Source organism: Coregonus clupeaformis, chromosome 36 (assembly GCF_020615455.1).
Source record: "Coregonus clupeaformis isolate EN_2021a chromosome 36, ASM2061545v1, whole genome shotgun sequence".
NCBI lineage: Eukaryota > Metazoa > Chordata > Actinopteri > Salmoniformes > Salmonidae > Coregonus > Coregonus clupeaformis.
In genome coordinates, this window is record NC_059227.1 from 32,629,676 (window position 1) to 32,701,764 (window position 72,089).

Here is a 72,089-nt window from a genome sequence, read left to right on the forward strand (position 1 = left end):
AGTTGAATGTATGGGCTCTGTGTCCTTTCCACATTCACTCTGTCCATAGTTTAGTATGGTGTAGTATAGTATGGTATAGTGTAGTGTAGGGTAGGGTAGGGTAGGGTAGGGTAGGGTAGGGTAGGGTAGGGTAGTATAGTATAGTATAGTATAGTATAGTATAGTATAGTGTAGTGTAGTGTAGTGTAGTGTATTATAGTATAGTATATTATAGTATAGTATAGTGTAGTGTATTATAGTATAGTATATTGTAGTATAGTGTAGTAAAGTATAGTATAGTGTAGTGTAGTGTGTTATAGTATAGTATAGTGTAGTGTAGTGTAGTGTAGTGTGTTATAGTATAGTATAGTGTAGTGTAGTGTAGTGTAGTGTAGTGTAGTGTAGCATAGTATATTATAGTATAGTATAGTGTAGTGTAGTGTAGTGTAGTATAGTATAGTGTAGCATGGTGTAGTATAGAATAGTATAGTATAGTGTAGTGTAGTGTAGTGTAGTATATTGCAGTATAGTGTAGTAAAGTATAGTATACTATAGTGTAGTGTAGTGTATTATAGTATAGTATAGTATAGTATAGTATAGTGTAGTGTAGTGTAGTGTAGTGTAGTATATTGCAGTATAGTGTAGTAAAGTATAGTATACTATAGTGTAGTGTAGTGTATTATAGTATAGTATAGTATAGTATAGTGTAGTGTAGTGTAGTGTAGTGTAGTATAATATTCATAGGTTGCAGTTACGTCACTCGGTCGAGTCATGCCATTGTTTTGAACGTTCTCAACCCTCTACCGGCAGCGCCAGAGTGGTGCCCTAAAATCACGATAAACCCAGTCATTCTGGACAGAGGCTAACGGCTGTTAATTCTAAATTACACTATAGTGCCTGGAAATACAATGACATTGCTAAAGCAGTCAAATATTTAGTAGGAAACAACTTTGATTTTATTATCATATAGTAATGTTTACTTTTGGCAGATGGCAATGTTGTCATTAGCTAGCAAAGTTAGTCAAAAATAGCTAGCAATGCTAACGTTAGCTAGCTAAAATCCGGTGTCCTCCCCTCAATCTTAGCTGACTCACACATCTAAAGTCAATCTGGCGACGTCAAAATAATGATTAAAGGTTTTCCTACTAATTATTTGCCTCCTATTATATTTCCAAGCCACTGTAATACACTTTTGATTAAATCTTCATCAGCGCTCATTGACGATGCATTGAGTAGAATGCTCAGTCAGGCATCAGTCCAAAATGAACTATCAAAACAATATTGTGACGAAACATGCAACCCTTGTATACACTGAGTGTACAAAACATTAAGAACACCTTCCTAATATTGAGTTGCACCCCCTTTTGCCCTCAGAACAGCCTCAATTCGTCGGGGCATGGAATCTACAAGGTGTTGAAAGCATTCCACAGGGATGCTGGCCCATGTTGACTCCAATGCTTCCAACAGTTGTGTCAAGTTGGCTGGATGTCCTTTGGGCGGTGGATCATTCTTGATACATACGGGAAACTGTTGAGCGTGAAAAACCCAGCAGCGTTGCAGTTCTTGACACAACCATTGCGCCTGGTACCTGCTACCATACCTCGTTCAAAGGCACTTAAATATTTTGTCTTGCCCATTCACCCTCTGAATGGCACACATACACAATCCATGTCTCAATTGTCTCAAGGCTTAAAAATCCTTCCTTAACCTGTCTCCTCCCCTTCATCTCTTCAACTCTGTGTACGTCAGCGGTGTATCTGTTTCTATTTGATCCATACACTTTCTCTGATGCTAAGGATGGTCCATCACGCATGACACAGTCAGACCTGCGATCAAATACTTCTAACGTTTGCTCTAGTCTGACTGGAGTGCCAGGTCGACGGGGTTTGCACTTTTGGTACTTTTCTTGGTTCCATTGTAACAGGCAAAGCTGAAGATCTCAAATAGTATTTGAAACCAGGTCTGGACGTAGTATGGTCACTTGTCATCATAGTAGCGTGTGTCAACCTTCATTTTTTCAGATGCCTACTATAATTGCAGAGAACACTACCTGGGCTTGAGATCAAGGAGCGGGTCTTTTTTCTGTTATATTTTTGGATTATTTCAAGATGTCAGCAAATCTGTCGAAGGAGCCCCGCAAGTGTGCAAATATTTTTACAGCGATATATCACTACCCTCATTCAACAAGCTGGCTGCCATAAAGGAAGCAAATTGTCTGCTTTAGGCATAGAGACGCTGAAGAAGATGCTTCACTCCTCTGTAGATAATTATGCGGCTGGTAGATGGGGAAGTAGGACCATCTCCAGTGTACTGACACAAAGTGGTTGTTTTTACCAAAGTATGACTCAGCTCAGTGGTGACTTGGTCCAAATGGAGCATGGTCAGTAACCTCCAGGCCCTGTGTGTTTTGCAGTCATCACAATTTGACAGTGAGAGAGACTGACTGCATCATCCTATTCCATGAGTTACATCTAACTCTGACACAGGCTTTTGGTAGAGGTTGCAGCGTCAAGACTGGAAGATTGATTACAGGAGTTTTGTTTATTGTAAATATATAGTCTTCTTTGCTGCCAGTTTCAAACACAAACCGAAGAATCGCTTGTTCCAAGAGGACAGTCTGTCATTTGTGTCCCAATTGAAGGGTTATATGCTTTTTACCCATTGCATTGTGAGATGAAACGAGATGACACTGCCTGTCACTTCCTCTTCATTTGAAGTGGAGCCAGTAAACCAGGGACCAGACAGTCTATTGTTTCCCAGTCAACCCAGGAACTTGTATTTATATACAAGTTCTTGCATGTAATTGTCCAAAAAATGTATATCCTGTTATCCACAAAGGATAGGATTGAGTGTTTAATTCCGATATGCTCTTCAGCAGTTTAAGGCCCTTATCATCACAACACTACCGCTGCTAGATTGAGAAACATTGCATATAATAGAACATTGCTGGTGATGAACCCTGTTACAGTCACTTTCAGGAGCCTTGAGTTGTCTTCCTGTCCTGGTGTCAGCAGCCTATTTATCCCTCACGCCATAGAGGGAGTGAAAGCAGCTTGGAGGAGGTGAGATACAGTATATGTGGGATGGGTCATTCTTTACAAGCCTGAGACTAATTTACACCCAGGGCAGACACCATTTAAAAGGGTTCTGCAACTCTGTTGGTCATTCCTGGCAGAATATTCTGTCTTTCTAATTGTCTACAACACATGTAATCCTACAAGACATTCCAGTGCTATTATTAGAGACGTCCAGCAGCAAACTAATTCCGTGGAGGTCCTGGTGTCTACTGTTTTTTGTTTTTTACTTTCAATTAAGACCTTGAAAACCAGGTGAGGGGAGTTCCTTACTAATTAGTGACCTTAATTCATCAATCAAGTACAAGGGAGGAGTGAAAACCCGCAGACACTCTGCCCTCTGTGGAATGAGTTTGACACGTGTCTTACAGCGAAGCTAAGTGTTGAGTAGAGCTTTTCTAAGGCTCACTTTCTTGTAAATCCCTTTCAGTCGCTGTTTATGTAAAAATAAAACAAAATGCTAATATAGCCTACTACGTGACCAGTAAAATACAACATTTTCAGAATGTCAGACACTGTACAAGTGCTATAACAGCTGTAGCAAGCCAGCTTAGATTTCTGTCGCAGTGTTGGCTACAAAGTCGAGGCAGGAGTGGATGGGTGTAGCCTGCTAAGTAAGCTAGCTAGGTAAGAACGACTTGGTTGTGTGTATTAGCAGTAGTGAGCAAGCTACGTTTTGTGTGTTAGCTGTAACTATGTTGGCAAACAGGCTTGGTTTTAAAGATCTTTCACGCTATGCTTGGTAACTAACATCTAGCATTCAGGCTAAGTTAAATTACAAGAGTAAAACAATCTGCAAAATAATATTGTAGTGGGCAGACAAAGCTAAGATGAGTGTGAGTAATATGGTGTGGTAGAGGCTAAGCTTGGTCTGTTACCGATAGCAGGAGTGCTAAACCGGGCTGTGTGAGTTAGTTGTAGCTGACATGCTTAGATGGCTTGTGTGTGTTAGCGGTGAAGAGCGTGCTAAGATGGCCTGTATAATCTAGCCATAGCCTGTATGTGTTAGCCATAGCCTGTGTGTGTTAGCCATAGCCTGTATGTGTTAGCCATAGCCTGTATGTGTTAGCCATAGCCTGTATGTGTTAGCCATAGCTTGTGTGTGTTAGCCATAGCCTGTATGTGTTAGCCATAGCCTGCACCATCGAGATCATCCTGACTGGATGCATCACAGCCTGGTATGGGAATTGCGCCGTCCAAGACTGCACGGCCCTCCAGAGGTTGGTGAAGATGACCCACTACATCACTGGGACCGTGCTCCCACCCATCCAGGACATTTATTCAAAACGGTGCCTGAGGAAGGTCTGCAGCATCATCAAGGACCCCACACACCCCAGTCATGAGCGGTTCAATCCCTTACCTTTGGGCAGACGGTATAGGAGCAGGAGGTCTGATACCAACACGCTCAGAGACAGTTTCTATCTGCAAGCCATCAGACTGCTGAACACTTGAACTGGACTGACCACCTGCTCGGATTCTCCACACCTTAGCACACATGTACTCAGTCACACACACACCCATACAGACATCCACATATATATACATTCATGCTACACACATATCACATATCACAACTGCTGCTACCAGATTGCTAAATACTGCACAATATAAACACTTGCCCCCAATCCAGTCTTCCCCAAACATGTAAATATTGGATTATAAATTGTGGCTTCCTGTATTATACTTATGCTAAATGTTTATTATATTCTACTGAGCCATTTACTTTATGTTCCTATTCTTATCTTATATTATTTATTATTGTTGTTGCATTGTCCAGAAGGAACCTGGCCTCCTGAGTGGCGCAGTGGTCTAAGGCATTGCATCGCAGTGCTAACTGTGCCACTAGAGATCCTGGTTCGAATCCAGGCTCTGTCGCAGCCGGCCGCGACCGGGAGACTCATGGGCGGCGCACAATTGGCCCAGCGTTGTCCAGGGTAGGGGAGGGAATGGCCGGCAGGGATGTAGCTCAGTTGATAGAGCATGGCGTTTGCAACGCCAGGGTTGTGTGTTCGTTTCCCACGGGGGGCCAGTATAAAAAAATATGTATTCACTAACTGTAAGTCGCTCTGGATAAGAGCGTCTGCTAAATGACTAAAATGTAATGTAAATGTAAGTAAGCATTTCATTGGACGGTGTATGCCATGTGTATCCAGTACGTACGACTAATAAAACTTGAAACTTGTATATGTTAGCCATAGCCTGTGTGTGTTAGCCATAGCGGGTGTGGTAAGCTGGCCTGTGTGTTTAAGCCGTAGCCTAGCAGATATGCTCATGCCAAGATGCACTGGTGTGTTAGCCGTAGCAGGCTTGAGAAGTAGAGCTGTAGCAGGTATATGCTAAGCCGAGCTTTGCAGTATGTGTTAGCCGAAGCAGGTGTGCTAAGCCCATCTTTAGCCAAGCAGACTTTCTAGCCGCGGTTAGCCGTGGCCATAGCCAAGCGGGTATGCTAAGCTAGACCGTCTGTGTTAGCCGTAGCATAGCGGCCATGCTAAGCTGGGCTGTGTGTGTTCCAGTGATTTATTTGTCTCCCCGTGTCTCTGCTGAATGCCGTGTAGTGGCTGGAGTCCCTGCTGCTGGAATGACAGGTCTCCAATGTGAGCTGCCAGAAACCACAGCGGGAGAGCACCATCTCCCTGCCGCATCCCCCTCTCATTCTGTCATTCTATTTTATTGTGTATCTATCACTATTGTCTTCTCTCTTCTTTTTCTCTCTCTTCTCTCTCTTCTTCTCTCTCTTCTCACTCTTCTTCTCTCTGTTCTTCTCTCTTCTCTCTCTTCTCTCTCTTCTCACTCTTCTTCTCTCTGTTCTTCTCTCTCTTCTCTCTCTTCTCACTCTTCTTCTCTCTGTTCTTCTCTCTCTCTTCTCTCTCTTCTTCCTTCTCTTCTTCTCTCTCTTCTTCCTTCTCTTCTTCTCTCTCTTCTTCTCTCTCTCTTCTCTCTCTTCTCTCTCGTCTTCTCTCTTTTCTTCTCTCTCTTCTTCTCTCTCTTCTCTCTCGTCTTCTCTCTCTTCTTCTCTCTCTTCTTCTCTCTCTTCTTCTCTCTCTTCTCTCTCTTCTCTCTATTCTTCACTCTCTATTCTCTCTCTTCTTCTCTCTCTCTTCTCTCTCTTCTTCTCTCTGTTCTGTCTCTTCTTCTCTCTCTTTTCCTCTCTCTTCTCTCTCTTCTTCTCTCTCTTATTCTCTCTCTTCTTCACGGTCAGTTTCATGATAGCTCTCTCTGTCTGTCTGTCTTACACATGGATACACACATGCAAACATATGTGCTACGCACACTCACACACATTCAATCACTCACATACACACTCACAGACACACACTCACTCACACACACACACACACTCACACACATTCACTCACTCACTCACACACTCACTCACACACACACACACACACACACACACACACTTTAAATACTTTATTTGAATCCGCCAATCAAATTTATGAAAAAAGGATCCAAACATGTCAAAGGTCCCTGTATGCATGGCACTCAAGGGTACAGAAAGCACCACCTTCTCCAAACACACACACAAACACACACACACACACACACAAGACACAAGACACCACACACACACACCACACACACACACACACACACACCACACACACACACACACACACATACACACACAAGACACCACACCGCACACACACAAGACACAAGACACAAGACACAAGACGCCACACACATACACACACACACACCACACACACACACACACACACCACACACACACAAGACACAAAAACCTACATGTTTCAAGCAGACCACCATAGTCCCTGTGCCCAAAAAAGCGAAGGTAACCTGCCTAAATGACTACGGCCCCGTAGCACTCACGTCGGTAGCCATGAAATGCTTTGAAAGGCTGAACATGGCTCACATCAACACCATCATCCCGGAAACCCTAGACCCACTCTAATTTGCATTCCACCCCAACAGATCCACAGATGACGCAATATCAATCGCACTCCACACTGCCCTTTCCCACCTGGTCAAAAGGAACACCTATGTGAGAATGCTGTTCATTGACTGCAGCTCAGCGTTCAACACCATGGTGCCCACAAAGCTCATCACTAAGCTAAAGACCCTGGGACTAAACACCTCCCTCCGCAACTGGATCCTGGACTTCCTGACGGGCCGTCCCCAGGTGGTAAGGGTAGGCAACAACACATCTGCCAAACTGATCCTCAACACAGGGGCCCCTCAGGGGTGCATGCTTAGTCCCCACCTGTACTCCCTGTTCACCCACAACTGCATGGCCAAGCACGACTCCAACACCATCATTAATTTTGCTGACGACACAACGGTGGTAGGCCGGATCACTGACAATGATGAGACAGCCTATAGGGAGGAGGTCAGAGACCTGGCCGTGTGGTGCCAGGACAACAACCTCTCCCTCAACGTGATCAAGACAAAGGAGATGATCGTTGACTACAAGACAAGGAGGGCCGAACACGCCCCCAATCACATCGACAGGGCTGTAGTGGAGAGGGTCGAGAGCTTCAAGTTCCTTGGTGTCCACACCACCAACAAACTATCATGGTCCAAACACACCAAGAAAGTCGTGAAGAGGGCATGACAACGCCTTTTTCCACACTCAGGAGACTGAAAAGATTTGGAATGGGTCCCCAGATCCTCAAACATTCTACAGCTGCACCATCAAGAGCATCCTGACTGGTTGCATCACGCCTGGTATGGCAACTGCTTGGCATCCGACCATAAGGCGCTACAGAGGGTAATGCGTACAGCCCAGTACATCACTGGGGCCAAGCTTCCTGCCATCCAGGACCTATATACTAGGTGGTGTCAGAGGAAGGCCCAAAAAATTGTCAGTCACCCAAGTCATAGACTGTTCTCTCTGCTACGCACGGCAAGCGGTACCGGAGTGCCAAGTCTAGGTCCAAAAGGCTCCTTAACAGCTTATACCCCCAAGCCATAAAACTGCTGAACAATTAATCAAATGGCCACCCCGACAATTTGCATTGACCCCCCCCCCACTTTGTTTTTACATTGCTGCTACTCACTGTTTATTATAAATACATAGTCACTTTACCCCTATCTACATGTACAAATTACCTTGACTAACCTGTACCCCTGCACATTGACTCGGTACCGGGTACCGGTACCCCCTGTATATAGCCTCATTATTGTTGTTTTATTGTGTTACTTTTTATCTTTTTACTTTAGTTAATTTGGTAAATATTTTCTTAACTCTATTTTCTTAAAACTGAATTGTTGGTTAAGGGCTTGTAAGTAAGCATTTCACAGTAAGGTCTACAGCTGTTGTATTCGGCGTGTGTGACAAATACAATTTGATTTGATTCGATTTGATTTAAAGGCAGACGACACCACACACACAAGACACAACACACAACACAAATACACAGGTTGGTCTGATTGGTTCAGGATGAGTGTCCCACTGGCCATCAAATATAAACACTCTTCAATGTATAAATCCAACCATCTTGTTTTTACCATGAAAAGGTTCACACTAGTGCTTGCCTGTCCATATCTTTATCCATATCGTTCTATTCTCATTTGACTGACAGCCCCATGCCCCTCCTCTTTCTGTCCTCCCAACCAACCATCACTCTGAAAAGATATCAGTCAAACGTGGCCATATGTGGTGATGCCATGCCCTCAGGGAGAAGGGAAGGAGCCTGATAGGCCCATCTGTTTTGGCTTGTGGAACATTCCAAAAGTCTTCCATTTGCATGGCTGTCAGGAGGACATTTAAGAGTTCATCTCCATCTGTCCTGTATAAGAGGACACAAACAACACCTTTATTCCAGACCCATACATTTAGAACCTCACAGCTCTGTTCTATTCCATTCAATTAGAAGAGCGAGGGCATATTTTATAGACCCACTATCTGATGTCTCATAGGCTGCAGAGATGTCTCAGAGTGCCTGAGATTGGACAACATTTTCCATTTGACTCCTGCTGAAATAAAGACTGTACGACCCCAAATAATATGAACGTGAAACCTAAATACTATGCCTATAAAGTTAGAAAATAAAAAGGAAATGTTTTAATACACTTACAAACCATTAATATGATGAACGGTCGTTTAGTCATGGTGGCCAGTGATTTTCTCTCTCCCAGACTGTGAAGACTTTAAAGGAGTGTTGATGACCATTTCCTTGGCTACAGAGGGTACAGACTGACCTTTCACACTGACTCCAGTAACACATATACCTACACACACACACACTCTAACACACAACCTCTCTCACACACACAGACACATACACACACACACACACACACACAGACCCACGCCCCACACACACACACATGCACACACACACACACACAGGCCTCCTGGGATGCTTCATGCGACTCTCAGAGCTCAGAGCAACAGTGGTCAAACGCCTCCCCTCCTGCTACATTTGCCATGAAGCAATTACCACCATTAAACTACTCGCCACCTGTTAACTGCTATGTACATTTTCATTCCTTGCAGGCACAGGGTTTTTAACTACCACCCTGCATGGAAAGCACTGACCCAATAAATAAAGGCTGTGACAAGTCAATGGTGAGCGACACGAAAGGTTACTGAGCTCATGAAATGTAAATAGCTGTGATACAGCAGGAAAACATGCAAAGGGGGAGGGAGGCGGGTGGGATTATTCCAGCAGAAACATTAACATAAAACATGCGCTTACTGTTAGTGGATATGGCCATTGCATATGGTTTGGAGTTGAATCTCACTTTGGGTGGCAGTTCAGTAAGGATAAAGGATTAGAAACAGCTTTGTTGTTTTATTTTTGTCTCTATACCAAACAACAACAACAAAACAAACAAGTTTATGACTCTGGCAGGGTGTACAGCTTTCCTGCAGTTGTGTGCCGTTCATGTGGAAATGGTTAGAAAATGCGTATGGAAGCCATCTTTGCTACAGCAGTGTCTTGCCTCTGTAAGTACATCAGACGGTGGTCTGGGAGCCATTTTGTGATAACATTTAGCAAGCCTGGCCATAAGAGGTTTTAAAGCATTACCATAATGAAGGACCCCCGGTGTCTCAGCAGTTTGCCAACAGTTTGGAACAATAGCATTAATAAGCTGCTTCGTAACCCATATGGCCCTTACTTTCTAAGAAATGTAATACTTTTTAGTATACAGTTATTTCGTTTCTTGAAATGTCGAGTCTTCATTGATAAAGTCTGCTTAGATACTTCCCAGCTTGTTCATAGCTTATGTCTTATAAAGAGTTTATGAAGGCTTCGGTAAGTCTTAAAAATGTTTTGTTCAAAGTGGGATTGGTTATTTGTAATAATCGATTAGAATTTATGACTTTCGGTAGTAAAAATCCTAAATACATTCAACGGTCACTGGACACCTCAAGAACCACCTTTATACATGTTTTCTGCTTCTCTGAATGTGTTGGACACACATATAAAATGGTTCCCTTACAATCATTCCCTGCACTGCAGTAGAGTGAAATGAAAAAAACGATCTTCTCACCACCTCTCATCATTGATTTTGTATTGCGTTCTGGTGATCTATCCCTTTGTTATAAAACCAGTCCTCTAGACTGGGTGCTACTGTATAGCTGGCTGTCTAGACACCAGGACACCCTACACTTGTTGCATGTGTCTCTGTCTACCCATACCGACACTTCCAGTCCACTGATACCAGTTTAAATGTTACCCTATTACCTTTATAGTGCACTACTTTTGACCACGACCCATACGGCTCTGGTCAAAAGTAGTGCACTATCAAGGGAATAGGGTATCATGTGGTATGCACCCCCCAGTTCAGCCAAGTGCGATTCGTTGAGGGACGGAATTAACGATCCGTAACCAAACAGTGTTTAGCATGTTGTTTGTAAATCAATATTACATTAAAAGGTGCCTGTTTTATGTCCCACAACTTCCCGGCTCCTATTTTACGGCCAATGTGCTAGCCTGGAATACAAACTCTGTTTCACCATTGATCAATGGTTGGTACCAGGCTAAAGCTGATGTCCTCATAAATGAAAAGTAGGTGATCCTATCGTGGCTACAGCTGCTCCTGCTGTCTACCCTACACCACCACAGTTTCATTTTCCAGATTTGATTAATTTTCGAGAAATGTGATTTTGTCGATTACTGATAATAATAATATGCCATTTAGCAGACGCTTTTATCCAAAGCGACTTACAGTCATGCGTGCATACATTTTTGTGTATGGGTGGTCCCGGGGATCGAACCCACTACCTTGGCGTACTGATGACATCAGCAAAGACATTCAGCCAGACTGACTTCAGTTTTTTAGGCAGACATACTGTGACTGTGTAAAGCCTAATTCATATGCAACGCAAGAACGCAATTAGCTACTCAAAAAAGCAGACCCTGCGTATTTGCGTTGAGTTATAAATTGTGAGGCTGCACACGTTTGTGCATTTTTGCTTAGCTAACTGTAGTTCTTACGTTACATAATATTGCATAGGGTATAAATTAGGCTTACGTCTACTGATACCGTTCACTTATTTCCCCAAACAACACACTCGTCAAGGCCTTGTCCTTTGTTTTCACCCTGTTGCTTAATGAAATGGCAACTGTGGAAGTGAATGAGACTGGAAGCCTCAATAGCATATAAATGGAGCTTATAGTTTAGATCTCTTTATCCATCATAAAGTATGTTTTCCATGACATGCTAACAAAATTGTTCCATATTTCTCCCGCTCTGTCTGGATAATGATGACATAAGAACCCTCTCCGTATCCTCTGCCTGTTCAGGGATGAGACCACATCTGTGTCCCAAATTGCACCCTATTCCCTATATAGGCAGTGGTGTAAAGTAGTTAAGTAAAAATACTTTCAAGTGTTACTTAAGTAGTTTTTTATGGTATCTGTACTTTACTTTACTATTTATATTTTTGACAACTTTTACTTTTACTTCACTACATTCCTAAAGAAAATAATGTAATTTTTACTCCATACATTTTCTCTGACACACACAAGTACTGGTTGCATATTGAATGCTTAAGAGGACAGGAAAATGGTCCAATTCACACACTTATCAAGAGAACATCCCTGATCATTCCTACTGCCTCTGATCTGGCGGACTCACTAAACACAAATGCTTAGTTTGTAAATGATTTCATAAGTGTTGGAGTGTGCCCCTGGCTGTCCGTCAAAGAAAATCAAAAATCGTGCAGTCTGGTTTGCTTAATGTAAGGAATTTCAAATTATTTTAACTGTTACTTTTACTTTGGTACTTAAGTATATTTGAAAACAAATACTTTTGGACCTTTACTGGGTGACTTTCACTTGAGTCATTTTCTATTAAGGTATCTTTACTTTTACTCAAGTACAGTATATAGGGCATTCCCATAGGTCTCTTGTCAAAAGTAGTGCACTATTTAGGGACTAGGGTGCCAGTTGGGACGCAAACCACATCTGTCTCAGGTCATTATCTTCATAAACTACAGTATACGACTATAACGACACACACACAAATGGACACACATACGATGTGGACACACAGACACACCTTACAAATGGACACACATGCGATGTGGACACACATGGACACACCTTACAAATGGACACACATGCGATGGGGACACACAGACACACCTTACAAATGGACACACATGCGATGTGGACACACAGACACACCTTACAAATGGACACACATGCGATGTGGACACACAGACACACCTTACAAATGGACACATAGACACACACTCAAACCTGTGCGTGACTGTGAACACACACAAACACATGACACATGCAGCCCCCCCTCCCCCACACACACACACACACTCTCCTGTCCTATCCCACGCCTTATTCAGACCTGCCTCCTTATGAGTCCCCTGACAGATCCCTGCCGAGTCAGCTCAACACATGCACACAGGCATTCAATCACTGGTTAGAGGACTCTGGGCCCTGGTATAAATCCATCCAGTAAAGCAGCTCCCAGACCGTTTCCAATGCGAATGAGATGTCCTGAAGCCTGGGATGCGTCCCAAAGTTCATAGAGAAAAGGTTGCAGTTTGGGAAACACCAGATGGTTCCGGCTACGGAGAACGATGTCTATGCCCCTGTAATTGTTAGGGGGGGATTACAGATGTCAGATCTTAACTTGATCACTCTTTTGTCACAGATGTTTTTCTACTGCATCCGGATATTCAAATGAGCCTAGTGAGTCCCTGAAAAAGAGCCGTTTTCTTTATCTCCATGCAGGGGCAGTCGAGTCATTGGGATCAGGGCTCGCTAAAACGCTAGACCTAGGTTCTATTACTGCAACATTCAAATGTACAAAACATTTTCTGAAATGCAGCCACACATCAACAACTGTCGTTTCATATAGCTTAATAATACAAGATAGATATTGGTCTCCACTAGGCTACGACATACAAGTGTCAAGTGTATTCTAAGGTCAACATTTTGTTCAATCATGGCCTGGGGTTGTCTAGTGGTTAGGGCTGCTGCCTTCAGGGCAGACATATTGGCCTACCATGTCAGTGGGGGTTTGTTTCCGGCCGACGTCCTTCTGGCAGTTATTTACACATTTTAAATATGGAGAGTCCAGGGATATTGTACCCCCGATCTTGATAAGAAATTACCATACCAGACACTTTTGGGTTAACATAAATAGGAAACTAATAAAATAATAACAGTAGGCTACAGCAACATTAGTTTCCATTCATACAAAGTGTCGGGTAAATTGCCACAGATTTGCTGTGGTAAACGAGGAAATACTTTATTTATATTGCACTGAATGCTTGTCAAATAGATAAATTGCCCTTAGTCTGTTCAAAAAGGACTAAGTTGTTCCAATTACAATACCAACCAGAGGGTGAACGTATCTTGAAAGACTTTGGTTGCAACCAGGACTAAGGGTAACACCGACATCATCTTTTAAGGAGCATTAATGATGTGACCATGAATGGTCGCAATTGAGATCAGCTGTGCTGGTGAATTTAGCACGTATTGATTGTAGGCCCCTTGTTATTTGACTACATTCCAATAGGCTACATTCTGTAGACTAGCCGTTAGCCTAGCCATTGTGACATCTTGAAAGGTGTGAAAACCGATAACTGGCTACTGTTTGTTTTAACCCTGTAACCACACGGAATTAACCCTGTAAGCACGTGGAATTAATGCGTCAAAAATAGACGTTCATCCATGAGTCAAAGGGCAGTGGGCCGGATTCTAAACCCATGCCGACACTGGCATATGTCTGTAACGGCTGGACCACACGGGCATTGAGGAAACCAATCATTTATTCTGCCTTTTGGTTGTCTTCAACATATAATACAACAATTGATCTAAAACAACTGATTTTCCGTAACGAAAAATAAATCTACATGTACTATAATTATGTCAATTTATTATCATCCACAAAATAATTCACATGAGACGCGCTGTTGCCTGCATGTTGCCTAGATGAGGTACCATGTAGGTACGGTACTGCATTGTACATACAAACACCACTTCAGCTGCCCCCTGGCGGCGATTCTAAATATTTCTTGACATATTCAAATCCTCCTGCTGCAGGATTATTTTCTTCCTGCAAAGAAAGGGGTCAAATTAAGATCCTGCATCTGCATGAGGCTTGTGATGTCACTCATTAGTGGACGGGCTAAAACAGAGTCTTGTAATTTGCTGTAAATCCTGATGTGTAGAGATCTTATTTTCCATTTTGTGAGGCGCTCTTTGCTGTTTTAACTGTTTTTTCTTGCTTATGAATTCTGAAACATGCCCGGTTCACCCTTGTTGATGTTTTTTTTTGTCCTTTTCTTACCGTGAAGAATAGCTCTATCCTTTCTTCCCCCTGTCTGGTCTCCGTGCCTGTTCTCCAGAATGGCTGGTTAGCTCGTGCGCAGACACCCATGGCTTCCCATCCACCGGCCCAGGTGACTGAGGGGTCTCTCTGCTCTGCCTCTTTATGGAAGTGTCTGGGTCAGTATGTGGGTGCAAGATAAACCACAGGAGCAGCATATAGCTCTTTATTATCCAGTGCGCTAGGAACAGATCCAGGATCAGCTTCCCCTCCCCCAATCCTAACCTGAACCATTAGTTGGGAAATGTAAAACTGACCCAAGATCAGAGTCGATGGGCAACTTTATATCTGGCCAGTACACTCACTAGCAAGCCTCAATGTCTGCCTTGCACCTTGCTGCACCATTGAGTGTAGACAGATGAACACATTATTTTGCAGTCATGATGACAGTTATGGCACTGGGGCAATGGTTCCATCCATATAGAAGCAGAAGACTGTTTCATATGTATAGACCAGAGGAGGGTCGATCAGAAAGACGTTTCATATGTATAGACCAGAGGAGGGTCGGTCAGAAAGACGTTTCATATGAATAGACCAGAGGAGAGTCGGTCAGAAAGCAGTTTCATATGTATAGACCAGAGGAGAGTCGGTCAGAAAGCAGTTTCATATGTATAGACCAGAGGAGGGTCGATCAGAAAGCCTTTTCATATGAATAGACCAGAGGAGAGTCGATCAGAAAGCCGTTTCATATGTATAGACCAGAGGAGGGTCGGTCAGAAAGCAGTTTCATATGTATAGACCAGAGGAGAGTCGGTCAGAAAGCAGTTTCATATGTATAGACCAGTGGAGGGTCGATCAGAAAGCCTTTTCATATGAATAGACCAGAGGAGAGTCGATCAGAAAGCCGTTTCATATGTATAGACCAGAGGAGGGTCGGTCAGAAAGACGTTTCATATGAATAGACCAGAGGAGAGTCGGTCAGAAATCCATTTCATATGTATAGACCAGAGGAGCGTCGGCCACGCGTCAATCTGTGTCTTTGATTGCTTTTAGCCCGGTATAGTGGAATTGTACACACACGCACTCACACATTCACACACTCTCTATCTCCCTCTCGCTCATGCTGTCCCTCACGCACATAAACACACACGCACACACACACACACTGTTGGCTCTCTGCCATCTCTCTATTACTGCAGGCTGCCCCTCTGTGACCTCGGTGACCTCTGGGCTGAAGGCTGGGGTGATCTCTGGGCTGAAGGCTGGGGTGACCTCTAGGCTGAAGGCTGGGGTGTTAATGGTCGCCCCCCTGGCAGGGTCAGAGAGAGTGTTTACTTTAACGACATGGGAGAGTGGATCCCAAAGGGAAACCTGACCGCCTGCCCCTCCCCCATAAGAAGGAGAAGGGGAGGAGGTATGGAGGTGGGAAGGGCAGATTACATGGATGGCCTCTGCTGTACTGTTCTCCTGGTTTCTATATGAAAAACGCAGTAGTATTGAACATTGTATGAACATGATGGACTAATGGGTGTCTTAATAAACCAAAACATATCAGCAGATGAAACAATAAATGCTAATACAAAGGTTTACAAGATTCCCTATACCTCACTAAGCAAATTTGCAGCTATACATTTTAACACATTTCAATTTCTGTGTTTGTGTGAGCATGTGAGCATGTGTGCATGTCTGTGTGTGTTCCTGTCACGTGCCTCACACACACACACACATGCACACACATGCACGCACACACACAGGAGAGAACCGTATCCCCGAATCATGGACCCCCATTTCCAATTCCGCTCAATTTCTCCGGGAACCTCTGTAATCCCACTGAAGGGCTGCCTCTCTTCAGCGGTGACATCCCATAATGGCACTAACGCCCGAGTGTCGGGCGCCCCGGTTACGGCTTCAGCTCCTCAGATCAGCAGACGTTCCCAATCTCCCAACCTGTCTGTATGCAAACAGAGACCCCGTCTTCAGTCACAGGGGAACACTGATCTGACAGCACTTTACTGAGCCCTGTGTAGACATATTTAATGCCTCAATAACCACTGCTTAAGACTGAGTGATGAACGAAGCCACACCAGGGGCTTGTGTATGAGTAGCCTATGAGCGTGTGCATGTGTGTTAGATGTGTCAATGGCCCAGTATATGATGTGTATTTTTTCTAAATGACCTGTTCTGGTAAGGAAAATATAAGAATATTCCAACTAAAGAGACAACGAAATTAGAAGGATACCATTTATGTTCGGATCACATATGTCCTCCTGGCACGTCCAACTGTTACCCAGGATGCACTGCTTTCCATGTGACTCTCAGCAGCTGGAAGGAGGTGTCAGAGAAGCAGCTGAAAGCAGGACAACTACAGTCAGAACGCCTCGGCATCAGCATCAGGGCTTAACACACGTATAATAAGAGTTTGGAGGTTGGTCCTTCTGGTCCATCTTCTGTGTGTATGTATGTGTGTGTGTGTGTGTGTATGTGAATGTATGTATGTGTGTGTGTGTGTGTGTGAGAGAGAGAGAGAGAGAGAGAGAGAGAGAGAGAGAGAGAGAGAGAGAGAGAGAGAGAGAGAGAGAGAGAGAGAGAGAGAGAGAGAGAGAGAGAGAGAGAAGGAGAAGGTGAGGAGTACCGTCGAGCCTGGTGGAGGAATACATTTGCCCACCGAGCGCGGAAACTGTGAAATGTTAATCACAACTATAATTTGGATACATTAGCATTTTGATGAACTTGCTGTGGCAGGCTGGCGCACTTGAGGCACCTTCAGATGCGGCGAGCGCAAAGGAAATGACTATGTAATTAATTAGGACTCGCACACAGCAGATGGGCGCCATGAAGGGCCTGGGGGGGAGAGAGAGAGAGAGAGAGAGAGAGAGAGAGAGAGAGAGAGAGAGAGAGAGAGACAGAGAGAGAGAGAGAGAGAGAGAGAGAGAGAGAGAGAGAGAGAGAGAGAGAGAGAGAGAGAGAGAGAGAGAGAGAGAGAGAGAGAGAGAGAGAGAGAGAGAGAGAGAGAGAGAGAGAGAGAGAGAGAGAGAGAGAGAGAGAGAGAGAGAGAGAGAGAGAGAGAGAGAGAGAGAGAGAGAGAGAGAGAGAGAGAGAAAGAAAGAGAAAGAGAAAGAAAGAAAGAGAAAGAGAGAGAAGAGAAAGAAAGAAAGAAAGAAAGAAAGAAAGAAAGAAAGAAAGAAAGAAAGAAAGAAAGAAAGAAAGAAAGAAAGAAAGAAAGAAAGAGAGCGGGAGAGAGAGATGTGGCAAAGAGAGAGGAAACAGAGGGGGATCTGGAAAGAGAGAGGAAACAGGAAGAGATCTGGAAAGAGAGATAAAACAGGAAGAGATCTGGAAAGAGAGAGGAAACAGGAAGAGATCTGGAAAGAGAGATAAAACAGGAAGAGATCTGGAAAGAAAGAGGAAACAGGAAGAGATCTGGAAAGAGAGAGGAAACAGGAAGAGATCTGGAAAGAGAGCGGAAACAGGAAGAGATCTGGAAAGAGAGAGGAAACAGGGAGTGATCTGGAAAGAGAGAGGAAACAGGTAGATATCTGGAAAGAGAGAGGAAACAGGAGGAGATCTGGAAAGAGAGAGGAGATTGTTACTCAGAAGAAATGTGTGTGATCTCCACCTATCAATCTCCACATCAAACTGTTGGTCCAAACACACACACACACACACACACGGTCACCGTAAAGGTCCATAGTGATACTTACACACAGACTAAACTCAATGTGGAGGGAGGAAAGCTTCTCTAAGGCCAGAAACAAACAGCCAATCCACACACATCATGTGTCATGGTTGGCTTACTGAAAACACACACCATGTTTACACATGGCCAACCGTTTCAATTATAGAGCCCAGAATGTCACAGAAATCATACACTGTCCTGCATTATACTCGTCCCTCTGTCCCCATCTGAACATATTTCCTTTACTATGAGTTTACTATGACTTCCTTGCTTTCTCTCTCTTTCTCTCTCCCCCTCTCTCTCTCTTTCTCTCTCCCCCTCTCTCTCTCTCTCTCCCTCCCTCTCTCTCTCTCTCTCTCTCTCTCTCTCTCTCTCTCTCTCTCTCTCTCTCTCTCTCTCTCTCTTTCTCCATCTCCCTCTCTCTCTCTCTCTCTCTCTCTCTCTCTCCCTCTCTCTCTCTCTCTCTCTCTCTCTCTCTCTCTCTCTCTCTCTCTCCTTGTCTCTCCCTCTCTCCCTGTCTCTCCCTCTCCCACTCACTCTCCCTCTCCCTCTCCTTCTCTCTCTCTCTCTCTCTCTCTCTCACACACACACACCTACCTTCTCCAGCCTTGTTTAATTATCCTCTTTCCCCCCTCAGATGAGGTGCAGCCAATCAAGTTATCCTGCCTGATAGTCCATTACTCTCAAAGTGGTATTGATGAGAGGAAAGGGAAAGCCGAATAGGACTGGAGGGAATGAGGAAATGAAAGGGAAAGCCGAATAGGACTGGAGGGAATGAGGAAATGAAAGGGAAAGCCGAATAGGACTGGAGGGAATGAGGAAAGGAAAGGGAAGCCGAATAGCACCGAAGGGAATGAGGAAATGAAAGGGAAAGCCAAATAGGACTGGAGGGAATGAGGAAATGAAAGGGAGAAAATAAACGACAGAGGTGAATTTCATGATGAACCTGGCATTTCCACTTCACTGAAATGAAATCTTACATCTAAACCCCAAACTTAGAATGAAGGAAGATGGTTTGGGTTGTAACAGAGGTGTTTTTTTGTGAACCAAGCTCACAAGCTCAAAAAGCTTTGCCTGGCATCTGAAGATTTGTGTTAGCTCCCAAGCTAATGCCTAGACTTTAGCTCCAAGGGCTAACACAGACTTATGACATGCAGGAGACCCGGGGTTTGAATACCGGGCAGTCAAATGGGTTCAGGGTGCATAATGTTTACAGACATATCCTGGTAACATTCCATTATGATAATGAAATTGTTATTATCAACGTGAATGTTCATTAGACGATCATGCTCCGTGTTTACATTTCTAGCCAACAGCTGATTGGACCAGCCACTCCTGCTGCGTGAAATCTGTTGTGTTATTTCACCTCCCACAAGGAGAGAAGATTTAACCGGCTTTAGCAAAAACAAACTCCTGCCAACACTATTAGCATTGCATGATGGGGCGTGGTCAGACCCGGCTTTCGGCACCGTCGGCTTGTATCCGTTCTTTAAATAACCTTTCATTCCCTTTCTTTTTTATTTCCGTGCTGTGCTTCCCACGGTGATGCCTGATTTGTAAAAACACAATAAAATGGAAAGATCGGTGAGGGTCGGGGGGTGCATGGGGGAGGGACGTGGGAGGCATGGCTTCCCTGTTGTGACAGCCTGCGCCGGAGCATTAGCAGGATGTCCGGGGCGGGACGAACCCCCCCGAACGCTCAGGGGCTGAGCTCATAGGCTCATAGCTCATACTCACAGACCATTTCCTGTTCCTATTGGCCTGACAGGCTGTCTATCAATCACTGTACAGGAAGAAGAAGACCTTTCAACAGGAAGTTATCTTAAGATACTGGTCTCTGTAGAGTAGCTATCAGTCAATCTGGGTTTTCTACTGAACATTTAAATCGAACTTTTTGTCATGGTGATGTTTATCCAGACCCGGATGTACACTACCGGTCAAAAGTTTTAGAACACCTACTCATTCAAGGGTTTTTATTTGTTTTCACTATTTTCTACATTGTAAAATAATAGTGAAGACATCAAAACTATGAAATAACACATATGGAATCATGTAGTAACCAGAAAATTGTTTAAACAAATCAAAATGTATTTTATATTTGAGATTCTTCAAATAGCCACCCTTTGCATTGATGACAGCTTTGCAACCATGTCACTAGCAGATGTATGTGTTGTCACATACTCAGCGAGATCACATGTCTAACTGAGGTGACTGGATCTGTACTGACAAGCTGCCTGACGTGTTTGAATAGTCCATATAAGTAGCTATCTAAAGTTATAGGGTTGAATTAAGGAAATGTATTGAATTTGTCTAATGATCTCTCATTCAGAATTCTTGCTGGGGAAAAAATAGTTCATTTATTTTTCCATGGGGTGCTAAATCCCAATGAAAGGTCTCTCTCTCTCTCTCTCTCTCTCTCTCTCTCTCTCCCACTCTCTCACACACACACACGCACGCACACACACACACACGCGCACACACACAATCTGTTGCTGCAGTGGGGTGGAGAGCTGCTCTTGGGCATCTCCAGAATCCCCAATTATCGCAGGATGCAGCAGCAATTTAAGTGGTAATTGTGTGCGTAATGAGAGGGGCTGGCTCGCAACCGGGCCGTTCGTCCGCGCCCCCATCACCGCGCCGGCTGAACCAGCCTCCCGGAGCGCCGGCCGCTAATTAAATAAGTGCATGCACCGTGGCGTTCTCATCTGATTCACACAACGGAGATTAATCCTCGGATAAATATGTCTGACTGATACCGGGCTATTTTGCTATTTCAATGGCTGACGCGCAGCTTTCTCCGTGTTTCATACTATGTCTCTCTGTTTCTTACTCTGTCTCTGTCTGTTGACCTTTTTTGTGTTGTTCACTGTCTCTTGAAACCTGGTGTGTTTTGGAACTGCTTACTATAGAGAGTGGGGGTCGATGTCCTTATTAGGCTACGCGTCAATTCACATGGTCAAAAAATAAAGTGGTAAGAAATGTGCAATGTGAGAGAGCACAACCCACTGGGCACACACTGGTTCAATCAACGTTATTTCCACGTCGTTTCAATGAAATTACGTTGAGCCAACGTGGAATAGACCTTGAATTGACGTCTGTGCCCATGGATGTAGGTCACTGAAGCTTCAATAGGAAAATAGCTCTTGAGCCCGGCATTTTTATTCTCCAAATCAGATTAACTAATCTGTCATTTGTGTTTACTGATATTTTATAGGCTATTTACTGTAAAACGATTATTCGATATTCACTGTAGGTCATATAACGCAGACGGACTATGTCTACAGGTCAGTAGGGTGAAAACACAATTACCAAAATACAGCTCTAGCCTCGGAATAGTTTCAGCCTCTGCAGGTAAAACCAGTGGAGTATATCAAATCAAATCAAATCAAATGTATTGGTCACATACACATGGTTAGCAGATGTTATTGCGAGTGTAGCGAAATGCTTGTGCTTCTAGTTCCGACAGTGCAGCAATATCTAGCAAGTAATATCTAACAGTTCCACAATAAAAACCTAATCAGAGGTTATTATACTGAATCAAATTATACTTTACTGACTTTATTGTCCCAGTGGGAATATTTGTTGCAGTATTATGTAGGGCTACACGTTTAAATATATAATTATTTAAATATATATGGTATATATTGATATGTCTTAAATGTTGGCCTGTTGTGCACAGTCGTTTCTTTCTGATGTAGGCTATATAGGCCTATAGTATGCCTAGTTGATTTTGTGGTGTATAGGAAGTAGAATAAATTATAAAATCGACTTGCTGTAGCCTAATTGAGTGCCAATATGTTTTATATAAATAGCAGGTCACCTGCATCCGCCCAGAGAATATGGGTTATACAATTATTTTTGACAATTTCAACTTGTCAACACATTTGGCTAAAAGCTACTAAAATGATAATAATATAATAGGCCATTTAGCAGACGCTTTTATCCAAAGCGACTTACAGTCATGCGTGCATACATTTTTGTGTATGGGTGGTCCCGGGGATCGAACCCACTACCTTGGCGTTACAAGCGCCGTGCTCTACCAGCTGAGCTACAGAGATAACACTATTAGGCTACACGTCTCAAAATGCATTATAGATTAATCATATGATGTGTTGTTGCATAATGCATTATACCATGTGGACCTAATGTAAAGTGTCACCAAAGTATTTGGTAAAACATAGCTGGTGAAATGAATTGCTAATCGGCAAAACAATAGGCCTAGACCTGCTCCATAACATATATGGTGTTTCCTCTATCGATATTTCGTCTGTCAAATGGGCTTGAAGACGTGGAGTATGGCCTATGTTCAATTATTTTATTCTCCACTTAAGCCATTTAATCCGCAGCACATTTCTTATTTTATCGGAAGGTTATCTGCGTCATTTGGCTGTTTCTTGTGCAACGTGCACCTGGGATGATTTTCTATGCATCAGGCGCCGCAGGTGGATTTTGCATTAACAACTGGACACCCGTAACCAAAGCCAAGAGACATGTCAATCCAGGATGAGGATAAGATAGAAAGAAATAGGCGGTCAGAATTAATTTGGACCTCAAATGTGTGTGTGTGTGTGTGTTTGAGCGAGAGAGAGAGCAAGAGCGAGAGAGAGAGCGAGAGAGAGAGCATGAATTTGAGTTTAGTTTAGTTTATTAATTCGACCATTTAAAAAAAACAAGCACACATAAAACTTGAAAAAGCCATACATGCACATGAGGAAAATCATCGAGGATAACACACAATAAAGTCTGGGACGTATTTCCATTGTGGTCCTCTTGAGACAAGATGGCTAGGCAAGATCCAACACGGTTGAACACAGTATGACAACGAGATAATAAAACAAAAAACAAAGAAGAAGAACATCTATCTCATCATTGCAGTTACATCATAGGGGTCATTCATTTGGGCACAGAAGACATCAAACAGTTTTTTTACTGTATTTTTAAAGCTGCCCAGAGAGGACGTCGTTTTTATGGGAAGAGGCAACTCATTCCACTCTGAGGCTCCAGTATACGAGAAAGTACCTTTCCCAGCATTACTCCTGAACCTGTATAAGCACACATTAGCAACACCTGATCCGGTGCTGTGATTGTGTGCATCCCTAACACGGGGAAAGTAATCAGTTAGATATCTGGGCGCAGAACCATAAATACTCCTGTAAACCAAACCCAGTCTAATCTGCGACACCATTGAGTTCCTGAAAGCAGCTCCTGCCTATGTGAGTACGGGGACTCACCTTCAATACTAGCCTAAATAATATGACTAAAGAATAATGTGTTCAGAATAATTTGCTGTTATGTTTTCTCAATTGCCACTATCTTGATTATAAGCAAAAAACTATACTAACTCGACATTCCTATTATCACATTTAAGTGATTTAGCAGACCCTTTTATCCAGAGCGACTGGATACAAGTACATTCATCTTAAGGTAGCTGCATGACAACAATAACAGTCATAGGCTATTATTGCTTGTAATACTGAACATGTGGACTGCTGTTACAGCAGAAGTCCAGAGCTGTAGCCTATTTCAAGACCAAGACATTGATTGCATAGTATAATAAAAAGCTATCACGTTTCGCAATAAGTGAACACACTGATGCTATGTGATCCAAATGAAAATAATAATTGCGGTGACAGTCAGGTTTTTAAATGTTATTAAAATCCGACATCACTGATATAGAGTCCTAAATTAACGAAATAATATACATAAATATGAATGTATTAACCAATAATATGCTAACTGTAGGCTCCATTGTAAAACTACAACAGCATACACATGTGGCCAATATAGGGACCATGTAACACAACGTTTCAAATGGGATTTTAGGTCTGCAACAAAAATAGCCTATAGGCCTATTGAAATATAACTTTTGAACGAGTAATAAAAACGTTAATTTATGCCCATATGATTTAATTCAAGTAAATTAATACTCTTAAATTTGTGTAATAAACTAAGCTAAGTAATAACTTCAGATAAAACATGCAACAACGATTGGCACTATATCGCTCCATGCATAGGGTAGCCTACTAGGCTTATAATCAAAGTAAACAAATCCTATTTTCGACAACAGAAAATGTTAGTGGTAGCCAAAGCAATTGTAAAAAATATAGCGTCAGTAATGTCTTGGTTATAGGCGTATTATTGATATATTATATTAAACTCGTTGGGCATGGCACAGCTGGATAAAAAAAGCAATATGTGAGGAAAGGAGAGAAATTGATTTATTCGAGTAATTACAACCAGATCTCGAACGAAGCAGGCAGTACACTCTAAAAAAAAAAGACTGCAAGCCTGCCTATATGTGCATTGGTGCGGTTCAGAATGGCTCATGGTTGATTTAGCGATGTAAACCCGACTAGATGTAGTCTACGGTGTTGACTCATTCCCCCATGGCTAGTCCATTATGTTTAGCTGTATGATGAGTGCATATTCTACATCTATCGCCAGACAAAACAGTGACGTTCGTCCACAGTTTCCTCCAGGTTGAGCTCTGTCTGGGTCAGAGGTGAGCGTTTCACACAAAACCTACTTTCTCTACGGTCCCGTGTGTGTTTCTTTCAAGAATGTCCAATAAGAAAGTCGGCCTCGATGTCTTGCTACCCAATAAGAACGCCAGTGGCAGTGGGCTGGTCCTGAGCAGCTCGAGAGCGAGATTGAGATAGTTTGGAGACGAGGTCTGGACACGAATTCCACTCCTCTCGCGTCCCTAATTTAGAGAAGTGTATGCAGTGAGGGGTCTGCGCGCCTTTCCAGGTGGAATTCCGATAGGAGCTGGGACTAAACTAACTGGCTCGAGTGGTGAACTCGGTTCAGGACAGGTGAAATCCCCTGCGGGCATCGCGAGCGTAGTGAAGGTTATGAGATCTTTTCATTCTCTGAGGTAAGTAGAAAAAATCGACGAAATTTAGGCTATATATATCCACATGCTATAGGCTTGGTCATTGTAGTAGTATTATCATTCGTTTGTTTATGGTTTATTATGATCGATTATTTGTTATCGATTATTGTTATTATTAGGCTATTATTATTATGATTATTATTTGTATGTGTTATTATATTATTATTATTAAACTATAGACTGTAAAAAGTAGGCAAATTAGTTCAGCTAACAATTTTTTTGGGTGGGAACCCGTTGCCTACAACCATTCGAGTAACCCAACTCAAAGTATGTCGGTGCTTAAAGTAATACAGTGACATCAGCACCCATATAGTTATCTTTTTAAGTTGTAAATACTTAACGGTTTTGGGTTTTATTAACTTTTTGACACTAAATTGCATTATGTTTTCTAACTAAGATGATTGAAGTTACTTGAAAATTAATATTTGTTGTAGTGAACAGAAAAATTAAGGGTCCCTTCTACTTAAATGTTTAACCTTCATTCCATTTACCCCCCAAGTGTAAGTAGTAAGTAGTTCTGATTAGTCATATCAGTGGTCGTGTCTTAATGTTTAACATTGTTTTATATATTTGACAATTTGTCATTTTAACCCACCTCATAAGGCATTGTTGAGCACAGTGCTCACTCCTCTATAACTGGAGGTAGAGCTGTAAGCATTACATATTGTACATTTTAGTCATTTAGCAGACGCTCTTATCCAGAGCGACTTACAGTTAGTGAGTACATACATTTTCATACTTTTTCATACTGGCCCCCCGTGGGAACAGAATGCTGCATTAGCCTCTGTCATTAAGAGTGGTGCACATTACCTTGTTGATGGTGGGAATGGATTGTCTCATTATTGAACGTAAATTTGCCTGACTGTTTTGATCAATAAAGTTCATAAAGTCTAAAAATGTTGAATTACCCACAATAATAGAGCCATGTGGCACTATTAAGTATTCATAACTTAATCATTCTATATCAGCACAACACATATAAATCAAGTGTATGACTACTACTTTATTATGTTAAGTAAAGACGTAAAACATAATAGAATCAAGTAACAACTTATTTAATACATGTTAGATATACTTTAAAATATTAAGTAATCATAACTTGTAAAAACTCAATTTTAGATTAGCAGAACACAAATAAATAAAGTTATATTTACTCAATAACCACCTTTTTGTTAACAGTACTCAAAACATTATTAAGTGATAAGAGATCTTATTGCCCTCTGAGTTAGTACCACTTTAATGATTTGAGTTCTACTGACCATTGGAGATGATTGAGTAGCCACAACTCAATTTATGTAATGAGTTAGTCAGTTACTTTTTACAGTGTATGAGCAAACAACCACATTAAAGCCATAATAAAGCCACATTGTCACATGCATGACGCATAATTAAATCCATATATTAATTTGACCATGATAGCCTACACGTTTTTGTTTGAAACTAAAGGTATGCGTTTAGGGATGAAAATGTATTTTTACTTGTTGATTAACAAGATATTGGTAGGCCTATAATGATATTATGGCGTGTGTTATGCCCTTTGTTTTTCAGGGCATGGAGGAATGCCAGTCTTGGCAGTTTACACCGTGGACAGGCCCCTTCCCATTCTAAGTGAGAATTAATGGCGTGTGCGTTCAAGAAATTCTCCATTTACAAAAGACTAACACGGGATATCAAATTATCCATTCGGCGCTTGGTTCGGTGAAGGAATTCGGGAATTTTCTGAAGTGCATTGGATTCAGTTTGTAACTGAGAAGTGTCGCATGTTTTAGTTGAAAAATAAAAGCCAAAACCATGACAAATAAACAAAACGGAAATCTGTAATCGTTTTTTGATGGACCGATATGTGAGTAAAGGAATGATATAGCCTAACATTTAACAAAAGGAGGGCGAGAGAGAGAACACACAATGAAGGAGAAATCCAAAACTGCCGCAAGGACTAGACGGGAAAAGGAGAACAGCGAATTTTATGAACTGGCCAAAATGTTGCCTTTACCCTCGGCTATTACGTCGCAGCTGGACAAAGCGTCTATAATACGACTGACAACAAGTTATCTGAAGATGCGAATTGTCTTTCCTCAGGGTATGTATATCTTCAGATTCAACAATTCACACTTCTTTTATATGCAATGTGCCATTCATAGGCTAGGCTATAGGCCTATATGTATTTGTATTTATCTGTAGCCTTTCTCTTATCTGGATGTTTTGTTTTGTTTTCATTTATTCACCTGCATTGGCCTACATATTAAGGTATTCTAATTGTATAGCCTAATATGTTTACTATGCATAGGCCTATGTACATTAACATAGCGGTATAGCCTATTACAGCTGATAATAAAATTGTGTGATGATAATACCATAATTCTATTGCTATGACACCTGGTAGCTGCTGCCTTAATTGACTGTTGCAGTCATTGCTGATGTTGTTATCTTATTAGCCTGTCCCTTGTCTTTTGAGCTATAGTTATTGCTACAATACCGCTATAGTATGGGCTAGAGTGTAATTTCATACGTGCGTGTGTGTGCGGTGTGCGGACGCGAGCGGATGATCATCGTGCATCCCTGTCTCGGCGCGCATACATTTATGCCATTTTCAGGGTCAGGGGATCGAAAGGCGTATGTAAGGAAGGCGATTAGCCACAATCTTCCCCCGGTTTCAACAGGCTGCTTTACTGCGTGACTGAGAACAAGCCGCATCAATTATATAAAACGCCCAGCGTGCCACTAGCCGACCTCAGGCGCGAAACAGAGCCCTGTGATTGAGCTGGTGTAATTAATCCACTCATGCCGCTTTTGCTTTTTCCGGATAAAGAAGGGAATATATGAATTCTGGAAAATTGCTAAAGATATAGGGTGTGGTAAATAATATTTTTACACGTAGCCTATAGGCTACACGTGGATCTATTGGCTATTTAGGCCTACACTGCAGGTTTGATCTTAACCATAACGTTTCTCACTTTTGGGTTTAGGTAAACTCATGACAAATGCAAGGAATTACGATTTTTCAATAAGTAGGGCTATAGCTTAGGCCTATTGCGTCAGCCATATCATGATGTGACAGCTGTTATGACAGTGTTATGGTAGCTCACCAAAACTGAACGGACACATGGAAATGTTTTCACTTCACGTAAACAATCACAGGTGCACGTTGCAAGAAATCACAAGGTAGGCTACTTAGACGTGATGATAAACAGTAGCAGATATGACTGATTTTTTAAAAATTGTTAACTATGCCAGCAGTTTAACTTGTGAATAGCACTTTTTATAATGCCAATACATTTTATGACATATAGCCTAGGCTACTGATACAAAAACAAACGCCATAATTTGGAATGCTTTCTCTGGGCTATTGTAAACAATATGAACGTTTGTGTTTGCATTAACCTATAGGCTACATCAGCCGTTATGTTGTATAAATCACTGATTCTTGCTCATTAGAATAATCAATAATAGGTTACATTTTGATTGTGCCCAAGTAGGCCTAATTGTGCAAATCATAATCAATTATTGTGCATATCATCTATATCAGACACATGCCATTGAAATGGCCGAATTTAGCCTATAGCCTATTTGATCGCCATTTGTGACTATATTTGATCACCATTACGAAAATATTTTTTTCTGCAGTTTGATCGAAGTTATCAATTGCTTGGAAAAATTATTTCGCACTAGGATTTGCATCAATGGGCTATAGGCGTTTTAAAAATGCCTGCATTGAAATCAAGATGTTTTGGTATTGACACTAGGCGTCCATTATGAAAAAATACAATATGCCTTAATAAAAAAGTCTAACATTCGTCTAAAACAAAAGAGAGCCCTAAACCGTTGTCGGCTCAAACTAATAGTCAATAGTCAACAGAGGCAATGGCCTGTTTGTGTAGGCCTACTTGCAGCCACTGTTGGGCAAATGTGTTAACAATTTGTAATGGGTTAGGCTATTGTAACTGGAAAAACAGTCCAAGCACAGCCTGTCTGAAACCTAGTAAACATCTGAAAAATACCATAGAGCAGAGACGAGAGATGTTAAGTTTCTCTGCTCACATCGCCTATAGGCTATTTGCTTGGGGCACTTGACGTCCGAACTTCAAACGCCGGGTGCATATATTCTTTGCCTATTATAGTACAAGACATGTAGACCTGATGATGCTCATTGAATCCGGCTTCGCTTCTTGAATACATCAGACAAATTAGTTTAAACTGCACTTACTGTGACCCCAGTGGTAGGTGAGTTGAAGTGTGAGCAAAGTACAGCTCGAGCCATGATTGCAGCTGCTAGTTGAATATGGCGCGCGTCTTTTTTTTTTTTTTTTTTGTCATTTAGCAGACGCTCTTATCCAGAGCGACTTACAGGAGCAATTAGGGTTAAGTGCCTTGCTCAAGGGCACATCGACAGATTTTTCACCTAGTCGGCTCGGGGATTAGAACCAGCGACCTTTCGGTCACTGGCACAACGCTCTTACCCACTAAGCTACCTGCCGCCCCGTCTCTCAGGAAAGACAGCCAGACAGTCCTACACAACAACATACAATATCTTATATAATCCTATGTAGATTTATGTGAAAACATAAGCATACAATATTAATATTACATGTCAATGTTTCAAAAGTTGATAACATGGAATTAATCACAATCGATTTACCATTGATGTTTGCAGTCATTGTCAATGTGCATTTTCGAATATGTGTCTACGCAGCATGCCTACTTTCGATTGGTCATGTATGGAACTGAAATTAACAGTAAATTGCCAAATTCTAAAAAGAGAAGTTCTTGCAAAAAGTATTGTAATTGCGAAAATATCAAATATATATTGTGTAATATAAAAAGGAAATACATATGATAGGTTATACTCTCCTTGTCCATTAGTCTACTATGCATGACTGCGTCAAGCTCAATGTAAACCAACGCTGCATGTTGTTGTCAGAGGATGAGGCTACTTTGCATGCTTGCAGAGCGTAAAATCATTTGACTACTAAACAAATATGGAGATGAACAGTGCAAGAAGCTATTTCAAATGTTGACCAAATATTTGGTGTATTTTTGTTGAGCTATGTAAACGCAAATTAATCGTTTGGACAATATTGAAATGTGAAATGGTGGTGGAATATTCGAGTTTTTAGTCAGACCCTGATTGATTTTGTAGGCTATGATTAGCAGTTTTTTTCTATAGAAGAGCCGCTTCGAGTTATATTGGTTCCCTCGAGGTTGTCATGTTCAATGGATTTGTAGTTTTGATATTAGGCTATTTGCTTAATTTCGATCCATTTTTGCCGCATTTTCTTCATCTTACTTTTAACCTTTTTTGACACAAATAGCTATGTATTATTATTATTAATAATAATATTGAATATATAGAGCAAACAGCCACAATAAAAGCCGTAATAAAGATGCATTTTCACATGGGTTATGTGTATTATTGCACGACTACGGTTTACCTAAAAAAAACGCTTTGTTGGCGTGGCGCTTTGTTTCAGGTTTGGGTGAGGCTTGGGGTCACACGAGTCGAACGAGATCTTTGGACAATGTAGGACGTGAGCTGGGATCCCACCTTCTCCAGGTAATTTGGAAAGCTTAGCCTGTTAATTTATTGGCACAATCACTGCAAAATATAATTATTTAAATAGCCTACGAATAATTAAAATAATAATTCTTAAGATGTAGACATGTTACATTTGAGTTGATTTGATAGGCGGGACCACACATACTGCAGGTAATGTAGAAATCTTAGGCTACTAATATAATTTTAGAAAATCACAGAAAATTATGTCAAATATTATATTACTAAAAATGAAAATAAGAATTCTTAAGATGTAGACATGTTACATTTGAGTTTATTTGATAGGTGGGACCCCACATACTGCAGGAAATTTAGAAAGCTTAGGCTACTAATAGAATTTTGGAAAATCACAGAAAATTATGTAAAATATGATATTACTAAAAATGAAAATAATAATTCTTAAACTTTATAGGCCTACCTAGCCATGTTATACTATATTTGGTATTTGAAATAAAATGCGGTGAGTGCTTTTGAATTAATATTCCGTTGATCTGTGCATTAATTCATGCATTTTTTCTCCAGACACTGGATGGCTTCATCTTTGTTGTGGCGCCAGATGGAAAGATCATGTACATCTCCGAGACAGCATCAGTCCATTTGGGACTCTCTCAGGTCTGCACCTGGTCGCATTCATCACCATTTATTTAGTGTTTTGGGTTTTTCAAGTTTTAGTGAGTGGAGTCTTTTAGGCTAGTGTTTTAGCCTATACCATAAGCCGTAAGAGCGCGCGATAGGCATGTTAAAAACGTTATTCGTGTGAGATAATATGGAATCATGTTTGAATTGTTTGAGCGATTAATACCATTTAATTACCGAGGTAATTCTTAACAGGTAGAGCTGACCGGGAACAGTATTTACGAATATGTTCACCCAGCTGACCACGACGAAATGACTGCAGTCCTGACACCACATCAGCCGTACCACTCGCATTTCGTCCAAGGTAGGCTAGGCCTATATAAATATAGTAGGCCCAATTCGGAGAGAATGAAACCACATATCGATTGAATTTTTGTACGTTGGATAAATATACTACTATATTTCCTGTCTTCTCTTCCAGAATACGAGATGGAGCGCTCTTTCTTCTTGAGGATGAAATGCGTGCTGGCGAAGAGAAACGCCGGCCTCACCAGCGGTGGATATAAGGTAGACGATTAATATATGGAAGTAGGCCTATACATTGTTGTCTGGAAAATGATATTGATGTTGCATAAAAATGCTATTGTTTTAATAGAAAATTGACGCCAAATTGATTTGCGCGTTATTACGCATAACGCTAGGCCTACGCATAGGTTATGGAAATGTTGAAATATTTACAGTATTAAAGCATAAAAGCATGCAATTAAAAAGACAGCGTAAAAAAATTATACAAAAATGTTATGAGTAGCAAGGGTTGTCTAATTTCCCTCTCAACCACACCAGGTGATTCACTGCAGCGGTTACCTGAAGATCCGTCAGTACAGCCTGGACATGTCGCCTTTCGACGGCTGCTACCAGAACGTGGGCCTTGTGGCGGTGGGACACTCTTTGCCTCCCAGCGCTGTGACGGAGATTAAGCTGCACAGCAACATGTTCATGTTCAGAGCCAGCCTCGACATGAAACTGATCTTCCTTGACTCGAGGTAGGCCTACAGCAAAACATACAAATACAGCATGGGTTGAAGCCTATGATAGATATGAAGGAGAATAGTTGAATAACATAGGCCTACATCGGGTGTTTTGATGAGCCAGCCATTGCATAAACAGGCTGAAGTTTTTTTGTCTTTTGTCTTTTTTACCGCTAGTGCTCTGACAGATGTTAAATGAGTATTAAGTCCACAACTTAATGGTATAAAAACAGTATCAAATTCACTAACATGAAATGCCACAATATATTGCATTATGATTTGTGTTATAATGTCTTATTGAATCTAAAAACTGAAATGTTTTATTGTCTTAAAATGGAGCGCTGGACCTCAAGCAACTGGGGTCCACTTTAGAGAATGTTCTGTTCCTTAGCATGAAAACAAGTTTGGATCAAATAGAATGCTAAGCATATATTGATACATGGCGGGAGAACAGTGCATATATTGATATGTGGAGGGAGACCAGTGCATATATTGATATATGGAGGGAGAACAGTGCATATCTTGATGTGTGGAAGGAGAACAGTGTGAACTTCAATACATGGAGGGAGAACAGTGCATATATTGATATGTAGAAGGAGAACAGTGTGAACTTCAATACATGACAGTCTCAGGAAAAATAAAGCAATGTTATGGCACTGACTTCTGCCATGACTAAAAGAGAGAGAGTTTTTTTTTTGCTGAGTCACTTTGCCCTCCTCTCTCCCTCCCTCCCTCCCTCCCTCCCTCCCTCCCTCCCTCCCTCCCCCCTAGGGTGGCAGAGCTGACAGGTTACGAACCCCAGGACCTCATTGAGAAGACCCTGTACCACCACGTCCATAGCTGTGACACCTTCCACCTACGCTGTGCTCACCACTTGTGTAAGTTAGTTACAGTAGGTTTGGCCCTGCCTCGTCAGACTCTACCTTTGACCTTATTGTACTTTAGGCTACTTTACTGTACTTTAGGCTACTTTACTGTACTTTAGGCTACTTTACTGTACTTTAGGCTACTTTACTGTACTTTAGGCTACTTTACTGTACTTTAGGCTACTTTACTGTACTTTAGGCTACTTTACTGTATTTTAGCCTACTTCACTGTACTTTAGTAGTCAAATAAATTTCTGAAATACATACATTTTATCACAAAGATTTCAATGAGGGAACAAAGGATAAAACAAAAAAATACACAAGATAGTAAATGTGATAAAACACAGAATGTCTTGGCACCAGACATTGAACTCTACACACACAAACAAACACCAAGTGCCTCAGACCAGAATAGCCGACGTCTTCTGTAAATGTTCAGATGGTTCTTCATGTTGAATCAGCTAAAACAGCCACCGCTCGTTGGCACACAGCAGGTGGTCCCTATAACCCACCGCCACAACAGCAATCAATGGAACGCCCCCTACCGCGTTCTGCCTACCATTGTGATTGTGTGTGTGCTGCTTTAGAATAACCCATTATAGGTCAAAACAATCCAAACTAAGATGTCTCCTCTCCTCTCCTCTCCTCTCCTCTCCTCTCCTCTCCTCTCCTCTCCTCTCCTCTCCTCTCCTCTCCTCTCCTCTCCTCTCCTCTCCTCTCCTCTCCTCTCCTCTCCTCTCCTCTCCACTCCACTTCACTCCACTCCACTCCTTTGATCCTGACAGTGCTGGTGAAGGGCCAGGTGACCACTAAGTACTACCGTTTCCTAGCCAAACAGGGAGGCTGGGTGTGGGTGCAGAGCTACGCCACCATCGTCCACAACAGCCGCTCCTCCAGACCCCACTGCATCGTCAGCGTCAACTACGTCCTTACGTGAGAATCATTCAATTCAATTGAATTCAAGCTAGTCTCTTTCTGAACCGCATCATGATCTGAAGCTGGGGAAAACCACCACCCAAGAACTACATTTTTTAAAAGCGACTTTGAGATTCTGAACTTAATGAAAGGTGCTATATAAAATACATCTATTACTATTATTATTATGAGGATGATGATGATGATGATGAATTATAATTATAATTATTAATTCAATTCAATTTGACTATTACTATGACGACGATGATGATGATTAATTCAATTCAATTCAATTTGACTATTACTATTATGATGATGATGATGATGATTAATAATAATAATTAATTCAATTCAATTTTACTTTATTAATCCCCTAGAGGCAATTAGGATGGCATTGTCCGAGCAGAAGCAACAAACAATGACATACATAAACATAAAACAACTCTACATACAAAACATGACCTTCTCATGGACCATGGTATTAGTGAAATACCAACAAACTTAGTTAATGACCCCAGCTAAACTGGTAGTGGGTAGGGCTGTGTGTACCTATCACATTCTCCCTTCTGTCCCTTTATGGCCTATCTGTACTGCTACCCCTTACTATACACAGATATCGAAAATGTAATTTCTTTTCAGGTAGATGTGTGTCAAGAGAGCCCAGGTGCGATAAGACCTTTTGAGAACAGTAAGATAAACATTGGGGGTAAAAACCTACTTTCAGAATTGACCTGGTGTCTGAGGAAAGAAAATCTATACCGCAGTGAACTGGAAATCAATAGCCATCTCATAGCTGCTGCCCATGTTGGATTTTCCTTGTTAGGTTTGGTTGATCCAGACATAGCTCTTTAATCTCTCTGTGTGTGTGTGTGTGTGTGTGTGTGCCTGTGTGCGTACGTGTTTAGTCCGTCTGCCGGTCCACTCTTGTGTATTTACTATTGTGTATTGACCTCAACCTCCAACACACTCACAAACGCGACTCCATATGGAAGCAGGCTTCTCTAGTGTATTCATACTACATGTATAGCTTGTAATCAGAAGTAAACATGTTTTGATTGAATTCTACTCCGTGAGATACAGTACATCCCCAGTAAATACACACTAAGCACTGTTCAAATACTGCTGAATTTGACAATACATACTAAAGAGCAGTTAAGCCCTCCCGTCACCATAACCTAAGCATTTTAATCCGTTAGCTTCCATCATGCCATTAATAAATCAGGATTCGGAGGTGGAGAGCCGCTGGCATATTTTAGATGGGAGGTAGTCTCACTTCGACCGCCAGGTAGAATCCAGCTAACACAGCTGAGTTTGCACAAAAGCCTATAGCAGCACTCGAGCATAAGTCACAGAGTGGAAATATATGATGCAGAACCGGTCACCGCTACTGTACCTGCAAGAGCCAATAACCATATCTGTGTTCCAAATGGCACCCAATTCCCTATATAGTGAACTACTTTTGACCAGGGCCCGTAGGGGAACCCATATGGATGCACTATATAGGGAATAGAGTCCCATTTGGAACTATGTCGCACAAAACACTGACTATCCAAATATTGCCTTTCCATTGCAGTGTCACACACATAAAGAACGGGTCATATTTAGAAACATATTATAGTGACTGGTTGACTGAGGTCAGAGACAGGGCACAGGGGTTTAAAATGCCACGGGCTGGTGTTACTTACTGCTGATGCGGTAAGTTAGGAACAGGGCGGTGTTTGCAGAGTGTTTGACACGTGAACTGTTTCATGGCATTGACGTCTGATAGAGTTCAGGCAAAGGACAGCGGGTTATAATGATAAAGGTGGCGGATATATTATCTTATATGTACATACAGCTGACAAAATGAATAGTCAATGTTGGGAGAAATGTATTCAATCTAGGGGGCGGTGTGTGTTTGTGTGTGTGTTTGTGTGTGTGGTGTGCGTGTGGGTACACTTTCACTTCACTTTGACATTATGGGAACGGTCGTAATTCATGTGTGCGAGTTTGTGTGTTCTGCCAATGTTTGTGCCGTAGCAATGAATCATTAACTTTGCTTAGGGTGTCTGTTGTGTTTTTCATAGTGAAAAAAGGGAGGGCTAATCTCCCAACCTAGTTTATTTTATATAACCTTTTCATTTCTAACTGTCATCCCATTAATGCATTAATCAATACTCAAAAGAAGGTGTTGGTGAATTATGTCTCACTCACTATCAAAAGTAAATATTGGCAGACAGCGGTGTTCACATTGGAGTAATTACTTATAATAGGTCATATGATATATTGCCATAACTTCTGTGAAATTAGATGTTTTAAATGTGCTCACTACACGTCAAGTCATACCTCTCAGTGAAACCTTGAGGAAGGTCTATTGACTGAAACATTGGTTGAAAGATCCATTAAATAGTTTGTGGAGCGTTCAGGATTACTAGTGTGCTGGAGTTTCTTCTTTCTTCAAATGTGCTCACTACAAAATGGCGGTCTCTTCTGTGTGTCTGTGTGTGTAGAGATACTGAATATAAGGGAATGCAGCTCTCCTTGGACCAGATGACCCCTAGCAAGCCAGCGTTCTCCTACACCAGCCCTCCGATCACTACAGAGGAGAGGAATGGGACCAAGTCCTGTATGATACACACCAAGGCCAAAGTCAGAGTGTCCCCCTATCCACAGCAGGTAAGACACTTGGTATCTCGGTGGTGTACTTGTTCTCTAGCACAGTAATAAGAAGGGCATATGTCTGTTTCTCTCTCCCTTAGCTCTCTTAGTCACACATTTTACATGAACATCACAGCCTCCTTGTGTTGTATTGTATTGTAATCAATATGATGTGTCTTTGAGCCAAACGTCACAGAATATTGAGTTGGCATAAAACAATATTTTACTACTTTAATATATAGTTTAAACTTTGTATATTCCAAGTTCTAGTTTTCCGAACATTTTCTCTCTTCCTCTAGTTTTCAGCCTTTCACCCAGAGCATTCCGAGTCCGACCAGGACAGCCAATGGGGAGGTAGCCCCCTGACAGACTCCGCCTCCCCTCAGCTGCTGGACCAAGGGGAGGGAGCGGAGGGCGGTGCCTGCGCCTACAGACTCTACCCCGACTCCGGCTCCCTGTGCTACGGCCTGGCCCTCTCAGAGGAGGACCTCACGCACACCCACACCCCCACCCACCCTCACGCCCCCGCCTGCGACCGTGGTGCCAGCTGCCAGGCTGGTCGCTACTTCCTGGGCGCTGCTCCCCAGTCTGGACGGGAGGCCTGGTGGGATGCCACGCGCTCTGTCCTCTCCCTGCCCAAGTCATCTCTGGAGAACGGCGAGGGCTACGACCTCACTTCCTATCACAGCCTGGTCCAAGGTAAGGCGCTAGGGTCATGGCCGCTACCATCTGGAAATATGGGTTGCGTCCCAAATGGCACCCTATTCCCTACGTGGTGCACTATAGGCCCCATAGGGCCTTGGTCAAAAGTAGTGCACTATATAGGGAATAGGGTGCCATTTTGGACGTAGTCATACAAATCTCACTTTTCCCTGGTAGCTTGTTTACGAAATGGACCGTGGACATTATGGTCCATGCGACGTTGTTTACACCGTGTCCTGCCAGTATGCCGATTGTTACCAGCTGTTGTGCAATAATTGCCCACTGTTGAATCCAAGTTATTTCACATTTCATGTCCTCAAACAATGGTGCTGCTGCCAAGGAATGCACTGTCTATTAGGGATTTACAAGACATGATCAGTTCTATGCAGATTATCAAATATAATTTCATGTAGATGGATAAATACATCTGTCTGTATATTACAAAATGCCATACTTCACTCCAGTCATAGTTCAAGTTTGTATTAATAGCCACATGGCAGTCATAGGCAATGACATACATGGGTATTACATAAATATGCAATAAAATCATGAACTGTGAAAATCATAACAATATTTACACTTGGGTTTGGGATGGCTCAAAATAGTTTTTTATTTATTAAGTGGACATAGTATTATTACATCAATGTGGAGATTTGTGGTGCCATTTTGTCTGACAGGAAGGGGCCACTGGGACGAGGAGAGCGTGGTCAGCTCACCGGAAGGGGGCGGTGGCTCCACCTGCGACTCAGGTGAGCGTTACCGCGGCAGCACTGGCGGTGACCATTTCCAGGCGAGCCCTCAGGAGCCCAGCAAGATGGAGACATTGATCCGCGTCACGCAGCAGATGATCAAGGAGGAGGAGAGCCGCCTGCAGCTGCACAAGGGGCCCCTGGATGCCCTGGGCCCTGTGGGGGGCCTCTCCAACAAGAGCCACAGACCCTGCTCCTTCACCCCCTCCTCCCTGCCCCTCCCCCAGACCGCCATGCCCAGCGTGGTGTGTCGTGGCCCGGGAGTCGCCAACGGCATCAACGTCACCCTCACTTCCGAGCGCCTCCATCACCGCAACGATGGCGGAAAGGTTTTGGGTTCCCACGACAACGATGACAAGAACACGGCCAGCCCGGCCTCTCTGTCTCGCCTCAGCAGCCCCAGCTCCGACGGGATCCCCAGGTCGGGCCTGTCTGTCTCCAAAGACTACCTGCAGAGTCAGACAGACATCTCGCCCCACCACAACCCTCCAGGGCAGCAGGGGAGCCCTCAGCTCTACCCTGCCCAGGAGAGGCAGCCCCTGGACAGGCACGCAGCCTACACCCTGACCGGCTACTCCCTGGACCACCTGTACGACGCGGAGAGCCTGAGGAGCTACTCTGGGCTGGGAGGAGCCCAGTACGGCATGCTGCCCCACATGAGGATGCAGGCCGACCAGATACAAGGACACAAGGGCACATCGGTGATCATCACCAATGGGAGCTGACCGTACATGACTGACATAAAGACAGACCAATAGTGTCTCATTGAAGGAGTATATGTGGGACTTACGAACTTACTCCTCATAAAATAGGGTCTGATCCGATTTTAGCGCCTGACATAGGGGTTAGGATATTCCCTATAACACAGGTCTTCTCTGTCACACTTTACTGAGCCCAAGAGAGCCCAGAACAGCAAGCAAAATGGTTGCAATGATGTTATCTTTTGTTATGCCTTAGTCAGGTTGTATACTGATTATAAAAGAACATTGTTTCAATGTCTTTTTACCAACCAGAAAAATACATCTTTAACTGGTTTTAATCTGGTTACCTGATGAAATAGCATACAAATTATGACATCTTTCCCATATGTCTTGATGTTATCATAAATAAACAGTTTTAACTGTAATCTGACATCTCTACAACAACAACAAAAAACTGTTCACAACCAGAAACTGACGTCATTATGACATTCCATGCCAAATTTTGCCCTCTGGGCAATTTCATCCCCCCCACCCCTGCATTGAACTGAGATGCTGTGGAAAGGCTTTTCAAGTTTTCAGTGAGTTTCCAGCTTGGTTAAAGATAAACCCAATGTTTTTGTCCCAACATAGTGTCACGCACCAGTAACTAGGCCTACCGAAAGGAACTTTTCCCAAGGTAGTAGACAATGTGCAATTCCATTGTATACACCCCATGACCTCAAACCTGATAAAGCATTGAGTAACTTCATCACAAAAACTTAAATGGGGGGGAAAGTCGTTCTTTATAAAAATGCTAATGTTTTTCTATATTTAATTGTCAACATGTTGATTTTATTTTATTTTATTAAATGTCATGTTTACGGTCAAAGTATAACATTTGGTGGCAGGGTTACTTTAGTTTCAATGTTGGCATTATCTTTGCATCCCATTTGCCAAATTTCCCCTGTTAGTAGAAGTCTTAAGGCATGACAACAACGTTTATCACTTTAAACTTCTGGTTCTTCATCATGTGTTTGAATTGAAAAATAATATTGTTATGTTCAGTTTTCTTACCCCCAAAAATATGTAAAGTATCTCTTGTCTAACTTTATTTATGATGTAAATATGTTCAGAAATGGCTTTCTTTTTTGGACAACAGGTCATAAGTGTATTTATTAACTGGGGATAAAAAATATTTTGATTCTAAATACAGGTGCAATCAAACCCTCTTTGCTGTCTTGGTTTTATTCTGGTCTTTAATGTGTTGGGGGACTCGGTTTGATCAAACTGGAGTGGATACAAGCCGAAAAAGAACACTTTGAGAGTTCTTCTGCTCTAAAAGCAGATTTGACAGTTGACGTCATGTAACGCCATCACAGCAACACAGCCGTTGTGACTCACTTCAACTTTTAAATGTTATTGCCTTTTCCTCTCGCATAAGACAGTGCCAGCAGTATAAGTACTTTCATATTTAAACACTTTGACCTTACCTTAGCAGTAATAGGCCTGCCATGTTTTCTAATGTAGTTAAGTTATTCAGATGTAGTCGTCCACCGGCCTGCCTGTCTGGATTGAAAGGCTCCCTGACTCTGTCTGGCCCCTGAGAGCAGAGCTCCCATCACTCACTGTTGACGTGGGCATGTGATGGACTGCATGTGTCACCAGCCAGCCAGCACTGACGTTCCAGGAGGTAGAGCCATTATGCCGCTCTCTGTTGTCACCTCCAGATGAAAGCATGAGAAAGAGAGTGTGTGTGCGTGCATGTGTGTGTGAACTTACAGAGTAGTAATTTTTCTAATGTATCCAAAGGGGGGTTAGGTCTGCAGTCCACTGGCCCTTTGCCTGATGTGCCCTTGAGGCTTTCACATGAAGAGCAACCAAATACTGGGCCCATCAACCCAGCCACACCCCCAACAGCCGCCCCCTCCACCACACTTCCTTGACATATTCAAACAGCCTATCAAATCCATCAGAGCCAAATGACTCCTGGAATCCTGGCACTTACACAAAGGGCAAAACTGGTTGCAATGACGTCAGGATGATGACTTTTCTGAGGTTATGGTCAGTTTGTATACTGATTGTAAAAGGACGTTTTTTTAGTATTTTTTGTAACTAGAAAAAGTCGTCTTTATCTGGTTATAATTGGTTATCTGTTGTCGCAACCAGATAACAACCAGATAACAACCAGATAACATCCAAAATATGACATTTCTAAGCATCTTGATGTCGTCATGAAATATACAGTACCTTCTGAAAGTATTCAGACCCCTTGACTTTTTCTACATTTTGTTACGTTACAGCCTTATTCTAAAATGGATTAAATAAAATAAAAAAAATCCTCAGCAATCTACACACAATAGCCCATAATGACAAAGGGAAAACAGGTTTTTAGATATTTTTGCAAATTTATTAAAAATAAAAAACATAAATACTTTATTTACAGAAGTATTCAGACCCTTTGCTATGAGACTCGAAATTGAGTTCAGGAGCATCCTGTTTCCATTGATCATCGTTGAGATGTTTCTACAACTTGATTGGAGTCCACCTGTGGTAAATTCAATTGATTCGACATGATTTAGAAAGGCACAAACCTGTCTATATATGGTCCCACAGTCAGAGCAAAAACCAAGCCATGAGGTCGAAGGAATTGTCCGTAGAGCTCCGAGACAGGATTGTGTTGAGGCACAGATCTGGGGAAGGGTACCAAAACATTTCTGCAGCATTGAAGGTCCCCAAGAAGACAGTGGCCTCCATCATTCTTAAATGGAAGAAGTTTGGAACCACCAAGACTCTTCCTAGAGCTGGCCGCCCGGCCAAACTGAGCAATCGGGGGAAAAGGGCCTTGGTCAGGGAGGTGACCAAGAATCCGATGGTCACTCTGACAGAGCTCTAGAGTTCCTCTGTGGAGATGGGAGAACCTTCCAGAAGGACAATCATCTCTGCAGCACCTCCACCAATCAGGCCTTCATGGTAGAGTGGCCAGACGGAAGCCACTCCTCAGTAAAAGGCACATGACAATCCGCTTGGAGTTTGCCAAAAGGCACCTAAAGACTCTCAGACCATGAGAAACAAGATTCTCTCGTCTGATGAAACCAAGATTGAACTCTTTGGCCTGAATGCCAAGCGTCACATTTGGAGGAATCCTGGCACCATCTCTACGGGGAAGCATGGTGGTGGCAGCATCATGCTGTGGGGATGCTTTTCAGCGGCAGGGACTGGGAGACTAGTCAGGATCGAGACAAAGATGAACGGAGCAAAGTACAGAGAGATCCTTGATGAAAACCTGCTCCAGAGCGCTCAGGACCTCAGACTGGAGTGAAGGTTCACCTTCCAACAGGACAACAACCCTAAGCACACAGCCAAGACAACGCAGGAGTGGCTTCGGGACAAGTCTCTGAATGCCCTTGAGTGGCCTAGCTAGAGCCCGGACTTGAACCCGATCTAACATCTCTGGAGAGACCTGAAAATAGCTGTGCAGCAACGCTCCCCATCCAACCTGACAGACCTTGACAGGATCTGCAGAGAATAATGTGAGAAACTCCCCAAATACAGATGTGCCAAGCTTGTAGCATCATACCCAAGAAGACTCGAGGCTGTAATCGCTGCCAAAGGTGCTTCAACAGAGTACTGAGTAAAGGGTCTGAATACTTATGTAAATGTGTTATTTCAGTTTTTTATTTTGAATAAATTAGCAAACATTTCTAAAAACCTGTTTTTGCTTTGTCATTATGGGGTATTGTGTGTAGATTGATGAGGCAAAAAAAACACAATTTAATACATTTTAGAATAAGGCTGTAACGAAACAAAATGTGGAAAAAGTCAAGGGGTCTGAATACTTTCCGAAGGCACTGTATATATATTTAACTGGTTGTATACAGTTATCTAACGTCACTTCAACCAGAAAACCAAATTTCAACAAGAAAATGACATCATGTATGATTGGACCACATGAAACCAGAAGATCCCTTCGTATCCATTTAAACATGTCTCTTTTCGCATTCTCACACATCTCATTGGAGTACAGATAATAACCACAATCACAACACTGCTAAATGAAATCATTCACAATTCATATCAAACAAAAGCATTGTTGTGAATTAAAACCCTGCAGTGTTTACATCAACTTTTAGTAGCACCAATAGGGGTACAATTGCATGTTAGCAAGGCGGCTAAGTGTGACATGTTTTCCTATGGGAAATGCCAACAGCTGCTAAATATGTAACTCCAGCTTTGAACCCAGAGACATAACTGCAGAGCAAGCAACATGGTTAATGTGGCCCCCAGCCTTTCTGCCATTAAGTGTTTTATGGAAAACTAAGTTCAAACCACAGCAGAGACACAGTCGACTTCTGCCCTTGAACTGGAGGTTGGGCTCGAGATGAGGAGAAAGGAATAACCACCACAGGGTGAGGGAGTGCACAGCACAGCCCAGACAAACCCAACTGTCCACTTGATTGATTTCAGGTCGGGGATAAAAGCACGATCACATATTCATAGGTCAATTAAAGGGTTGCTCCAGTGTTTTCTCCATAATTCAACCTGGCGTCTGGTAAAGCGGTATGCTTATCACACATCTTTATACAGGGCCGGTTCCTGGCATAAGCAACATAAGCGGTCACTTAGGGCCCCCGGCCACTAGGGGGCTCCAACCCAAAAAACAGAAACATTTATTTTTATTTTATTTTATTTTAGAAACTCAGTCGGGGTCTCAACTTACTATTGAGAGTGTTCCGATAGGGTTGTTCGGCTGTCCCCATAGGATAACCGTTTTTGGTAGCAGGTAAAAGCCTTTTTGATTCCAGGTAGAACCATTTTGGGTTGCATGTAGAACCTTCTGTGGAAAGGGTTCTACATGGAACTAACAACAGTTCTTCAAAGAGTTCTCCTATGGGGATAGCCGAAGAACCCTTTTAGGTTCTAGATAGCACCTTTTTTTCTAAGAGTGGACAGTACACCACATGCTTCTGGGGTATACACTACGCCAGTGTCTCCACTCCATGGCAAAATGTGTAGAATTGCAGAAAATGTACTTTAAAACTTACATTTCTCTCTCCACCGTCAAGAGGGTGCCACCCACTAAAATGTTCTTGCCGCGAGGTGGGGGGACCCCCAACCAAATCTCTCTTAGGGCCCCTAAAAGGCTATAGCAGGCCCAATCTTTATAAACCAGCCGCAGACCAGTGCTAATGTTAAAATGTTTCAGTATGTTGGCTAACTTAAAGATTATGTGTGATTAGAAAAACAATTATTGTAACGTTGTATCTTTTATCTCGTTGCTGGAATATACCACTTATCTCAGCGACAGATTATGTGTGTGTGTGTGCATGCGTGCGTGTGTGCGTGTGTGTGTGTGTGCATGTGTATGTGCTTGCGGTGCGCTTACTGAAAGACATAAGCACTGACTATCCTGCTGTAAATCCGAGGCTAAAGAATGATAGCTCGTAATGGTTTAATTCCAGGAAAAGAGAGACTACCTATCCAGAATCCTTTTTTCCTGGCCGATTTGCCATCCGTTGACGGGAAAGTGTGCCTTGTAGAACTTTTGGTAACACTATGATATAACTTTCATGAATAAACATGAATAACCTATTTCTAAATAGTGTGCATATATGATTTACAAATAATTATGATATTTTTTATGAACATTTATAAGCATTATAACGTTACAATTTCATAAGCATTTTTTGTGTTATTTTAATAGTTTATTAAGCTTTTATATGCATTCAACAAAATATCTATAATTGCCTATTAATTATAGTAAAGTGTAAGCCAACTTTCTGTGGTATATATATATTCATCCACCTCTGGCCTGCTAGCTCCCCTACCTCTATGGAAGCACAGTTCCTGCTCAGCCCAGTCAAAGCTATTCGCTGCTCTGGCACCCCAATGGTGGAATAAGCTCCCCTATGACGCCAGGACAGCGGAGTCACTGACCACCTTCCGGAGACACTTGAAACCCTACCTCTTTAAGGAATACCTGGAATAGTATAAAGTAGTCCTTCTACCCCCCCCACCCCCCCCACCCTCCCCCACAAAAAAATAAATAAATAAGAAAAGTGGTTGTCCCACTATCATAAATTGAATGCTTTCATTCTAAAACAAGGACATTTCTAAGTGACCCCAAACTTTTGAACGGTAGTCACTTAGAAATGTCCTTGTTTTCGAAAGAAAAGCATTTTTTTTGTCCATTAAAATAACATCAAATTGATCAGAAATGCAGTGTAGACATTGTTAATGTTGTAAATGGCTATTGTAGCTGGAAATGGCTGATTTTATATGGAATATCTACATAGGCGTACAGAGGCCCATTATCAGCATCCATCAGTTCTGTGTTCCAATGGCACGTTATGTTACCTAATCCAAGTTTATCATTTTAAAAGGCTAATTGATCATTAGAAACCCCTCTTGCAATTATGTTAGCACAGCTGAAAACTGTTGTGCTGATTAAAGAAGCAATAAAACTGGCCTCCTTGAAACTAGTTGAGTATCTGAAGCATCAGCAATTGTGGGTTTGATTACAGGCTCAAAATGTCCAGAAAAAAATAACTTTCCTCTGAAACTCGTCAGTCTATTCTTGTTCTGAGAAATGAAGGCTTTTCAATGCAAGAAATTGACAAGAAACTGAAGCTCTCGTACAACGCTGTGTACTACTCCCTTCACAGAACAGCGCAAACTGGCTCTAACCAGAATAGAAAGAGGAGTGGGAGGCACCGGTGCACAACTGAGCAAGAGGACAAATACATTAGAGTGTCTAGTTTGAGAAACAGACAACTCACAGGTCCTCAACTGGTAGCTTCATTAAATAGTACCCGCAAAACAGCAGTCTCAATGTCAACAGTGAAGAGGCATCTTTGGGATGCTGACCTTCTAGGCAGAGTTGCAAAGAAAAAGCCATATCTCAGACTGGCCAATAAAAAGAAAATATTAAGATGGGCAAAAGAACACAGACACTGGACAGAGGAAGATTGGATAAAAGTGTTATGAACAGACAAATCGAAGTTTGAGGTGTTCGGATCACAAAGAAGAACATTTGTGAGACGCAGACCAAATGAAAAGATCCTGGAGGAGTGCTTGATGCCATCTGTCAAGCATGGTGGAGGCAATGTGATGGTCTGGGGGTGCTTTGGTGGTGGTAAAGTGGGAGATTTGTACAGGAGCCAATTTCCTCCTAAAACAGGACAATGACCCAAAGCACAGCTCCAAACTATGCAAGAACTATTTAGGGAAGAAGCAGTCAGCTGGTATTCTGTTTATAATGGAGTGGCCAGCACAGTCATCGGATCTCAACCCTATTGAGCTGTTGTGGGAGCAGCTTGACCGTATGGTACGTAAGAAGTGTCCATCAAGCCAATCCAACTTGTGGGAGGTGCTTCAGGAAGCATGGGGTGAAATCTCTTCAGATTACCTCAACAAATTGACAACTAAAATGCCAAAGGTCTGCGAGGCTGTAGTTGCTGCAAATGGAGGATTCTTTGACGAAAGCAAAGTTTGAAGGACACAATTATTATTTCAATTAAAAATTATTATTTCTAACCTTGTCAGTGACTAAATTTCCTATTCATTTTGCTATATTTCCTATTCAAACTCATTTCATGTGTGTTTTCATTGAAAAAAATGAAATTTCTAAGTGACCCCAAACTTTTGAACGGTAGTGTATATATATAAACTCAGCAAAAAAGAAACGTCCCCTTTTCAGGACCCTGTCTTTCAAAGATAATTCGTAAAAATCCAAATTACTTCACAGATCTTCATTGTAAAGGGTTTAAACACTGTTTCCCATGCTTGTTCAATGAACCATAAACAATTAATGAACATGCACCTGTGGAACGGTCATTAAGACACTAACAGCTTACAGACGGCAGGCAATTAAGGTCACAGTTATGAAAACTTAGGACACTAAAGAGGCCTTTCTACTGACTCTGAAAAACACCAAAAGAAAGATGCCCAGGGTCCCTGCTCATCTGCGTGAACGTGCCTTAGGCATGCTGCAAGGAGACATGAGGACTGCAGATGTGGCCAGGGCAATAAATTGCAATGTCCGTACTGTGAGATGCCTAAGACAGCGCTACAGGGAGACAGGACGGACAGGTGATCGTCCTCGCAGTGGCAGACCACGTGTAACAACACCTGCACAGGATCGGTACATCCGAACATCACACCTGCGGGACACGTACAGGATGGCAACAACTGCCCGAGTTACACCAGGAACGCACAATCCCTCCATTAGTGCTCAGACTGTCCGCAATAGGCTGAGAGAGGCTGGACTGAGGGCTTGTAGGCCTTTTGTAAGGCAGGTCCTCACCAGACATCACCGGCAACAACGTCGCCTATGGGCACAAACCCACCGTCGCTGGACCAGACAGGACTGGCAAAAAGTGCTCTTTACTGACGAGTCGCGGTTTTGTCTCACCAGGGGTGATGGTCGGATTCGCGTTTATCATCGAAGGAATGAGCGTTACACCGAGGCCTGTACTCTGGAGCGGGATCGATTTGGAGGTGGAGGGTCCATCATGGTCTGGGGCGGTGTGTCACAGCATCATCGGACTGAGCTTGTTGTCATTGCAGGCAATCTCAACGCTGTGCGTTACAGGGAAGACATCCTCCTCCCTCATGTGGTACCCTTCCTGCAGGCTCATCCTGACATGGCCCTCCAGCATGAAAATGCCACCAGCCATACTGCTCGTTCTGTGCGTGATTTCTTGCAAGACAGGAATGTCAGTGTTCTGCCATGGCCAGCGAAGAGCCTTGACCCCCCCCTTTGTTCAGGGACACATTATTCAATTTCTGTTAGTCACATGTCTGTGGAACTTGTTCAGTTTATATCTCAGTTGTAGAATCTTGCTTTGTTCATACAAATATTTACACATGTTAAGTTTGCTGAAAATAAATGCAGTTGACAGTGAGAGGACGTTTCTTTTTTTGCTGAGTTTATATATATACACACTACCAGTAAAAAATTTGGACACACCTACTCATTCAAGGGTATTTCTAGATTTTTACTATTTTCTACATTGTAGAATAATAGTGAAGACATCAAAACTATGAAATAACACATATGGAATCATGTAGTAACCAAGAAAGTGTTAAACAAATCAAAATATATTTTATATTTGAGATTCTTCAAAGTAGCCACCCTTTGCCTTGATGACAGCTTTGCACACTCTTGGCATTTTCTCAACCAGCTTCATGAGGTAGTCACCTGGAATGCATTTCAATTAACAGGTGTGCCTTGTTAAATGTTAATTTGTGGAATTTCTTTCCTTGTTAATGCGTTTGAGCCAATCAGTTGTGTTGTGACAAAGTAGGGGTGGTATACAGAAGATAGCCCGATTTGGTAAAAGACCAAGTCCATATTATGGCAAGAACAGCTCAAATAAGCAAAGAGAAACGACAGTCCATCATTACTTTAAGACATGAAGGTCAGTCAATCAGGAACACTTCAAGAACTTTGAAAGTTTCTTCAAGTACAGTCGCAAAAACCATTAAGTGCTATGATGAAACTGGCTCTCATGAGGACCGCCACAGGAAAGGAAGACCCAGAGTTACCTCTGCTGCAGAGGATAATTTCATTATAGTTACCAGCCTCAGAAATTGCAGCCCAAATAAATGCTTCACAGAGTTCAAGTAACAGACACATCTCATCATCAACTGTTCAGAGGAGACTGCGTGAATCAGGCCTTCACGGTCGATTTGCTGCAAAGATACCACTACTAAAGGACACCAATAAGAAGAAGAGACTTGCTTGGGCCAAGAAACACGAGCAATGAACATTAGACCGGTGGAAATCTGTCCTTTGGTCTGATGAGTCCAAATGTGAGATTTTTGGTTTCAACTGCCGTGTCTCTGTGAGACGCAGAGTAGGTGAAAATATGATCTCCGCATGTTTAGTTCCCATCGTGAAGCATGGAGGAGGAGGTGTGATGGTGTGGGGGTGCTTTGCTGGTGACACTATATTTAGAATTCAAGGCACACTTAACCAGCATGGCTACCACAGCATTCTACAGCGATACGCCATCCCATCTGGTTTGGGCTTAGTTGGACTATCATTAGTTTTTCAACAGGACAATGAGCCAACACACCTCCTGGCTGTGTAAGGGCTATTTGACCAATAAGGAGAGTGATGGAGTGCTGCATCAGATGACCTGGCCTCCACAATCACCCGACCTCAACTCAATTGAGATGGTTTGGGATGAGTTGGACCGCAGAGTGAAGGAAAAGCAGCCAACAAGTGCTCAGTATATGTGGGAACTCCTTCAAGACTGTTGGAAAAGCATTCCAGGTGCAGCTGGTTGAGAGAATGCCAAGAGTGTGCAAAGCTGTCATCAAGGCAAACGGTGGCTACTTTGAAGAATCTAAAATCAAAAATATATTTTGATTTGTTTAACACTTTTTTGGTTATGACATGATTCCATTTGTGTTATTTCATAGTTTTGATGTCTTCACTACTATTCTGCAATGTAGAAAATAGTAAAATTAAAGAAAAACCCTTGAATGAGTAGGTGTGTCCAACTTTTTGACTGGTACTGTATATATTTCACCTAATTTTAACATGCTGTCATAAAGAGTACATGTTCAATTTCATAAATAAAACATGTTTTCCCATTTCAAGAGGTTAAATTAAGATAAATTACTATAGTAAATTGCAATTAAAGTAATAGGGTTAACGTAACAGGGTTGACGTTTTCATCTTAAATCAGCCATAACTCTCCTTGTGACAGGGGGAATGGAAGCTTGTTGTGTGAGACAGGTTGCAATTGAATGCAAGCTTCACACATTTTTTTTTATTGTTAAAACTATTTCTAGCCTATCTACAGTATCTATGGGTAAGAGGGTTGACGTGTTATGCTCGACCCGCTCCGTTTTCCACCTCAAAACACCAGAAAATGTCCAAAAAGTAACCTGCTCACCTGCTTTTACACTATGGTATGACAATTAGCTGTTCAATGCTTCTTTTGAAAAAATTATGTAAAAATGAATTTTTTCACCATATTAAAACGAGAGTTCAGTTCACGTAACAGGGTTGACCTAAAAATTTGGGACAATTGTAAATTAATCATGTGAAATAAATAATAATGACACAACAAAGTAACTAGTGCTTTAGAATAATGGTGAAAACCTTGGGGAATTCTGGGGTTGGGTGGGTTCAAATCTCCCTAGATGTTGGAAAAACATGACGAGGGACATGTCAAAATACATATTTTTGGCACTTTAGCAAGTCCTTATTCATATTAAAAATCAGATTTATTGAACTTTCCATGTGGTCTGAATTCAATTCCAAAAGGCACTCTATTCGTGGAACGACCTGACTATAATTGCCATCCAGATAGGATAGGTGTACATATGTTGTGCTTATAGATGTACTTATATGTTATAAAAGCATTAACCCACAGTAAATACATGCATCTATTGAAGAGAGACCCAACTAAGTCACTGTAAGAGTCAACCAAGGACACAGTGCTGTGGCATACAGACTTGGGAAAATACTTCAGACCATTCTAACTACTTGTTAGCGACACCTTTTTAGTCTCCAAGTCAGACCTCAGTGCACCTGAGCCCATTTAGATGTTTTGATTGGCTGGACCAGGAGATTGAGGTCAGGGCTGGTTGAAGGTGCAGTGGTCACAGAGGAAATTAGGTTTCTATTTGTGTCTCTCAGCACTCGAACACTGTAACAGTTACTGGTGCATGCCAGCATGGAAGAGCACTTCCTTTACACAAACGTAAAGGGTTAACTATAAGAGACATTAAAAAGACTGGGCTGTTGTTCATTTTATTATTATTATTATTATTATTATTATTATTATTATTATTATTATTATTATTATTGAACATAACCTATCCAACATATGATTATACCCTGTTCTCTTTCCCTCTTTTTCTCCACAACACACACACAAACCCTATCACTCAGACGGTGTGTGTGTGGTGTGTGGTGTGTGGTGTGTGTGTGGTGTGTGGTGTGTGTGTGTGTGTGTGTGTGTGTGTGTGTATGTGGTGCGTGTGTGGTGTGTGGTGTGTGTGTGTGTGTGTGTGTGTGTGTGTTTGTGTGTGTTTGTGTGTGTGAGAGTCGTAATGCTACCCAATCCCTGTACTGAATAAATCTGGTCTTGGGTAATGAATCTACAGTAGGTGGAGTTTCTCCAACAAGCTATTTAGAAGGAGCCGCCACCCAAGGGGATGACTTGCCCAAAACACTTTTTTTTATCGCTTCAGGATGTGAGTGTATGTGTAGGAGGTGGTGTATGTGTGTGTGAGCGCATGTGTGTGTGTGTGTGTGTGTGTGTGTGCGTGCATGCACGTGTGTGTGTGCGTGTGTGTGTGTGTGTGTGTGTGTGTGTGTGTGTGTGTGTGTGTGTGTGTGCGTGCGTGCGTGCGTGCGTGCGTGCGTGCGTGCGTGTGTGTGTGTGTGTGTGCGTGCGTGTGTGTGTGTATGTCTGTGAGTCGTAATGCTCCCTAATCCTGTGAATCCCTTTGTTACTGATTTCACGCTTGGTTTGCACACAGCTTGAGCCGGGCTGGCACCATCACTTCTCTGCTTTTCATTCCTGCCAAATCACACACATACACACACACACACACACACACACACACACACACACACACACACACACACACACACACACATAGACACACATACAGACAAACACACACACACACACACACACACACACACACCCATCCAGGATCCCTGGCAACTCTTCCTGGTTTTGTGCCCCATGTTGGTTCCCTTTCTCTTTCTAACACGTCGTTGTGTTTTGCTTCTTTCTTCGTTTGTTTGCTTTTCAGTCCATTCTCGGATCGTTAACATCTCATTAATGTGATCGAATTAATTATTCTAAACATTAATCTGTCAGTTGATTTACCTCATAGCGGAAATCCAATTAATTATGCATGATTGGTTTTACTTGAACCAGTTCACTATCACCAGTGAGTTTGATAGATATGTCTATGCAAACAGGCAGATATACACCAGTGGAGGCTCCTCAGAGGAGGAAGGGGAGGACCATCCTATTCAATGCATTTGAGAAAAATAAAGAATTAAACATAAAAAAGATTTTGATTTTAGATAAAATAATACTAAATATATTCACGTCACCGAATACCCGATTAAAACCAACACGCTCTCACTGCAAAAATAGACGTTTGCCCATGTACAAAATAGCCTCCAACACTCTACTCAGCAAACTGGATGTAGTCTATCACAGTGCCATCCGTTTTGTCACCAAAGCCCCATATACTACCCACCATTGTGACCTGTACGCTCTTGTTGGCTGGCCCTAACTACATATTCGTCGCCAAACCCACTGGCTCCATGTCATCTATAAATCACTGCTAGGCAAATCCCCGTCTTATCTTAGCTCACTGGTCACCATAGCAACACCCACCCGTAGTGTGTGCTCCAGCAGGTATAACTCACTGGTCATCCCCAAAGCCTCCTTTGGCCGCCATTCCTTCCCGTTCTCTGCTGCCAATGAATGGAACAAACTGCAAAAATCTCTGAAGCTGGAGACTCTTATCTCCCTCACTAACTTTAGGCGTCAGTTGTCAGAGCAGCTTACCGATCACTGCACCTGTACACAGCCCATCTGTAATTAGCCCATCCAACTACCTCATCCCCATATTGTTATTTATTTTGCTAGTTTGCACCCCAGTATCTCTATTTGCACATCATCTTTTGCACATCTATCATTCCAGTGTTAATACGAAATTGTAACTATTTTGCACTATGGCCTATTTATTGCCTTACCTCCATAATTTACTACATTCACACACACTGTATATATATTTTCTGTTGTATTTTTGACTTTATGTTTTGTTTACCCCATATGTAACTCTGTGTTGTTGTTTTTATCGCACTGCTTTGCTTTATCTTGGCCAGGCCGCAGTTGTAAATGAGAACTTGTTCTCAACTGGCTTACCTGGTTAAATAAAGGTGAAAAAAAAATAAAAAAAATAAAATAAAAAATGTTTCTCCAAACTTGGAAGTTGCTCCTAATGTCAAATGTCAAATTGTTTGTTGACCCTGCAGTGCCTATCACTGGGATTGAACATGCAACCCTCAGGATTACGCTAATCTGCCATCCCTGTCCACAGCGCCCTAGCAAAACCCCAGCCTACTTAATGGTACTAGTGCTCACCGTTTCCCCTAGTGGCCGGATTTAACTTGACTTGATTTAGGCATTACTTCAGACTTGTTTAAGTAAAACAGAAAGCATTAATTACATTAGTTTTTGGTTAGGTTTGCTGCTCTCTTAAAATCCCCTACAAACTTCCCGCTTTACCGTTTGTCCTCTGTGTTGATGCTTCCTTTTTCTGAAATCCATACTTTTTCAATAAACGTTAATCAAATACCACCACCTTGTTGAGATTCAATTGGCACATGCGTATCTGCACTGAGTTGCCATTTTAGAGCAACAGCAATGAGCAAACAGTCGGTGGTTGTATTTGATTAATGTTTATTGAAAAAGTATGGATTTCAACAAACAAAGAAAGGCACACAACTACAGAGAACAAACATAGGTACAAGGTAAGCGTTTCATAATAAAAAATGTTTAAAGTATTGACCATGGATGAATCGATATAGTCGGAGCTGAATTCCACAAAGCCTGGTCTCTGCTCCACTCCTTTGGTGGAGTTTATCAGAAACTTCCTTCACCATGGAGTGGAGTTTAATCAGCTAGGGTTAGGGTTAAGGTTTGGGATCGGGTTAATTAAATTCAGGCATTCATTCTGATTGGTTAAGGTCGGAAAAAGATATCCACGGTATATTTTAGTCATTAATTTAGACTGGCCTTGATGGATGGCACGGTGGTCTAAACTGAAATGGCTAGTTTTATAGACCCAGGTTCAATCCCAGCTCTGGGCATTTTTTCTGCCCCTAGTGGACAGCTTTGATGCTGGTGTCCTGGGGACAGGTCAAATTTTGCCTTGAATCTGGAGTGATCGCCCTGATTAAAACACATTGTTTTGCAATGAAGGTCTACAGTAGTCTCAACTGTACCCTCTAGGGTAGCATCATGAGTGTGAGTTGTGACATTGTTGGATAGATTAAGATTGAGATAGTGAAGTGATAATTAAGCATTTTTTGAAATTCAATTCATATTAGTTTTTTCAAACTACAGGAGCTGGATGAGGTAGATTATATATTGTTTTCTTGGTTTTATAACTTTATTTTTGTGTCGAGTTAGTGCCATTTAGTTCAATTTGCCCTGCTAACTTTAATAGCAAGTAGCTACCAGAGTGCAGTTTTCTCTGCCAGAATGGCTAGCTAACGTTAACAACAATGTAGCTGATTCTTTGTTGAAGAACCCCTTTCATTGCCACATCAGATTCAAGCTTCTGGGAAAAAGCTGCATCGATCATGTAATGGACCAAGGCCTGCATATTCAAACTGCGCAACACAACAACAAGGTAAGAAGAATCAGGGATACTGCATTTTTGGGCATGTAAGAGTTGGCTTTTAGGGGGCACGTTGCTTTGTTGTGGGATGAAGCAAGGGGGCACGATTAGAGGGAAAGTTCCGCTAAGAAGGGCAACTACAAGGAATCAAAGCAAATCTAATTCTATTGGTTGCATACACATATTTTGCAGATGTTATCGCAGGTGCAGCGAAATGCTTATGTTTCTAGTAGGAGCTTGCAGAGGTAATTGCACATTACGATGCTTTACTTGCTGAGCATATGGAAGTTTCTACTTTCTTCTCTGGGATGTCAAAATCAATTCAGAATGATTTGATAGCTTCCATCGCATCATCCATTAAAAGTGAGATTAAAAGAAAGGTTGACGCAGTACATTTTTTCACATGGCAAATGGATGAAACCAATGTACCTATGATACAAATTACAGACCTCTACATGCTTTGTAAGTAGGAAAACCTGCAAAATCGGCAGTGTATCAAATACTTGTTCTCCCCACTGTATGTAGATGATCAGGGCTTTATTCAGGAATGTTTCTTGGGCTACTTTGATTTTTCAAGTGGGTGAGATGCGCAGTCTGTGTTTGACTTTGTGAATTCTGAGATGTCTGAGTTTAACTTCATGGAGAAACGCGTTTGGCCAAAACCTATAATTGCGCTGCTCTAACGGAATGTATCTGGTATTTGTATTTACAGCTAAGTCCCCTTCTTCTCTCCACAACCAGTGTCAACTCTCTCCTGATATGAACTGAAGCCATGTCTCATGTGCCCGCTCATCCACTGGCACATTTCATGTTTCCTCTCCAAGCACTTTGAGTAGCCCTGTAAATTTTCTCTAATTACTGTGTAGAGTCAATCACATACACATACACAAACACAATCACATTATTACACATAAGTGTGATTTTACTCCTTGCTTGGACTAACTAACTCATTCATAGCTCTTTTGTCTTCCCAGTCAAATCCTGTCCTGCCCTCAGTGGAAGAGTTGAGCTCTTCTCCAACACCATGATGACCAGTTCTGATCCAACACCATGATGAGCCTGTCCTGCACTGAAGTGAAGCCTCTGAACACCTCAACCCCTGTCCTGCACTGAAGTCAAGCCTCTGAACACCTCAACTCATGCCTCATTCAATCTGCTGTGAGAGGGCAGTAGCCCTCTCATTCCAATTCCCCATAATATTTTACTATGACTTTGTTAAAGTTTTAAGGAACATTTAGTTTTTGTCTTTGACGATTTTTGAAACATGCTTTGTCGTCTCTGTGCGGTCTGCACCTACACCGTGGGTCTCCCATCCTCCAAAATGTTTCACATCACCAGTCTCCAGTGATATATTATAGGAAACATGAAGAAACCACAGAAAACATGAGAATGAACACAAAGAAACATGACATTCAATATCCTAATGTAGGCTCTGCCCCTCCAAGCACCGGCTTAGATCCATTCACCTGTTAGAAGAAATGTGAGCTGTAGCTCAAGTTTAGCATGTCTTGGAAGTTCATTTCTCTACTGAGGTTTTCTCACTTGAAAGTGAATTCAAACGCCAATGCATTTGATAGGTTTTCTGTTTGATTGTATTCATAAAAAAGAACAACATTTAAATGATTATGACAGTGCAATATCAATGGTCATTGAACATACAGTATCAGCCCTCTCATGATGAGATAAACAGATAGACAGTTCTGATCAGATAAACAGATAAACAGTTCTGATCAGGTAAACAGTTCTGATCAGATAAACAGTTCTGATCAGATAAACAGATAACCAGTTCTGATCAGATAAACAGTTATGATCAGATAAACAGATAAACAGTTATGATCAGATAAACAGATAAGCAGTTCTGATCAGATAAACAGTTCTGATCAGATAAACAGATAACCAGTTCTGATCAGATAAACAGATAAACAGTTCTGATCAGATAAACAGATAACCAGTTCTGATCAGATAAACAGATAAACAGTTCTGATCAGATAAACAGATAACCAGTTCTGATCAGATAAACAGATAAACAGTTATGATCAGATAAACAGATAAGCAGTTCTGATTAGATAAACAGATAACCAGTTCTGATCAGATAAACAGATAAACAGTTATGATCAGATAAACAGATAAGCAGTTCTGATCAGATAAACAGTTCTGATCAGATAAACAGGTATAACGCTGCTCGAGGTAGGAGCAAGAGACAGAAGAGAGCGAGAGAGAGAAGGAGAGTACAGGATGGAGGACAGGAGGAAGGAGAAAGTGAGAAAGAGAGAAAGAGTCCCCAGAGAGAAGGTTCCGGTGCTCAGCAGGTCTCAGCAGCACTCAGACACTGCTTGCATCCCAATGAGGAGACTCCCCTGCAGCAGAGCAGCAGGAGGGCCTGGAAACAGAAACTGTACAGTGCCAGAACATTAGAAAAATGTTACCAGAACATCAGTAGAATGTTACCAGAACGTTACTAGAACACTACCAGACTGTTACTAGAACGTTACCAGAATGTTACTAGATTGCTACTAGATTGCTACCAAAACCAAGCCGGACAGACAACAATAAGTCACACTAGATTTGTTAGAACCCAAGCCTCAGCATTATCAGAACTGACCACAAATCTAATTGTGTATTTATAATGCACTTGCCTTTCTGTGTTTATCTCTCTCTTCAGTCTATAGACGCGGGAAGTACACACTTAGAAAAAAGGGTTCCAAAAGGGTTCAGCTGTCCCCATGGGAGAACCCTTTTTGGTTCCAGGTAGAACCATTTTGGGTTCCATGTAGATCCCTATGGGTTCTACACGGAACCCAAAATGGTTCTACCTGGAACCAAAATAGTTCTACCTGGAACCAACAAGGGTTCTTCAAAGGGTTCTCCTATGGGGACAGCCAAAGAACCCTTTTAGGTTCTAAATAGCACCTTTTTTTCTAAAAGTGTAGTTTGGGGATGCTGGGGGAATACCGATACAGGACTATTAAAGTCCCAGTGCACTACTTTTTTTAAACAAATACTTTTTTCAGTTATTTTTTATTTTGTATTAATATTACTTTTTTTATTCCGATTTTTCAGGGGGTGCTGCAGCAACCCTACTTCCTGTGGCTATGCTTCAGTCTACTCTTTCACCCTCCATCTCCCCTTTTCTCTCTCTCTCTCTGTTCCTCCATCTTTTCCCCCTTTCTGTATTTCTCTCTCTTCTTTCACTCTTTCACCATTCATCTTCCTCCCTCTTATTCCACCTTCCTCTGTCTATTGCTCCCTCTCTTTCTCTCTGGTCAGTCTCTGCGCATGGCTCTGGTAGCATCTTCCTCCATCTATTTCTCTATTTCTCCATCTCTCTCTCTCTGATTGGGCTCAGTGGTTGGCAGCAGTAAGCAGGCAGTAGCAGCAGTCCTAGCAGCAGTACGAGTGTTAACGTATGCCAGGCCACCTCCACTCTCCTCTCTCTCCCCGAGGAGGATTAATAACTAATTATGTCAGGTCACTCGTCCAGATGGGCCTATCAGATGGGCCAACTGTCTTTCCTCACCCCTGACAAGCACCTCCGACCCGCGGGTCACCGTCGCCCCTGGCAACATGGTCTCAGACCCACGGTAGGGGCGTTAGCAATGGAAGCACTTTTTTTTTGGGGGGGGCAAGGGGGGGTTGTGAGGGGGGGGATTGAGGGTTGGGGGATTGAGGGTTGGGGGGGATTGGGAGTGTCCGTCCATCCGCCCATAACTGGTTAAAGCCCAATGAATACAGGAGGATCCCCCTCTGGGCTGGGGTCTCTGTTACCAAGCAGATGTCTCAGCGTGCGGAGACATTCATTCAACACACTCCTCCACGGCAGGCGGCTCGTCCACTGCCACCCTCAATGGACCCTCCCCTTTTTATCTCATTATAACGCTATAGAAACATAAGAACATAATAGGGATGGAATTAAGTGCATGTGTGGATGTCAAAGGGGGGCGGGGGGTTCTGGGGGGCAGGGGGTTCTGGGGGCCGGGGGGTTTGGTGGGGCGGGGGGAGAAGATTGGGACATGGGCTAACAAGCAACAAGCGTCGCGGCTCGCCCCTTTCGCTTTGTGTGATGATTAACACACTCCACAGGGGCTGATGGGTAAAATACAAGTCCTCTGGGATTTTTTTTATTTTTACGGGCACTTAAACAGCCAGGCAGAGTGGCAGCAGCGGTGAGACAGACATGGGCGTCCGAGCATCTGCCTGACAGGAAAACCTGTGGTGAGCATGCCTTGTGAAAGGGGATAGGGGTTTAGCATATAGATACGGCCAAAGCGAGTGATTGATGTCGGTTTACGATGTGATGAACCATTAAAATGTCATTGAAATGTAGTCATATCAAATATATGCTAAATCACTCTGTGGCCATTAGACAAAATACTTTCTGCCAAACATCTCAGACAAAAATGGACAAGGGCTCAGCCCAGTGGAGAGTGTCCAAGGAACTATGAAAAATTGCCTAAATCTGGCATATTACAGAAATTTGAATCTAACCTTTATATACCTTTATACAGTCAAAATAAAGGTTAAATAAATAAATTAATTAATGTGCATTTATTTTCCCTGTCCAATACACCTTATAAAGTGCTGTTTGACAAAACGGAACTGTTTAGTCTGCATTTTGCTGATTCCTGACACACATTTGTACGGTTAATAGTACACTGAATACTATCATGGTTAGCCTCTCCCATCTGTCCAGTCAAAGTGTTTTATTCCCTAAGTCAAGCAAAGCCCACTAAACTCTTGAGCAAACAGAGACTTTGCACAAGCCCCCATACAACTGTCTCTCTTCCCCCATATGGCCATCGCCGGCCCTCACCATCCAAGATAGAAGACAAAGCAGCTCAGATCAGAGCAGACAAAAGATGTTTCTCTACAAAGGAATGAAGGGTCTTCTCCAAGACACGTCTCATCCTTTTCCCATCCATCCACAATCTCTCTCTCTCTCTCTCTCTCTCTCTCTCTCTCTCTCTCTCTCTCTCTCTCTCTCTCTCTCTCTCTCTCTCTCTCTCTCTCTCTCTCTCTCTCTGAACATAGATAAGGTACTCTCAGATCAACACATTTAGTGTTAATAAACACATTTTAGACAATGTGATTCTGATTCAGTGGGCTTTCCAGCACAGACTGGGGTAGTGACTAGGGTAGCTATCTTTAACACTCATTGAGTTATCATTATAATCTATCCTATTAGAATGTTTGTTTAGGATTCTGTGTGCTTCTACCCAACCCCGGCTGGATGTATCAGTGACAAAGGTGGCTATTCTATTTTTAACACTTAAGTTGATGGAATTGCAAATGGCAGTGTTGTTATTGGCGGCTATCACTCACTCAATTACAGTAAATGGACTGGTGAGTGTTGATAAACAGGGATAATTGCTCCTGAAAAGGTTAATTATGATCATCCGACCGTTGCTTAAGTATTGTGGTGCAGTAACAAGATTATCCTGGCTGGTCACGTTTCTCCTCTCAATCTCCCAGACAATGGGCTGCAATTCAGGCTTTCACTCTCTCTTGCTCTCTGTCTCTCTCTCTTGCTCTCTGTCTCTCTCTCTTGCTCTCTGTCTCTCACTTTCTCTGTCTCTCTTGCTCTCTGTCTCTCTCTCTTGCTCTCTGTCTCTCTGTCTTGCTCTCTGTCTCTCTCTCTTGCTCTCTGTCTCTCTTGCTCTCTGTCTCTCACTTTCTCTGTCTCTCTTGCTCTCTGTCTCTCTCTCTTGCTCTCTGTCTCTCTGTCTTGCTCTCTGTCTCTCTCTCTTGCTCTCTGTCTCTCTTGCTCTCTGTCTCTCTCTCTTGCTCTCTGTTTCTCTTGCTCTCTGTCTCTCTCTCTTGCTCTCTGTCTCTCTTGCTCACTGTCTCTCTCTCTTGCTCTCTGTCTCTCTCTCTCTTTTGCTCTCTGTATCTCTCTCTCTTGCTCTCTGTCTCTCTCTCTTGCTCTCTGTCTCTCTTGCTCTCTGTCTCTCTCTCTTGCTCTCTGTCTCTCTCAGTTTCTCTGTCTCTTGCTCTCTTTCTCTCTTTCTGTCTCTCTGTCTCTCTTGCTCTCTGTCTCTCTCTCTCTTGCTCTCTGTCTCTCTCAGTTTATCTGTCTCTCTCTCTTGCTCCCTGTCTGTCACTTTCTATCTCTTCCTTCCTGTCTGTCTCTTTCTCTTAACAGCACTTTTGCAATAGTAGTTGTGATTCCTGAATAAAGGGTGTAAGGAGTTGTACATGCAGTTACCGGCTGCTAAGCATATGTTTCTTTGAGATCATCAGAAACAGCAGCAGTCCACTGACAACCCTTGTAGATCTCTTCCTTCATAATTACATTATTATTATGTTTTATTACAATATAATAACTGTTTGGATAATCACACAAATGTATATCCAATTTCAAAATTGGAATGACGAACACATATAAAGTATATTTTCTAAAGCTCCATTACAACAACCCCTCCCTAGTATTTTATTGTATTATTTTTATTAGTTAAAATCCCCCCTTGGACACAATGTTACAGCAGGCATCTCAAATCAAATCAAATCAAATTGTATTGGCCACATGCGCCGAATACAACAGGTGCAGACATTACAGTGAAATGCTTACTTACAGCCCTTAACCAACAGTGCATTTCTTTTTAAGAAAAAGGTAAAAATAAAACAGCAACAAAAAAAGTGTTGAGAAAAAAAGAGCAGAAGTAAAATAAGATAACAGTAGGGAGGCTATATATACAGGGGGGTACCGGTGCAGAGTCAATGTGCGGGGGCACCGGCTAGTTGAGGTAGTTGAAGTAATATGTACATGTGGGCAGAGTTAAAGTGACTATGCATAAATAATTAACAGAGTAGCAGCAGCGTAAAAAGGATGGGGTGGGGGGCAGTGCAAATAGTCCGGTAGCCATGATTAGCTGTTCAGGAGTCTTATGGCTTGGGGGTAGAAGCTGTTGAGAAGTATTTTGGACCTAGACTTGGCACTCCGGTACCGCTTGCCGTGCGATAGCAGAGAGAACAGTCTATGACTAGGGTGGCTGGAGTCTTTGACAATTTTGAGGGCTTTCCTCTGACACCGCCTGGTATAGAGGTCCTGGATGGCAGGAAGCTTGGCCCCAGTGATGTACTGGGGCCGTACGCACTACCCTCTGTAGTGCCTTGTGGTCGGAGGCCAAGCAGTTGCCATACCAGGCGGTGATGCAACCAGTCAGGATGCTCTCGATGGTGCAGCTGTAGAATTTGTTGAGGATCTGAGGACCCATGCCAAATCTTTTCAGTCTCCTGAGGGGAATAGGCTTTGTCGTGCCCTCTTCACGACTGTCTTGGTGTGTTTGGACCATGATAGTTCGTTGGTGATGTGGACACCAAGGAACTTGAAGCTCTCAACCTGTTCCACTACAGCCCCGTCGATGAGAATGGGGGCGTGCTCAGTCCTCTTTTTTTTCCTGTAGCCCACAATCATCTCCTTTGTCTTGGTCACGTTGAGGGAGAGGTTGTTGTCCTGGCACCACACGGCCAGGTCTCTGACCTCCTCCCATAGGCTGTCTCATCGTTGTCGGTGATCAGGCCTACCACTGTTGTGTCGTCGGCAAACTTAATGATGGTGTTGGAGTCGTGCCTGGCCATGCAGTCATGGGTGAACAGGGAGTATAGGAGGGGACTGAGCACGCACCCCTGAGGGGCCCCCGTGTTGAGGATCAGTGTGGCAGATGTGTTGTTACCTACCCTTACCACTTGGGGGCGGCCTGTCAGGAAGTCCAGGATCCAGTTGCAGAGGGAGGTGTTTAGTCCCAGGATCCTTAGCTTAGTAATAATAATAATAATATGCCATTTAGCAGACGCTTTTATCCAAAGCGACTTACAGTCATGCGTGCATACATTTTTGTGTATGGGTGGTCCCGGGGATCGAACCCACTACCTTGGCATTACAAGCGCCGTGCTCTACCAGCGGCCCGTCAAGAAGTCCAGGATCCAGTTGCAGAGGGAGGTGTTTAGTCCCAGGATCCTTAGCTTAGTGATGAGCTTTGAGGGCACTATGGTGTTGAATGCTGAGCTGTAGTCAATGAATAGCATTCTCACGTAGGTGTTCCTCTTGTCCAGGTGGGAAAGGGCAGTGTGGAGTGCAATAGAGATTGCATCATCTGTGGATCTGTTGGGGCGGTATGCAAATTGGAGTGGGTCTAGGGTTTCTGGGATAATGCTGTTGATGTAAGCCATGACCAGCCTTTCGAAGCACTTCATGGCTGCAGACGTCAGTGCTACGGGTCGGTAGTCATTTAGGCAGGTTATCTTAGAGTCCTTGGGCACGGGGACCATGGTGGTCTGCTTGAAACATGTTGGTATTACAGACTCAGTCAGGGACATGTTGAAAATGTCAGTGAAGACACTTGCCAGTTGGTCAGCACATGCTCGGAGTACACGTCCTGGTAATCCGTCTGGCCCTGCGGCCTTGTGAATGTTGACCTGCTTAAAAGTCTTACTCACATCGGCTACGGAGAGCGTGATCACATAGTCATCCGGAACAGCTGGTGCTCTCATGCATGCTTCAGTGTTGCTTGCCTCGAGCGAGCATAGAAGTGGTTTAGCTCTGTCTGGGAGTCTTGTGTCACTGGGCAGCTCGCGGCTGTGCTTCCCCTTTGTAGTCTGTAATAGTTTTCAAGCCCTGCCACATCCGACGAGCGTCAGAGCCAGTGTAGTACGATTCAATCTTAGTCCTGTATTGACTCTTTGCCTGTTTGATGGTTCGTCGGAGGGCATAGCGGGATTTCTTATAAGCGTCCGGGTTAGAGTCCCGCTCCTTGAAAGCGGCAGCTCTACCCTTTAGGTCAGTGCGGATGTTTCCTGTAATCCATGGCTTCTGGTTGGGGTATGTACGTACGGTCACTGTGGGGACAACATCATCGATGCACTTATTGATGAAGCCAGTGACTGATGTGGTGTACTCCTCAATGAAGAATCCCAGATCATGTTCCAGTCTGTGCTAGCAAAACCTGTAGCTAGCAAATCCTGTAGCTTAGCATCTGTGTCATCTGACCACTTTTTTATTAACCGAGTCACTGGTGCTTCCTGCTTTAGTTTTTGCTTATAAGCAGGAATCAGAAGGATAGAGTTATGGTCAGATTTACCAAATGGAGGGCGAGGGAGAGCTTTGTATGCGTCTCTGTGTGTGGATGGCCTCTTGTGGAGCAACCTCACACCACCTTGTAGCTGTATTCCTCAGCTGCTGAAAGAATCAGGAAAACCAACCTATTATTTACCCTCCATACACACTGAAAACACAGGCACGCACACACACATGGGTCTTTCTATAAACTAGGATACCAGTGAGCATTTCTTGTAGGGGACAACTGTTTGGAGCTGTTACAAAGTCAGTAATAATAATTTGCTATTTATTTCATGTGAATACATTAAGATATAAAGGGGGAACATGGATACATTCAATGTGATTCATGAGTTGAATCAAAACCTATGTTTAAACCGTTTCTAATGATTGGAGTCTTCACAGATTTTGCAAAAATCGTGTGACATAAAACACTACCTTTCTTTCCTTAAATTTATGATACTGTTGTTTGTTGTTATATCATATACTAAGTATTTAACAATTGAATTACACATTGACCTTGATCCTGTGAAATTCCTGGATATTGCTGTTGGACTCTTTTTTGTATGGAGATCTCGGAAGTGTACTGCAACTTCTTAACATTCCGTATCTCCTTATGTTAAGGTGTGAAAACAGTTTTCATGGGCACACATAACCAAAATAATGTATGTGAATGCAAAATCCAATGCTTCAAACAGAAAGAGTAACTTTAATATGATTAATAAAACAAAAATCATTAACAGGGTTCTTCAATAATTACGCATAATAGTTGCTTGATGCGCGTTTGATGTCACTGTTTAGTTATGTGGGGACATTATTAAGTCAGCTGATTCAGAAAATGATTTTCTGAATGACAATCAAGTGATAAAGAGCTTGTGTGATACTGCACGTGATTTAACAACAGCCAAAGTGCGCAAATTAATGTTGATCTTGAGGATTGACAGAACATTTTGGTATCTATGTTGTTATGGCGGTCAAGATAATTAGCCTATTAAATCAAGATTCCTGAGGTAAGATTAAGGTCCATGTATATTTTGATCGTTGGTTTTCCTTGTTAAAACAAGTAATCGGGAACGTAAAAACAGCTTGTTTATTCGTTATGAATCGAAATCGAAAAAGCAATTTTGCCTGATATAACCTATCTACATAGCTAACCATTGTTAATCTTATTAAATTATGCTTTATAGTCAAAACAACACTACCTATTGCTAGACTAGAGATATGCCCTAGCTATAGTTAGTCAGTGGTTGCACATCTAACTAGCTGGAATGAAGCCAGGGTGTGAATAGTAGATATGTAAATATATCCTTTCACTGTTTACAGCAGGTCTCCAGCTACCCAGACCTGTCTGATCAGCCTGATAGGGTGCTGTGAGTGTGTCCATCTTACACCTGTGCACATCTGTGTGTGTATAGCAATGGAATTAAACATCCAACCAATGCCTCAAGTGTTGTGCTGTAGGTCCAACACACACTCAAAGGGTTTTGGGGTCCTGTCCAGAAACAACCCCTAGCCACTACACCTAGACACTTGTGGAGATCTGAGAGAATTGGACAGGTGTTAGCAATACCGCCAGAATTCCACCAAGCCTATCAGAGGATAAGGTGGAGCTCTCACCATATCACCACCCATCAGATCTAGTCCACCCACAAGTGTCTAGACTCTGGGCAGCAGGGTTAGTTTCTGGACAGGCCATGGGTATTATGGTAGCTCAGTTAGTCTGGCGCTTAAATTTTTTTTTATAGCTGTCAAATACAACTTCCTCTGTCCTTGGGAGAATTTCAATTGCATTTCCTTGATTTGTTGCTTCCTCTTTCCTTGTCTCCTTCTCAAAACCCATTGGATGAGAAGGTCAGAGGTCCCGCCCTTCTCACCATCTTATCCAATGGGTTTTGAGAAGGCGGTGAGGAGAGAGGATGTGAGGAATGAAGGAAATGCAATTGAAATTCTCTCCTTGTTTCCTCCAATCCTCACCTCCCTCTCAAAGCACATTGGGGGAGAGGATAGGAGGTTCTCCCCTCAGGCTCCAGTGCACTTTCAAGGAGAGGAGTGGAGGAAACAAGGAGCAAGAATGTGATGTCTAGTTCACACACACACACCTACACACACACACACACACACACACACACACACACACACACACACACACACACACACACACACACAAGAAGGTGATGTCTAGTTCACACACACACACATACAGACACACACACACACTGCTTGAAGAGTTTACTGATTATAATGATGTCATTATTGGTTATTATTATTGTCAATGATTTTGTTGACAGAGCCCATTGAACTCTATTATTGTATAAAATTATTCTATCAACAATTTTTTTAAATATAGAAATGCTGTTGTTTATCTTTTTAATTCCTCTGAAATGTTTAACATGGCTATAAATTATAGAGAAGTTGACTAAAGCACAAACATACCTGGCTACTAGTCATGACAAAGAAACATGCTGTGTCCATGTCTCATGTGACATTTTGAATGACATGTAGATGCTTTGTTGTTGCTAGGAGTTATGGTCTCATTTTGCCTATCTTGACTCTTATTCCTGTAACTACACATGTGAAGCTGCAAGAAAATCATATTCAAATGTATATCAATTCATTTTGAAAATTTCACCATGATGCCACACATTGGCCCTTTAATTTATAGATGATTATACATTCAAAGTTACATCATGCACCCAAACACGCACGCCAACCCATGCCCCCCCCCACACACACACACACCCACCCACCACCACCCACACACACCTCATTACCCGACACACGCCTTTCTCCTCAACACCTTTCATTTCACAGCAGGGGTGTGATGTCATTACTGCGCACCGAGGCCTTCCATTGGCCAGAGCCCTGTAATTACCCAGTTGATATATTAGCACAATGCATTGATTGGCCCATTGCTTACCCTATAATCCAATCACACGCCTGTTATTGATCTTTTGTAGAGCGACCCCCCCAGACAATAAGCACTCTGCCACACTCAGGGTCAATAGGCACAGAGGGACAGGAGTCTCCTCGCAGCTAATTGGCTTATGAAATAAGCCAAACATTTTGTTTTCTACATGCATGCAGGGATCAATAAGGAGCTTAGGCAATGAATTCAAATCAATTGTCTTGTGTGACTCAGTCTATTTTCTCTGGTTCTCTTGATTGTTGTGAGAACTGCTTTGGTTACTTGCTTCGATATTCTAAATGGATGTTATATTTTATATCTTCCTCTTCCTCTCAATGTCTTCCACTCTCAATCTTTATTTTTAGTGTTTCCCTGTTTCTCTCCTTAAATCTCCTTAAATGTATTCTCTACTGATGGAAAACTCCTCTCTATCTCTCTTTCTCTCTTCCTCCTCTCTCCCTCCCTCTTCGTCTTCCACCCTCTCTCCCTCCCTCTTTCATTCATTTTGGAAGAGCATTTCCACTTATCTGATTATCAGCTTTTGTCAGACACACGTGGGTCTGGAAAGACGTTTCTCTTCCTCAGTAGTGTGCAGCGAGTTGAACTAGATGAAAAGCTAAAATGAGTATTTAAAGCATATTACATTTTTGCATATCCAAAATGCCTACTATTTAGAATGCAAGTACGGGTATTATTCAGTCTCTCTCTCTCTCTCTCTCTCTCTCTCTCTCTCTCTCTCTCTCTCTCTCTCTCTCTCTCTCTCTCTCTCTCTCTCTCTCTCTCTCTCTCTCTCTCTCTCTCTCTCTCTCTCTCTCTCTCTCTCTCTCTCTCTCTCTCTCTCTCTCTCTCTCTCTCTCTCTCTCTCTCTCTCTCTCTCTCTCTCATATTCTGGGAGGCCACATCTGACTACCAGCTGTGAGGTCACAGGTTGCCAGATTGTGCAGCTGCCTGTCATAAATCATTCCAGGTCTAGAGGAGTTTTACTTCTGTCAGCTGTGAAACAAAGATGTGGAGCAACGGGGGTCAGATGTACCCCAACCTGTGGAGCAGTGGGGGTCAGAGGTACCCCAACCTGTGGAGCAGCGGGGATCAGAGGTTCCCCGACCTGTGGAGCAGCGGAGGGTCAGAGGTTCACCGACCTGTGGAGCAGCGGAGGGTCAGAGGTTCCCCAACATGGGGGGACCTAGTGAATGACCTGCAGAGAGCTGGGACCAAAGTAACAAAGCCTACCATCAGTAACACACTACGCCGCCAGGGACTCAAATCCTGCAGTGCCAGACGTGTCCCCCTGCTTAAGCCAGTACATGTCCAGGCCCGTCTGAAGTTTGCTAGAGTGCATTTGGATCATCCAGAAGAGGATTGGGAGAATGTCATATGGTCAGATGAAACCAAAATAGAACTTTTTGGTAAAAACTCAACTCGTCATGTTTGGAGGACAAAGAATGATGAGTTGCATCCAAAGAACACCATACCTACTGTGAAGCATGGGGGTGGAAACATCATGCTTTGGGGCTGTTTTTCTGCAAAGGGACCAGGACGACTGATCCGTGTAAAGGAAAGAATGGATGGGGCCATGTATCGTGAGATTTTGAGTGAAAACCTCCTTCCATCAGCAAGGGCATTGAAGATGAAACGTGGCTGGGTCTTTCAGCATGACAATGATCCCAAACACACCGCCCGGGCAACCAAGGGGTGGCTTCGTAAGAAGCATTTCAAGGTCCTGGAGTGGCCTAGCCAGTCTCCAGATCTCAACCCCATAGAAAATCTTTGGAGGGAGTTGAAAGTCTGTGTTGCCCAGCGACAGCCCCAAAACATCACTGCTCTAGAGGAGATCTGCATGGAGGAATGGGCCAAAATACCAGCAACAGTGTGTGAAAACCTTGTGAAGACTTACAGAAAACGTTTGACCTGTGTCATTGCCAACAAAGGGTATATAACAAAGTATTGAGAAACTTTTGTTATTGACCAAATACTTTTTTCCACCATAATTTGCAAATAAATTCATTAAAAATCCTACAATGTGATTTTCTGGAATTACAGGCCTCTCTCATCTTTTTAAGTGGGATAACTTGCACAATTGGTGGCTGACTAAATACTTTTTCCCCCCACTGTATATACAAAAGTATGTGGACACCCCTTCAAATGAGTGGATTCGTCTATTTCAGCTTCACCCGTTGCTGACAGGTGTATAAAATTGCGCACAGAGCCATGCAATCTTCATGGACAAACATTGGCAGTAGAATGGCCTTACTGAAGAGCTCAGTGACTTTCATGGGATGCCAAATTTCTGCCCTGCTAGACCTGCCCCGGTCAACTGTAAGTGCTGTTATTATGAAGTAGAAACGTCTAGGAGCAACAGCAGCTCAGCCGCAAAGTGGTAGGCCACTACAAGTTCACAGCACGGGACCGCCGAGTGCTGAAGCGCGTAAAAATCGTCTGTCCTCGGTTGCAAAACTCACTACCGAGTTCCAATCTGCCTCTGGAAGCAACGTCAGTCCAATAACTGTTCGTTTTCATGGCCGAGCAGCCGCACACAAGGCTAAGATCACCATGCACAATGCCAAGCGTCAGCTGTAGTGGTGTAAAGCTCACTGCCATTGGACTCTGGAGAAGTGGAAACGCGTTGTCTGGAGTGATGAATCACATTTCACCATCTGGCAGTCCGACAGAGGAATCTGGGTTTGGCGGATGCCAGGAGAACGCTACCTGCCCGAATGCATAGTGCCAACTGTAGAGTTTGGTGGAGGAGGAATAATAGTCTGGGGCTGTTTTTCATGGTTCGGGCTAGGCCCCTTAGTTCCAGTGAAGGGAAATCTTAACGCTACAGCATACAATGACATTCTAGACGATTTCAACGTTGTGGCAACAGTTTGGGGAAGGCCCTTTCCTGTTTCAGCATGACAATGCCCCTGTGCACAAAGCAGGTCCATACAGATCGGTGTGGAAGAACTTGACTGGCCTGCACAGAGCCCTGACCTCAACCACATCGGGATGAATTGGAACGCTGACTGCGAGCCAGGCCTAATCGCCCAACATCAGTGCCCGACCTCACTAATGGTCTTGTGGCTGAATGGAAGCAAGTCCCCGCAGCAATGTTCCAGCATCTAGTGGAAAGCCTTCCCAGAAGAGTGGAGGCTGTGTGGCTGTTATAGCAGCAAAGGGGGGACCAACTCCATATTAATAGCCATGATTTTGGAATGAGATGTTCGACGAGCAGGGGTCCACATACTTTTGGTCATGTAGTGCAGTTTTCACATAGAAACGTTAAATGCCCAAACTCAGAATCAATTGGGCTTCCCAAAAATAGAACATTTATTTTGATTGGCAATTTTTGTCCCATCTAATACAGCTGTAGCAGGCTCTCTCTCTCTCCCACCTTGATTTTAACCACACCCATTTCAAGTCCCAATTTGTTCCACAGTGTTAGCAGGCTCTTAGCGCCAGCAACTTGAGCCTGGGGACGAGATTAAGTACAACGTGACCACAACCATACGGTAACGCATGGCATCAGAGCACTACCACATGACCGCGAAGTGCCATACAGTGAAACAGCTGTACTGTTAATTAGACCGTATGAAGTGAAGTCAGAGCCCAAGGTATAGGACCAAGGATGCTTTCTCAAATCCGTTGATGAATGATAGACAACAAAGATGATTGTCTGTCAAAAAAATTACAGTCTCTCTGCCTTTGTGCCGTATGACGTGCGCTACTTGTCCGAAAATAGTTTACTTAAGTTGTCCAAAAACAGACTATAGGATTCCATCCTTGTTTATGCATCTCTGTGTGGCCATTGCCTTAAAGGAGGAAGAGACGTAGTTTGTACCAGAGAGACGTAGGAAGAGATGAAGGTTACATACGGTGACAGCGCAAGAGCATCGTATTAGGGTGGTTTTCTGTAGCGCGTGCTTGGATACATACACCATTGGGTCAAGATGTGTCAAGAAAAAAACGAATAGTGATCATATAGGATGATCCCTCTCTTGAATGAAACCGTAACCCTGCTCATCTTCTCAGCCCTGAAGCTTTCAACCCCTTGTACTGAATAAATCTGGTCTTGGGTAATGTATCTACAGTAGGTGGAGTTTCTCCAACAAGCTATTTAGAAGGAGCCGCCACCCAAGGGGATGACTTGACCAAAACCCTTTAAGAAAACAGGCTAGATTCCTAACATCAGTCACAATCCTCTGTGCTTTTATCTCTTCAGGTTGTGTGTGTATGTGTGTGTAATGTTGTGTGTGTGTGTGTGTATGTGTGTGTGTTTATGTGTGTGTGTGTGTGTGTATATGTGTGTGTGTGTGTGCATGTGTGCGTGTGTGTGTGTGTATGTGTGTATGTGTATCATGTGCATTTCTATGTGTGTGTGTGCATGCGTGTGTGTGACCTTGCCTATTCAGTGTTATCCGAGCATGCCGCTCTGGGGAGGTTGTAATTCAGTACCTGCCTCCCATTCAAACGGCGCCTCAAAGCAAGTTTACAGTTTACCCCACAAAGGCAGCCTACCTTCACAGAGATTACACCAATACATTTGTTGTTATTTTTTGTGTAGACGCGGAATCTCTTGAAAGGTAGAAAGAGAAAGAGAAGGAGAAGAGAGAGAGAGAGAGAGAGAGAGAGAGAGAGAGAGAGAGAGAGAGAGAGAGAGAGAGAGAGAGAGAGAGAGAGAGAGAGAGAGAGAGAGAGAAAGAAAGAGAAAGAGAGAGGGCACTTGAACACATTTCCCTATATCCATCTAGATATATGTTACTAGTGTTTAGAGGCTATGCAGAATGACAGACTGAAGCTTGTTGAACCCCAAACACTTCAGATTTCACAATGCACAATACAGTACAACCCAATAACCACCCACACACAGTACAGCCTAGCAGTGTTTCATTTGAACTCATCATCACTTGTAATTGCTCCAATTGAGTTTTTGTTAGAGAAAAAGAAAACAGTGTGATGTGAAAAACACAAATGTGGAAAAAAAGAACCCAGAGATAAGAGAAAAGGAAAATAGCATTAAGAACAAGAACACTGATAAATGTTTTCTTTTTCTCTAACAAAAACTCATTAGGAGCCAAGTTAACAAACAGATCACCGTCCATTTCGAATCCCACCGTACCTTCTCCGCTATGCAATCTGGTTTACGAGCTGGTCATGGGTGCACCTCAGCCATGCTCAAGGTCCTAAACGATATTATAACCGCGATCGATAAAAGACAGTACTGTGCAGCCGTCTTCATCAACCTGGCCAAGGCTTTGGACTCTGTCAATCACCGCATTCTTATTGGCAGACTAAATAGCTTTGGTTTCTCAAATGACTGCCTCGCCTGGTTCACCAACTAGTCCTCAGATAGAGTTCAATGTGTCAAATCGGAGGGCCTGTTGTCTGGACCTCTGGCAGTCTCTATGGGGGTGCCACAGGGTTCAATTCTCCGGCCGACTCTATTCTCTGTGTATATCAATGATGTCGCTCTTGCTGCTGGTGACTCTCAGATCCACCTCTACGCAGATGACACCATTTTGTATACATCTGGCCCTTCATTGGACACTGTGTTAACAAACCTCCAAACAAGCTTCAATGCCATACAACACTCCTTCCGTAGCCTCCAACTGCTCTTAAACGCTAGTAAAATGAAATGCATGCTCTTCAATCGAACGCTGCTTGCACCTGCCCGCCCGACTAGAATCACTACTCTCTGCGGGTCTGAC

The 72,089-nt window shown here is 42.7% G+C and overlaps 1 protein-coding gene across 1 annotated transcript; it reads left to right on the forward strand.

Annotated features, from left to right (window-relative positions):
• Positions 1–25,065: 25,065 nt before the first annotated feature.
• Positions 25,066–40,254, forward strand: LOC121552797 (single-minded homolog 1-A-like). The gene is made up of 12 exons (XM_041865837.2): positions 25,066–25,324; positions 26,891–27,422; positions 30,811–30,893; positions 31,416–31,505; positions 31,725–31,833; positions 31,951–32,036; positions 32,313–32,512; positions 33,269–33,375; positions 34,149–34,296; positions 36,768–36,933; positions 37,215–37,614; positions 38,295–40,254. The coding sequence occupies exons 2-12, from the start codon at positions 27,248–27,250 to the stop codon at positions 39,089–39,091; spliced, it is 2,361 nt and encodes a 786-aa protein (XP_041721771.1). The 5' UTR covers positions 25,066–25,324; positions 26,891–27,247; the 3' UTR covers positions 39,092–40,254.
• The last annotated feature ends 31,835 nt before the right edge of the window (positions 40,255–72,089 follow it).

What these genes read in the sequence shown, in the direction of transcription:
- LOC121552797 (XM_041865837.2), top strand. Translation starts at nt 27,248, where the DNA reads ATGAAGGAGAAATCCAAAACTGCCGCAAGGACTAGACGGGAAAAGGAG. An exon ending in TCCATTTGGGACTCTCTCAG is followed by an intron (nt 31,506 to 31,724) that starts GTCTGCACCTGG and finishes AATTCTTAACAG; the next exon opens with GTAGAGCTGACCGGGAACAG. An exon ending in AGCGTCAACTACGTCCTTAC is followed by an intron (nt 34,297 to 36,767) that starts GTGAGAATCATT and finishes CTGTGTGTGTAG; the next exon opens with AGATACTGAATATAAGGGAA.